General features: G+C 31.2%; 7 protein-coding genes across 14 annotated transcripts; 2 read left to right on the forward strand and 5 right to left on the reverse strand.

The window, feature by feature from the left end:
* Positions 1-785: 785 nt before the first annotated feature.
* LOC114177211 (ribonuclease TUDOR 1) lies at positions 786-7,419 on the reverse strand. The gene is made up of 17 exons (XM_028062477.1): positions 7,253-7,419; positions 6,820-6,985; positions 6,540-6,614; positions 6,306-6,419; positions 6,110-6,214; positions 5,366-5,572; positions 5,081-5,293; positions 4,896-5,003; positions 4,113-4,283; positions 3,721-3,918; positions 3,277-3,639; positions 2,962-3,192; positions 2,688-2,876; positions 2,536-2,613; positions 2,254-2,448; positions 1,455-1,832; positions 786-1,258 (listed from the first exon to the last, which is right to left on the reverse strand). Exons 2-17 carry the CDS (start codon positions 6,976-6,978, stop codon positions 1,070-1,072), a joined length of 2,973 nt encoding a protein of 990 aa, XP_027918278.1. The 5' UTR covers positions 6,979-6,985; positions 7,253-7,419; the 3' UTR covers positions 786-1,069.
* Positions 7,420-13,290: 5,871 nt separating this feature from the next.
* LOC114175714 (glutamyl-tRNA(Gln) amidotransferase subunit A-like) lies at positions 13,291-18,060 on the reverse strand. The gene is made up of 12 exons (XM_028060499.1): positions 17,807-18,060; positions 16,835-16,936; positions 16,539-16,763; positions 16,338-16,420; positions 16,087-16,187; positions 15,559-15,682; positions 15,312-15,466; positions 14,780-14,916; positions 14,534-14,704; positions 14,165-14,386; positions 13,778-14,011; positions 13,291-13,659 (listed from the first exon to the last, which is right to left on the reverse strand). Exons 1-12 carry the CDS (start codon positions 17,951-17,953, stop codon positions 13,504-13,506), a joined length of 1,857 nt encoding a protein of 618 aa, XP_027916300.1. The 5' UTR covers positions 17,954-18,060; the 3' UTR covers positions 13,291-13,503.
* Positions 18,061-21,275: 3,215 nt separating this feature from the next.
* LOC114179769 (glutamyl-tRNA(Gln) amidotransferase subunit A-like) lies at positions 21,276-25,847 on the reverse strand. Of its 3 annotated transcripts, none has more exons than XM_028066222.1 (13): positions 25,583-25,847; positions 25,303-25,350; positions 24,564-24,665; positions 24,268-24,492; positions 24,066-24,148; positions 23,816-23,916; positions 23,316-23,439; positions 23,074-23,147; positions 22,754-22,890; positions 22,507-22,677; positions 22,135-22,359; positions 21,747-21,980; positions 21,276-21,626 (listed from the first exon to the last, which is right to left on the reverse strand). In XM_028066222.1, the coding sequence occupies exons 1-13, from the start codon at positions 25,835-25,837 to the stop codon at positions 21,471-21,473; spliced, it is 1,935 nt and encodes a 644-aa protein (XP_027922023.1). In that variant the 5' UTR covers positions 25,838-25,847; the 3' UTR covers positions 21,276-21,470. The 3 variants fall into 3 exon arrangements, with proteins under 3 accessions (XP_027922023.1, XP_027922021.1, XP_027922022.1); XM_028066220.1 differs by having other exon boundaries at positions 23,074-23,228; XM_028066221.1 differs by lacking the exon at positions 25,303-25,350 and having other exon boundaries at positions 23,074-23,228.
* Positions 25,848-31,102: 5,255 nt separating this feature from the next.
* LOC114179233 lies at positions 31,103-31,774 on the forward strand. Its single transcript, XM_028065495.1, has one exon. The coding sequence runs from the start codon at positions 31,281-31,283 to the stop codon at positions 31,602-31,604; it is 324 nt and encodes a 107-aa protein (XP_027921296.1). The 5' UTR covers positions 31,103-31,280; the 3' UTR covers positions 31,605-31,774.
* Positions 31,775-33,641: 1,867 nt separating this feature from the next.
* On the reverse strand, positions 33,642-37,310 carry LOC114176316 (WEB family protein At4g27595, chloroplastic-like). Of its 6 annotated transcripts, none has more exons than XM_028061318.1 (4): positions 37,046-37,310; positions 36,837-36,917; positions 35,878-35,969; positions 33,642-34,799 (listed from the first exon to the last, which is right to left on the reverse strand). In XM_028061318.1, the coding sequence occupies exon 4, from the start codon at positions 34,794-34,796 to the stop codon at positions 33,807-33,809; it is 990 nt and encodes a 329-aa protein (XP_027917119.1). In that variant the 5' UTR covers positions 34,797-34,799; positions 35,878-35,969; positions 36,837-36,917; positions 37,046-37,310; the 3' UTR covers positions 33,642-33,806. The 6 variants fall into 6 exon arrangements, with proteins under 6 accessions (XP_027917119.1, XP_027917120.1, XP_027917117.1 ...); XM_028061319.1 differs by having other exon boundaries at positions 35,898-35,969; positions 36,837-36,933; XM_028061316.1 differs by having other exon boundaries at positions 36,837-36,933.
* A 1,750-nt stretch (positions 37,311-39,060) lies between these two features.
* On the forward strand, positions 39,061-44,287 carry LOC114178395. Its single transcript, XM_028064260.1, has 12 exons — positions 39,061-39,145; positions 39,293-39,424; positions 39,558-39,676; positions 39,744-39,885; positions 39,988-40,132; positions 40,316-40,494; positions 41,221-41,458; positions 41,862-41,960; positions 42,093-42,238; positions 42,424-42,528; positions 42,900-42,988; positions 43,266-44,287. The coding sequence occupies exons 1-12, from the start codon at positions 39,077-39,079 to the stop codon at positions 43,798-43,800; spliced, it is 1,998 nt and encodes a 665-aa protein (XP_027920061.1). The 5' UTR covers positions 39,061-39,076; the 3' UTR covers positions 43,801-44,287.
* Positions 44,288-48,647: 4,360 nt separating this feature from the next.
* Positions 48,648-53,685, reverse strand: LOC114177626 (respiratory burst oxidase homolog protein C). The gene is made up of 12 exons (XM_028063042.1): positions 52,976-53,685; positions 52,712-52,874; positions 52,571-52,619; positions 52,351-52,464; positions 51,797-52,219; positions 51,342-51,725; positions 51,136-51,231; positions 50,938-51,053; positions 50,726-50,828; positions 50,574-50,647; positions 49,262-49,770; positions 48,648-49,101 (listed from the first exon to the last, which is right to left on the reverse strand). Exons 1-12 carry the CDS (start codon positions 53,520-53,522, stop codon positions 48,992-48,994), a joined length of 2,688 nt encoding a protein of 895 aa, XP_027918843.1. The 5' UTR covers positions 53,523-53,685; the 3' UTR covers positions 48,648-48,991.
* Between the last annotated feature and the right edge of the window lie 433 nt (positions 53,686-54,118).

Here is a 54,118-nt window from a genome sequence, read left to right on the forward strand (position 1 = left end):
ATCAACACCCAGAGTGTTACAATTATGTCATTTACTCAATTATCTCATTAATAAGGTGCAATGACCCTTTGTAAATTTCTAACTCGCAGGGTTTGAACCCTTTTTGAGTGGATTTTCAAGTCGAACAAAGAACTTTTTGTTCAGACATCCACTCAACAAAAATAATTGCATACAAAAACAAGTCTATAGTTTGTGGATGCGAAACTGATGATTTGGGGATAATTAGAAGCTTCTCGGAAATAGCTCAAATATCTACACTTATTCCGCTCAAAGATTTTAAAATGTAGTGTCAAAAGTCAATTTTCTAACAAACTCCATAAAACGGTATATTTAGGTTTTAAGTTGTAAAACAATCTCTTTACAAATGTTCCGGTCTTTAATTATTTAAAAATCGGTGCTCTGAATACATTGAAAAACGCTAGTTGTTGTTTAACATGTAAAAATGCCAGAGTCAGTACATTCATATATATACCAACCATGAGTGATAAAACTTTGATATACGAGAATATCAGCCCAGGAAATTTGAAAATATATTTTTCTTTTGGATTTTAAATGATAGGAAACTTTATGAATAACATGTTTAGAAGATCGCATGTTCGAATAAAATATCTTAACCATTTTAGGAAAACCAAAAAGCATAGTTATCACTTATCATAAAATCATGACTACCAATGAAGAGTCTGCCCATAAAACCTGTTATGTCGAAACAAGACATGATAATGATGATGTGATGAGAATTATTCCGACAACGAACTTATGGTCATGCTTGTAACAAGACAAGAAAAGATCTGAACCGCGATTAACTATAAAACAACACCTTTGTGCTGTCCCATCGATATGAAACAACTGCCATATGCATCTTTTATTACAACACTTGTTTAAAAAATTGTCTTCTCAGCCTAAGGACAAAATTTAAAACAAGAAAAACAAAACAAAACTTACTAAGGATTACACATGGCATTCTTCTCCTCTAGCTTGAAATAAAATGTTCATGTCTATAACTTGCTCATTTTCTCTGAAGGTGGTGTCTATAACTCTATAACTTACCTTCCCTCTTAAAAGTACACACTCACTTCCGGCCACCGGCCTTCCTAGCAGGAGGAGCAGTGTCCTCATCATCCGACTGAATATCTCCATACTGCCACATTCCACGCCGATTGGTCCGAGCTTCTCCCTGGAATATCTCCAGATTATCAAAGGCCTGCTGTTTTTCTTTTCTGTCCCACCTGTTCCTTTTTTCTAGCCTACCAAGTCCTTCCTGCAATTTTTCAGACACCTTTTTTTATTAGGTATCACTCAATATATAAGATTAAGGGGACAAAATAATTTTTTTTTCAAATATATATGGTAATGATTTTAAGAAAACTAAGGGTGCACTTGCATACTCATGTATGCGTAGGTCCGTCACTGACTAAATATGCATCTCAAAACAATTGAAGTAAAGAAGTAGTGACCTGTAGCATGGCAGCATTAACACTGATCTCAGAATCCACAGCAACTAGAGTTACGGCAAGCACTGTTCCGGTACCCTGCCCTTTGGCTTTTCCTCCCGATGTGTCTCTCTCCTCGACCTTAGCCCTGAATTCTTTGCCACTGTTTAAAGTCAGTTCACTCAAATATTCAGCTGCTTCTTGGCCGAAATCCTCTTCCAAGATTGGAACCTTCACATATGCAAGGCTGCACAGTTGTGCAAGACCAGGGGCAGCGGACACAGATGGATCAAGAGGCCGTAGCTGAGAGTACGGTACTACTTCTTGATTTCCATAATCAATATAAAATACTTCAAACAAATCATTTGGAGATTCAACAGGTCCTCGAGGTCCATTCACTATCTACACAATCCATAACATTTCACAGATTAAGTTTGAGTGAAGACAATACGTGATACAAGTAGTGTTTCTAACCATTTTGCATCTAATCAACCCTATCCATAATACTGAATATTGTAAAACGTGATAACAAATAGCAAGTGCACAAAGTGCTGACCATTAAGAAATATCTGACTAAATAAAGTCACGTCAAATCCAGCCAGTAAAAGAAAATTTGTCTAAAAGGATTGTCGTTCAAGATGAAATATTGCTTAATGAGATGAAACCACTAAAAAGTAATACCATGGGGTAAGATGAAATATTGATGAATGGAAGAAAGTGATTTCCATGACTTGGAAAATGAGATGTTTCTCATCAATTTTTTCATCATAGAATGACAATTTCTCCTAGATAGTATAGTACGGAACAAAAATTAAGAACTTACCATTGCCCGATACCAAGATTTATCAGCACCAAAAAGACAAAGGACTATATCACCCTTCTTAGGATTGAAAGCTCCAATCAGAGGAGCTTCTTGAAGGTTCAGAAAAGAAAGCTGTTGCTGAATGGATGCTATCTTTTGATCCCCAACAGGATGGACATAGAATTTACCCCCACCCAAGACTTCTGTTACCGTCACCTAAGAACAGATAAAATGGAGCACATCATTCAGCATTTCTTAACAGAAAAAGAAAGGTTGTTTATTAAATAAGAGTATTCTACGAACCTTGAGCACTTCTTGCTGTTTGTTCTCAACAGGTGCACCATTAGATACTTCCTCCCCTTCAACATAATTCTCCCAAATCTGCATTACAAATCACTTTAGAACAGTAAAAAAGGAAAATTACAGATATAACGCCAAGCATGGGACCTCCTTACTTTCAGCTTTTGGCTCCTGGCAGATTGTTCAGCTCGCTCCAGAAGAAGAAAATCAGGAATCCTGTCACTTCCAAAGGAAGTTTGAAGCTTTGCAAAACCAGCTTCAAGTAGTGTAGTTGCCATATTGGTCCTTGACTCCCATAAGGAACCCAAGAAAGTGCCAGTTCTATCAACGGTCTCAACCTCAATCTGAAAATTATGAAAATTACATTTAATTTAGAAAAATAAAAAGTAAATGGAGAAATTTAATGTTTGTAAAAGAAGACCTAATTACCTCAACATCTCTCTGCATTATTTTCCGCCTCATGAGTGCGATGGCTTCATCAGAATATGGCTCATTGCGACCAGGACATCTGACACCAGAAAATGCAAATGCAATACTACAGGTTTCTTTTGGAATTAACAATTTAAAGCGGTGACCACTGAGGACATATTCCACAACGGCAGGAATTTTTCTACTGCGGTGAAGAAAAGGCAAGAAATCTTTGGCTTTCTTCGCTGATGCCTAAAATAAATCAAAGTGGGGGGGAAAGTTTAAGTATACTTCAGATTAAAAGAAAAATTTAGTGCAATTATAAATTTTTCTCACTGTGGTCAAGTCAGTTATATGCATGACTGGAGAATCCTTGGCAGAATGGATCCCTTTCCTTCCAGAAATAGCACGTGATTCAGCAGTAAGGAGAGCATCATAATAATTTGATCTTTCTTCAAAGTCACGATGTCTGATGACAGTTCCAAAACCTCGGCCAACAATCAACTCAGCAACATTCACCCCATTCGGCTGACTTCCAGCAGGTGAAACAGATGAAGGGACATCATCACCATCAGCCTTACCAGTGCTGAGTAGGAATACTGATCCAAAATCCATTGCTCTGCCTTCAGGAACTCCTGGTGGAACAGAAGATCCATCAGCAAGAACAACCTTTCTAGAATACTCCATTTGAACATTTACCTGAAAATGAGGATAACTAATTAATTATAAGTGTAGTCACCAATGATATAGACCATTACATATTATAATATATTTTCATACTTGACGACCAATGAGGCGTGTTCTCAAGAACTCCTTTGCCTCACGAGCATATGGAGCTGGTTTTTCATCTCTACGAGGATTGCCCATTTTTGGGCACCTAATACTTGAAAGGTTAACTCGCCGCTCTGCTAGTGGACTGCCATATGGAATTGAATCATCGGCAACAATGATACAATCTCCACTAACAACCTCAACCACCTACAAAAATAAAATTTCAAAATTAAAGACTTAAATGAATGAAGATTGAATATTGAGATAAATTAACACAACAATGACAACGACAATAGTCTTGTCCAACTATGTGATCGTTGGGCTAGGCTAAAAACAAAATTCTCAGGGACACCATGGGACTCTTTTAATTTGGGTTAAATCAATGATTATAGAAATACTACCTTTCCTGTAAAATTCTGGTCATGTATCGCTTTTGAATTTGTTGCTGGTGGTACATAATTTGTCCACATTCTTAACCTGTTTTTCTTTGCCTGAAGTTCTGCAGTCTTCAGCTTCCTCTTTGCCTCTTCTTCCATCATATTGGCACTCCATTCAACATATTTGGCAAAACCCTGTATGATTAAGAAATTGAAATGATAAGAGATTTTCAGAATACTGTAAAGGGATATGTCATCAGATGAAGAGACAAGAAGAATCATTCAAAACTCCCTCCACAAAACTATAATGCATTTCATTTCAGCAAATAATCAAAGCTACAGGCTAGGAAACAATTCAACCAAAAATATCAGGAACAGAGATTGTACAAGTGTTATTGGCTTATAGCTTTAACAAGCACAAATAGCAAAAATTGACTACTAAAACATGTATACTCTTCTAAACGCAGTTTCTTGTACAAGAACAAATTAGTCAATCTTTGAGATAATATTCTACTAATAAAAATAGTCATCATGATGCTTTCTTCTGACTGGCCACTCACTACAATGAACCAAAAGTGTATAGCAAGCACAATGTTTCCATGTAAAATTCTTATTTGTTGTCAATCACAGATAGATCCTCATGATGGACACCTACACAAATTAAGCATTCAAGAGGATACAAGTTTGTTGCTAACTCACATAAGCCAATGTGATCATGCAGAAACAGAAAATTATGGCAGGAAATATTAGAAGTCCAACAATAAAATTAAACAAGCTTAAACTACTTTGCACAGGTGAAGAACTCACATTTTCCACAAGCTCCAACGCCAAATCTTTTGCTGAGTCACCATCAGGATAATAGACTGATCCAATCAAATTGCTGAACTTATCAACGCCTTCCAGGACAATTCGCACCTACATGCCCACTTGGAATTTACAAAAACATGCAAAAATGAAACAAGCGATATAAATTACAGAATCAGATTACCCACATCTCGATTCAATACTCTAGTCTCAGTGAAGAATTTAGCTTCAGGTGCAAAGGGATCAGCAGAAGTTTCAGCAGGTGCTGCTGAGGCTGCAAGTCTTTGGGCAGATGTGAGAGGGGCACGAGGTTCCCCAGGAACGTCTCCATTAGTCTCATCAGCTGGCACCTCTGGTTCAACAACACTTTCAGAGACAGCTCTCCTTCCCATTTGTGGAGCCTAACTTAAAGAAAGATCAATTATTCGTATGCTTAGAAAAGGGTAGGAAAAAAAGAACTATGATATATATACCTGAATTCCAGCAACAAAAACTTGGACAAACTGAAAATCTGGGAGCAAATAGACACGCAGGGTACTTCCATCGCGAACCTGCTCAACAATTCCTTCCATGGGCCTGCCCTTGTTAGCAGCTAATAAAGCCATAGCATCTAAGTTGCCAGAGTCACCAAGAGCTGATGGTGGTAGATTTCTGATGGATGCCTCAGCAGCACCAGGAACCTGCAATCAGCCACAAAATAATATATGGTTCACTCAGGATAGATTTATATAAGATGTCCAGAATGTCAGAATGGGAAAGTCATTATACTTTTCCATTTTCTGTCACATTACAACATCCTCCTGTTTGATGATTTTGAATGGAACTACATGAACTTATTTACATAAAGTATTGGACGACACTGAGATAAACATAACCTCATTCTATAATTAAAACTTATAAGGTGACAAAAAAATTATCATAACATCTGCAGGTAAAGAAACACTTTACATCAGCAAAGATGCCAAACAGAATCCACACTGGTTTCAAGCTTGTGAAGAAGCCAAAAATGCAACAGGCAATGCACGCCTTGTTTATTACAAGTAAGGGACGCCTTGATTGCTAATGAGAGTAAGTAAAGGGGTTTGCATGTAATTTTTGAAATTGCAACTCACAGGCACCGCAAATAGCAGAGACCTTGTTTGCTACCGACAGAACTTTTGAAATTGCCTGCTATGCTATTTAATAGTCCAACACTAAAAACTCACTCAGACACAGACCTTACTCCAACGACCAAAGCCTTCTTGTTTCGCTTGTTCTTCCAATCGTAACAATTCAGCTAGGTAAGGACTTGCTTCTCCCTTCTGTTGCCCCTGCTCTCTTACCTGCACCAACAAAACCCCGATAAACAAATTCAGCAATGAAAAAATAATCTAAGCATGGTACATCCGAACAAAAAAACGCAAAGCGTTCAACCTTTGCCCATCCTGCAGAAACAACGAGCACTGCAACATTCTTATCCCCTATAAAAACTGTGCCAAAGTCACGGCTTATCGCTGGCACAGTGTAATCAACTCTGAAGGCCACTTCCTGTTCCAATCATATAAACATGTCAGAGACTTAAAATGCTTTATCTTCAACAAAAAGAGAAAAAAAAAAAAGACATACTACCGACCAAAGTAATAAAAACGGAAACTTCATTTAACCTACCTTCCCTATGCAGAGCTTCCGTAGAAACTCTCTACTTTCCCAAGCAAACGGTTCATCCACACCACCTCTACGCGCCTAGCAATTTTTTAAAACAAACATCTTTAATCAGTTGGCTGTAAACACCTCATCAGTTGCACAGAAGAAAAAAAAAAGCATTTTCAATTTCGAAATTAGAACACAGAAAACATAACAACCTCAACATTGATACAACAAAATTTGGAAGAAAAAAAAATTGTAATTCACAATTGGAACAAGATATCCACGAATCTAGTAAAATTACCAGTCTTGGAGCCATTAGAGATGACAGCGTGATGGACTTTTCAGGCAAGGGACCAGGCTTGCCGGTGGGCATGGCCATGATGACCACGCAATCCCCCGACGGAACCGCCTTCACCTTTCCTCGGTACCATCCCGTCGCTCCAGCCGCTGTTGATGCCATTTATGATCTGCCATATCCACACACAAATATTAAAATTCATAGAGTGAAACTTTTCCTCTGCATCCATCTCACACATTCACAGATCCAGAAGTATAAAATCCGCATGCATTAACAGATACACGAAAATCAGCACACATAAATGCATTGGGAGCAATTAAAATTGAGATCCGAAAACACACAAAGAAAAAAAAATGCAATCCAGCACATAGAGAAAACAATTGAATACAGAAAATCGAGATCTAAGAGAAGTGGCGATCGATAGAGAGATGAGAACCTGTTCGAGAAACGGAGGATTGGACGGCGGATGAGAAGACAGAGAGAAAAATGTAGAGAGAGATGGTTGTGTTGTGTTGTGTTGATTATATAGATATAGAATAGATATATAGATGGCATGTTGGACAACACTTCAATTCTACAATTCAGAGACAACTGAGTCATCACTGTGTGACCCCTTCTTTTTACAAAATTACATAAACTGCCACACTCAAATCCAAAACCAAATCCTGCTACTTCAATTCTCTCTCCTTCTTAATTATACTTTTCTTTTTCTCTTTCTTAAACTACTTCCCCTTCCTCCATTTTTATTTTTTTTAAATCATATATATTAAAAGAAAAAACCTAAATACACTCAATTTTCTTACCCTTTTTTCTACAATATTTTTTTTTTATATTTTGTAACAAAAAAACTTTAAAGTTATTAACCAAAACCATATGTATTATTTAAGTTGAGATATTTTAGAAAAAAATATATTGTTAAGTGAAAGAAAAAAAAATAGTTAAAATGTATTCATGTTTAAAAGTAAGTGTGTGTTTTCTTACAAATGAATCAAATTAAAAGTTTCATCAAATAAAATAAATATATTTTTTATCTATCTTTGTCTCATATAACATAAGCGACTTAATCTATTAGTAAATACAATTTTTAATTTTGTACAATAAACTTGCAAAAATAATTAATTATTGCATATTAAATAAATTATAATGTAATAAAAGTTTGACTAAATTGAAATAAAATCATAACAATTGAATTACTCCAATTCCAAATGAATTGAAGTCTTAATTAAGTTTTAAGGCTTTTTTTTTTTTTACTTTTATACTTTTAATTCGGTCTTTATTGAATATTTTTTATTTATTGCATATTTAATCTTTATTCTAAACAGATTGAATAACAATTCTCAAATCGTGAAAGACCGCAAAAATCATTAGAAGTATGATTAGTCATTATTTTACACGTTTTCAATAAAAAGATAATAGAACGTATGAAAATAATAATAAACAAAATGACGAGATAAACTAACAACTACCATGAAATAATTAAGCAATAATAACTTAATTAAAATATAAAAAATTATAATACTGAATATAAAAAAAATAGAAACTCATCTAAATATATATAAATTTATAAAAGGATTTAAAACTGCTTGAAAAGAACTAAAACTGAAAAATGATCCCTAATTAATGGGTAAAATGAGAGTTGCGTCATTCTAAACTTTTACAAGTTTACATTAAATACTTTTATTTTGGCATTAAATATTTATTTATTATTTACCTTAAACTTAGTGTTAATTAACATTTCTTTATTTAAGTATGAAAATAGTAAAATAATTTATGGGTATCGTTAACTATATCAAAGACACTGGTTAAAGATAATTAATATATATCGAATTTTATAAAATATCAAAATTTTGTAAAAATTCGTTGATAATTGTGATATTAAATAAAATTTGACATGATAATCATTAATGTAATTTTATTTTATTTAAAGGACAAAATACTCATAAGTATTTCGTGTTTAATATTTTATTTAATGTTCATAAATAAAATTTAAAAAATAATTAAATGATCAAATAATTATATTTTAATATTTCTAAAAAATTAAATATAACTAAATATAAAAAATTTAAATTAATAGAAAAACTAACAAAAATAGTGTTAAACATCTAAAAAATTTACAAAAAAAATAATTAAATTATAAATTTGAGACTTCATTAAATTTCCTTCTTTAACTTTTCGCAGATATCATTTTACAACATTCTTATTAGCTTAACTAAATATCAAAAATCAGACAATATTTCAATATCTGAAATTATTAATTATAAATATATAAAACTAGCAATGTAAAAAAAAATTATCTAAACTTTTAGTAGATACTTTAGAAATTTTAAAATATGTATTTTGTATCAGAGTTATTGCTTAAAAAGTTCAAATGATAGTTTTGTTTTTATAAAATCTGTTATATGCATTTATATTATTTTAACTAATAGAATTAATTATTCCAACTTTCAATGTAAAAATGGTCAAATTAATGCGCATTAATTATTTCTTAACTCGTGTCCTTATAACACTAGTTAGCATTCTTCATAATTTATTAATATTTCTCGTCTGATATTGATTTTTGCTAAAATGGTGGCCAGACATCATTAGTTAACGTATTTCTTTTAAATATCTAAAAAAATACAAATTTTTAAAACGTACGTTCATTTTGGGGAATGGTATAAATTTTTGTTTATTATCTCATTAAAGTTTGAAAGGTGAAAGACTAGTTTTCAATTTCTCATTATTATAAACTCTACATTAAATTTTCGGAGAAAGAAAATGGTGGTCTTCAATTTTCAAAAGATGTAAAATGTCCACTCAAAATATTTTTTTGCTTATGTGACTATACATCATGAATTAACATATATTTTAAAAAAATAATCTAAAAAACATTTAATTGCTATACAAATTTCATAAATCTATTTTATTGTGTTAAATCTGATAAGTTATCTCGTTAAATTCTTATTTGTATATTTAAAATTTGAAACTCACTCTTTTATCTACCAAGATGTTTGCTATTTTCAGATTTGCTTTTCTTATGTGACTATGTTAACATGTCTTCATTTAAATATATATATATATATATATATATATATATATATATATATATATATATATATATATATATATATATATTATTGTTGTCAAATTTTAAAAATCTATTTCATTTTTTTAGAAAGGTTGAGCAATCAAGTTAGTTTTCACATTCAGTTTTGAGAGGTAAAAAGGTGAGTTCAAATTTTAATTATGTGCTTCTATATCTATATATAATTTTTCATTAAATAAACACACTAACTATTTCTATTTTTAATTAAAGATTGAAACTCGTCGTTTTCTAATTGTTTTGTTTATGTCATTAGAAATTGTTGATTAACATGTCAGAAAAAAGTCAAAGAGGAAGGTGGGCAACTTTTTTGCAAATAACATCATAAAGTCTAAGTTATCATTCTCAATTAATGTTAATGTTTGTTTCAATGACTTATAATATGTTTTTATTTCAATATATTCATGTTTATTCCAAATTCCTTACAACGATTTTTGATGCTCATAAATACTCTGACATCTTTCAAGTTAATTTGTCAAATTCAGGTGAACTTTTTTATATGCTTTCTAATTTATTGTTTTTTAAATAAGTATATTTTTTCCATAAATAAATTGTTGCACTTATTTCTATGATGCATATACTTCTCATTCACCTAAAGTAATCAATCTTTTGTATCAATTGAATTCATGAAAAAAATTATTCAACCAGCAAACGTTAATCAATAAGATTCTTATCAATATCATGATTAAAAAAGCTATACTCAAATTTAAATTTGGAGCTCTAACAAGGAACATTGATGTAACAAACAAATTCGAAGTAAGAGATTTAAGGTTCGAATATTTTTAACAAAAGCAAAAAAGGAAATATAATTACACCTATGATTATTCAAATAAGTCAGTTACCTTGGTATGCGAATTTGTCAAATGGAATCAATATTGTAATGATATGATTGTCACATAGACCAAGTAAATATAAATAAGGGTTAGTCTTTGAATTCAAAACGTAATAAAGTCTTTCTGAAGTCATTTAAGCTTTAAATTATTTGATGTTATTTTTTATGTTTTGGATGGACAATAGATGTCTGTCATTATCATTATTACTTAATCAATTAATTGTTATGAAATATTTTAAGTAATTAGCATCTACTTTTTTATTTAGGTTATTTTACAATTATGATAACGTTGTATTGTCAAACAAGCAGATTGAGAAGTGAGTGTAAAACAATCTTTTAAACAATAGTGATTCTTTATTTAGGTTATTTTTTTTATGATGTATTCGGCTGAACATTAAGAATATATTGTATTAATATTTTAAATCTTTTTTAATATATTCTAAAATGTTAAAATTAGTGGTAATTAATGTATTATAAAAACACAGTAGAAAAACAACACAAAAAAATTCAATAAATAATCTGAATTCATATATATATATATATATATATATATATATATATATATATATATATATATATATATATATAATAGAGCATTTGGAGTACTGTAACCCTTATACAAAAGACGTTTACATTGTTTTCTGCTTTAGGTTTCTATAAACATGATTAGAACATTTACATTGATTTGTACATAGTTAAGTATATCATTTTTATAATAAGTAATATGATTTGTAATTCATGTATGAAGATTATACATGTTAAAATGACATTTAACTCTTACTATATATATATATATATATATATATATTTACTTAAACAAATATAGAATACCACTTAAGTGAGATCGATGATACCTTGTGTATATTGAGAAGCATGTTCAAACAATGTGTTATAAAGTTATATTTTATATGTATTGTGATATATGCTTTATACATGTTCAATACTTATATGAAGATATGATGGATAAAGGATAAGATTTATGTATGTTTGAAAGCTGTATAATTAAATATGAAATGCATAACATGATACATGGATGACATATTAACTTTTGGATGTTGAATTTTAATTGAATCACTTATATCCATGTAAATGTATTAGTACATATATGTATGGGATTTAACCTTAGATAAAGACTTTGGATGTATTGTAATAAATTTCTTTAATTGTGTATAAAATTAAACATATATTCAAGTGTGAGTTAAAAGTATCAAATTGGATAGAATAGATAAAGTTAAATACTATATAAAAATAAAGGTCCATGATCTCATTGTCTTAAGATTTTAGGGTAAAAATGGTGTCAAATATCTTATATGTATAAGATTAATGTCATATATAAACTATAATTTCTCAATGACCATAACTTATATATGAAAAAAAATATATAATCCCAATGTATGAGATTTAACCTTAGATAAAGACTTTGGATGAGTGATTTGCATGATTCAAGATTCATTAATATTTTAAATTATTTAATTTAAATATATTTCACGAAGAACAATGATAATCTTATGGATATGCAATAAAATTTAAATGAAATAATAATATGTTTGTAATTAATAACTAAGGATGGAAACGAAAAAGTAAAATTAAATACTTTATCTATAACAAATCTAAAATGAATAAAGAATAAAAAGTGTCAATTTGTATGACTTTTTTTTTAATTATAGAGGAGTAATTTATTTTAGACAAAAGCTTATTTAGGTATTTTAAAAACTTATCCAAACTTTTAATTTTATACACAATTAAAGAGATTTATTGCCGTAAAATTTTACTCCATCCGATCCCAAATGAATGTAGTTTTATCCATTTAAAAAAGTTTCAAATTGACTTCTATTGTTACATTTTAATGAAGTATTAATTTTGTCTTTCTTTCAAATGTCTCCTCAAATTAATCGTTTTTTCTCTTATTCAAACTAATGCAAGAAAGAATTTAACTATTTCAGTGAAATAGTTTCAAAATTTGGTATAATTAAATTATTGTTGTTGATCTTCGGTACATGTGCAATAATATTAAACTAGACACATTATTAGATGGAACAGAAAGACCACATTAAATCTTCTTTTAGATTAATGTTGTTTTACCACTTACATTAAACACTTTGACTTCATAGTTTAATACCATTTTCTATTGATTATACTAAAAAATCGAAAAAAAAATATAGTTATCAAGCTATTTAATGTTTTTAAAATTAATTGCTCAATGTGCTTCAGAAAAAGTAATATATTTTTTGGGGAAGTGATATTAAATTTGTTTGAGAATGATGTATTCATTATTATCTCTAATAGGTATGAAAACTTTAAACTTTAAATTGTACTCGGTGTGAGATGAATAGATTATTTTAAGAAAAGGAATCAATAATTCTTAAGACTACATAATATTACTTTTAGGATCAAATATATTTTTATCAATCAGATATTTGAAAATAAATTTACATTCACAATATTTACACAGACCAAATTAGAAGTCCACAACACATGTAAACACAATATTATGCGTTAAAACATTGAAACAATTAGATAATTAAGAACATAAAATATACAAATAAATATAAGAAAATAATTAGAAAAAACTGTGTGAAGTGTATCTCTAAAGGAAATAAAAGAAAATTATGAGAGCTCTCACCCTTGACATTGTATATTTTAAAATATAAGATAAGATTTAAGAATTAATACGGTGGAAAAACAGTTTCTCCCTATAACTCGAGTTGTTATGTTTTTTCAAGTCTCCATGAAAGTGATACATCGAGGTTAAATATAGTGGTGAAGCCGTTTATCAAGTAGATGAAGGAGCAATGCCCAAAACCCTGGGAGGGTAGGTACTACCAGAAACTGGGTCAGGGATCTTATCATTTGGCCCGAGATCATTGATTGGTGGCCGCTGTTTATGGTGATTGGTGACAGCTTGGTAAGCCATTGCCAACGCCAGAGCCTGAAAAAGAAGAGTGGGAAAAAACCAGGTATAGAATTAGAAATGAGTACAAAGCCATAAATTTGTAGTAGTATAAAAAATGTAGATGATACTGAACATAGTGCAGTCAGAAACATACAATGTGGTCTCGGTTAGGGGGAGCATAAATGCCAGTGGTGATTGTAGTTCTTCTTCTAGTTCCACCTGGTGGTGGATGAGAGATATTTTTAAGTCCTGTTGGCACTACTATGACTGGTAAACCAACAAGATTTCCAATACAAACTCTCTCCCAATCAGTTGCATTGCCAATGAATGCATCAACAGTGAAGGACTCTCTTATTTCCTTTATTAGCCTTCCCCGTGCTCTTTGTGCCTGCATGCAATCAATTTTAAATCTAAGTAATGCCAACTTATCATGTCTAGAAAAATAAGAATGATATCAAATGATTGGTTTAAAGGAAATTCTTCATATAAAAGATGTTTGATTTTAATTTAAATATTTAAGGGAACCAAATAAATGGTTGACCTGCACATAGTCCACTGCTGGAATTATGCGACTTCGGCGTAGTTCAGTGGCCCAATCCTGGGCTTCATACACATTATCCTCACCTGAGCGTTGCCACTCATCAAAGTGGGATAGCATGTCAACGTCCAATATGAAATTTAAGATACCTTGAACAGAGTCAACTGTGTAATTCAGTTTGAAAGGGACCATCTTGACACCTTTTGATGCAAGAACATGAACAACCTGAGTTTTCACAGCAGATGAAGTTTGTCTCATGAATCATGTCTTATCCTAACAGCATTCAAAAAGTGAAAATGTCTTCATGGAAATTGGCATTATGTAACGTCAAAGCTTGAACCACTTGTCCCAGAAATTACTTGAATGACTAACCTCCATTTCGGCATCTTCGAGATATCCAACGGTCAATTTAGAAATGTCAACCAGGAATGGGTCATCAAGGGAGCTATCTTTTGACGAGGGATCATCAAGATCTCTTCCCCGAACAATATCGAGAATAATGGCACAATCAGTAGCAGATCTACCGAAAGGGCCAAGCTTATCCTAGAGGAATGGTTACATGTAAGGTTATCATTCACATCATTCTATAAAAAAAACATTAGACAATTTGGGTTTTACCAAGCTTTCTGAAATGCTCATTACACCACTTCGACCAATAGTTCCAAAAGTCGGGCGCAATGCTGTCACCCCACATCGGGCTGCTGGAAAAGTAATGGATCCAGCTGTTTCTGTTCCAAACGCGAATGGGACCATACCTGCAATGCAATAAACAAAATCACATAGCTGAATAACATAGATAAATCTAAAATTAAGCGTATTCTCTTCTTCGATTAACAATAATTGATAAAATAAACCAAAGTGTTAGTTAGTTAAACAAAAAGAGACTTTTTCTGGTTTTTCTGTTAATACAGTTTCTAATATTTCTCTGTATATAAACCTCAATTGACGTTCAATAAAGTGTTAGAGGTGTTTCAATTCATGTCATCAATTTGTCTCCTTACTTCAGTTTATTTTTCTCTGTTTTGCTGCATATGTTAAAAGCACTGTTACATTAGTTTTAAAACAAACAATGGAAAAGACCTATAAACACAGATTAAAAAATGAAACAAATAAAGACGAAAAAAGTGCAGGCATTATATGGAAAAAGTACCAGCTGAGGTGCTTGCTGCAGATCCAGCAGATGAACCACTAGAAAATTCCTCAATATTCCATGGATTTCTAGTTCTGCCACCAAACCAGATGTCATGGCATGCCAATGATCCAGAAACGAGCTTTGCAACTAAAACAGCCCCGGCAGATTTCAACCTGTGTGGAGCAATACCATCAACTATACACATAATTATAGCCATAAACATCATTTCTGATTGTAGATTTACGTTTGTCAAAAGATATATTACCTTTTATAGACCCAAGCTTCCGTGTTAATAATTTGATTTTTGAATGATTTTGATCCCCAGGTCGTTTTGTATTTTGGCACTGATATTATGTCTTTCAACCCGTAAGGAATCCCATGAAGAGGCCCTTCAATGAAGATCAACATTCAATTTAAATTACTAACTCAACTATAAAGGTCATCCTGAAACAAAGTAGATGACAAGTTTCCATCCTAAAATACATCTCTGTGACTCTGTTTAAACGAATGAGGTCAATTCCGAGGTACGGGATAGACATACCTAAATTCTAGTAATCACTTAATCGTTCATAAAACAGTGGTGTTTATCCCTTAAAAATAATTTTGCTGATCTAACTTGTTCAGGATGTGTAGAAATCTTATATTTATGATGCCAGGATGGTTAGGGTTCCAGAACAATGCATTAACCCAAATTGGTCCTTCCTTCTAAATGTAGAAGCATTATGTGGAAGATAAATAAATTAAAAACAGATATTTTTTAATGATCAGGTGCTAGGAGAAAAAATATAACTACCCAGATAGACTCCCTGGCTGAGCAACTTATCTGCTTCTTTTGCTTGCTCCTGTGCTAACTCTTCGGTACAAGTGATTACAGCTTCAAGAGTAGGATTGTACCTGGTGTTTTTTCCAGAATCCACATGACATAGTTAATCAGAAAAATATGTTTCAAATACTTGAATTCAAGTTACCAAAAAAGAATACAACACACAACACAATGCATGTTAAACAACTGCTAGCAAATTAGCATCCCAAATTAAGTACTACTTTTTCAATCTCCGCAAGAATATTTGTGTAAGCTCCTGAGAAGTAATTTGTCTTGTTTTGATGAGTTCACCTAACTCGAGAACCTGGTTTGATAAAAGGGAGAACAAATCATTCATGAAATAGAAACACGTGCTAAAATGTTTTTGTAAAATATATAATCAAAGTCGAATTAGTGGTCGTCAGCTGTGATGGAACACTCACACTCATAAAGGCAATATCATCTTCAGATTCAGGTCTCTGGACACCAGAGATGGAAGGATAGTTGAACTTTTTGTTTTCATAATCAACTGGATCATAGTTCCAATCAGCATTGAAAACTAAAGGAGAAGGATAATGTAGCCCCCCATTCTCATAAGCTACAAGTTTTCTATTGGCTTCTATGATTGGAATGTTGAATTCCTCTGCACCTTCAGCAATCTCCTCAATCTAAGAGAAACAGAATTAGTCACCTCACCAAGCATCCAAGTACCAACAAACTAATAAGTCAAGGAAAATACCTGTTCATCGTCAAAGAAGTTGGCGTCAAGTAATCCAAAGAAATGTCCTAAGCTGGAAATATTACATTTCATCTCCGATAATTGAGATTGGTTTTTACTTCCCTGGTTGGTTGCAAAACAAAATAAAGGGAGATAAATGAAAATAACAAATTATAAAATGCCCACAAGTCACAACTTTGGGCACCAAACCAACTTTACATTTTATCACATTAAACTTTTGTAGGGGTATGTTTGGATTGACGGTTGTTGAATTAGCTATAGCAAAAATGCCAAAAACACATTCCGTACAAAACTCTTTTCTCTATCATGAGATGAAGTTCACTCGGGAGCCATTCCATATTCAGTGGGTTCTGAGATAACTTCTCCCAAAAGTTGTAAAATCTCAGCTAAACATAGCAAATAATTTGAGAGCCTGTAGCTAAAATTTCATACTAGTTAAATATTTGCCGGTTTTGGTAAGCAATTTTTGGCGCCAATTAAATGGACTAATTAATTTGTGTTCAATAATTATTTCCATAAAATGTAGTAGAAAACAAAAGAAATAAAATTCTCCCGTAAACTAAAATCATTTACTAGTCAATTTGGAGAAGTTTCCCATTTTAATTTTTCACATAAACTGTGGAGAAGAATTCGTTTCATTTTTTCTCTTATATCTTGTAAAAATTGTTTCGAAGTTTATCGAAAGAGCCTAACTATCCGTATTCACACAGCTCATATGCTATCAGATCTAGTCTGCATTTTCTGGCAGAATATTTTCCATATTCTGTTGACGATTCTCGTTTGTTTAACATTTGTCAGAGAGAGCAGCGTAATCAGGGAAACTATACATATCTTCAGTTTTCACTCTCATGCTATACATACAATAATCAAATAATTGCAGTGAATTCGGTGACCGCATCAATTATGGTAAACCATACAAGTATTAAAAACGATAAATCGAAACTAACTAGATGAAATTGAGAAGGAATGTACCATCGGTGTTATGTTTGGTTTTGAACAAAAGGAGGATTGAGAAGAGTGAGCGAAAGACAGAAACTGAAGAATTGAGAGAAGAAGAACAGATAGCAGAATACAACAGTTGTTGAGAAGTGGAAGGTGAGAGTGCCACCGCTCCCACATGCCGCGTTCTTTTCTCCTCTCTTCCTCCTTCACTTTATCTGCAAATAGAATTTGCCATGGTAGCTTCCATCTTAAGTCTTCTTCGGTTGACTTGTGTTCGTGTAACCATTTTCTCATAACTTATTTTTCATATATTTCTTAAAATATTTATAATTAATTTAAGAGTTAACTATATTTTTAGTCTCTCTATTTGATCAAAATTTGAATTTGTCTATGTCCGAAACTTCGATATATTTTGGTCCATAAACTTTAAAAATGAATGAATGTAGTCATTTTAACTCAATTACATTTTTTTGAGGTGTCAAATGCATTTCCCAACAAATATTAAATCGGATATGTGTCATACAATATAAATAACTTCAATACTAGCATGAAATGCGTTCGACACGTAAAAAAAAAATTAACGTAATTGAATTAAAAATACTATATTTATTCATTTTAAAAATATAGAGACCAAAATGTATCAAAGTTTCGAACAAGGACGAACTTCAATTTTAGATATCAAGAAACTAAAAAACTAGTTAACCCTTAATTTAATTATTCAACCAAACCTCTACTTATTTGAACTAATACAATATTCTTATTCCTTCGTTGATTCGGACAAATAAAATAAAAAAGGCGTACATGTTCAATAAAAGAAGAAGAAAAAGATTAATTATAAAAGAAACATGAATTTACCTAGATAAAAATTCTGACCATCAAAATGTTTTTTCATCAATTTAATCTAATTATAAAACAATTGATCAGTCCACCAATAATCTTGAAGAAGAGGTTTAGAGTTTAGATCATTTAAAAAAAGAGGGATTTTTTCTTTTGTTGAAATGAATAATCAATTATTTTAAACCTATTTATAGTTTTTTATTCTTAATTTAACCTAATTTTTTTTCTTAAAAGAATTTGGATCGTACAATTTTTATTATTTATTTTACTACACTTGCATATGTTTTTATGTTTAATACTGAATTTGATTTTTTTTTGAAATAAACTTTAATTTGTAATTATAAAATTTAAAATAATATTGAGCTTAGATTCTAACTTAATGTGATTTTAATATATAAATACTTGTTTTTTATTACGTCACTATAAACATATCAATAGAAAAAAGTAGATTATTCTGTATATCAGTTTTAATGATAATTTATCAAACTTTAAAGTTATAATGATTTTTTTTATAAAGTAATGTTCGATCCTTAAAAGACATATTAGTTTTTTATTTATATAAATATGCATTATTGACATGTTTTTATTGATTAAAGAAAAATATTTTATGTAAAAGCTTATATACTTTTTGTTTTTTGGTTCAAAAAAAAACTTTTATATCAATTTTTGTCCCCTCCTAGACTTAAAGGGTAATTCCCCCTCTTTACATAAAAAAAGTGTACAAAAAAACCTATTTTCTACAATTATATCCATTCTTCTCTAAATTCACGATTTTCTATCAAACAAGTAATACGCAAACAAAATAAAGAAGACATGAAAAAGAGATACAAAAATATTGATTTGGATTCTATTTTTGAATTTTTTTTCTGTTTTTTCATTGTGTTTTCATAATACGGGACAAGAAAAGGAAATTATCATCTATAGATAACTCTTCATTAAATAAATACAATAACTACTTATATTTCTAATGAAAAATTGAAGATTGAAACAAACTCATCGTTTTCATCTTCTTACATGCCACACATGTTTTCTAATTGTTTTGTTTATGTCTATAGAAATTGTTGATAAATATGTTAGAGAAAAATCAAAGAGGAAGGTGGACAACATTTTTTGCAAATAACATCATAAACTCTAGGATTATCATTCTCAATTAATGTAAAGGTTTGTTTCAATGACTTATGGTATGTTTTTATTTTAATATATTTATTCATTCCCAACTCCTTAAAAAAAAACTCAAGTTTTCTAATTTACCAGTTAAACTATCGGTGTTCATAAATAGCATGACATCTTTCAAGTTAATTTTTCAAATTTAGGTGAACATTTTCATATGTTTTCTAATTTATTGTTTTTTATTTTTAATTTTATACACAAAAATAAATCATAATAAAAAGTTTCAAATTGACTTATATCGTTACATAAGGAAGTATTATAATTTTTCTTTCTAATATCTCATAAATTAATCGTCTTCGTCTTTTCTCTTATTCAAATTAATGCAAGGAAAGAATTTAACAATAGATTTTGTTAGATAATTAATATGACCTAATAATTATCAATACAATTTTATTTTAAATAAAAGAAAAAATATTCATAAATATATGTATTTAATATTTTATTTTATGTTCATCAATAAAATTAAAAAATAAATAAATAAAAAATAATTATATTTTAATATTGCTAAAAATTAAGTATAATAAAATATAAAAAAGTTTAAATTAATAAAAAATTAACAAAAGATAGTATTTAAACATCTAAAAATTTTCTTTATAAAATATATTATATATATTTATATTATTCTAATTAATATACTTGATTATTAAAACTTTCAATAAAATATGAAACAAGCATTAATTATTTATTAAGCAGTGTCCTAAGTAGACCTATAAACATTCTCCTTCAACTATTTCACTTAAATAGTTTTAAAATGTGGTATATTTATCGTTGTTGATCTTTAATACATGTGCAACAATATTAAATTACACACATTATGAGATGAAAAAGGTAAAAGACTTCATTAAATATTCTTTTAACATTAATGTTGTTTTACCACTTACATTAACGGCTATGACCTTACAGTTTAATAACATTTTCTATTGATTATACTAAAAAATCGAAAAAATATTTATCAAGCTATTTAATGTAATTTTTTAGGATAAAATATGTACTCTCATGTCCTTAAGACACTTTGATATATATATATATATATATATATATATATATATATATATATATATATATATATATATATATATAAACTATATCAAAATTATCAGTCTTCAATCAAGTATTGAACTTTTTTGTCTATAATTTATTTTTTAAATTAATTGCTCTGTGTGCTTAGGTAAAAGTAATATATTAGTTGAGAAAGAGACATTAAATTTGTTCCAAAATCATGTATTATTATTATTGTTATTATTATTATTATTATTATTATTATTATTATTATTATTATTAATCTCTAATAGGATTATAGGTATGAAAACTTTAAACATTAAAGTGTACTTAGTGTGAGATGGATAGATTATGTTAAGAAAAGGAATCAAGAATTTCTTAAGACTATATAATGTTACTTTCAGGATCAAATATATTTTTATCAATAAATATTTAAAAATATAGACAAGAAAATAATTTTAAATGATGAGAAGAAAATGTGTGAAGTGCAAAATGAAATAAAAGAAAATGTTTTATGTTCCTGATTGAGAAATAGTGAGTCTCACTTGAGATTGTGTATTTTAAAATATAAGATTTAAGAATGAATACAGTGGAAAAACAGTTTCTCCTTATAACTCCCGTTTTTATGTTTCTTCAAGTCTCCATGAAAGTGATAGATAGAGGTTAAGTATAGTGGTGAAGCCGTTTATCAAGTAGATGAAGGAGCAATGCCCAAAACCCTGGAAGGGTAGGTACTACCAGAAACTGGGTCAGGGATCTTATCATTTGGCCCGAGATCATTGATTGGTGGCCGCTGTTTATGGTGATTGGTGACAGCTTGGTAAGCCATTGCCACCGCCAGAGCCTGAAAAAAAGAAGTGGGTAAAAAACTACGTATAGAATTAGAAATTGAGTACAAAGCCATAAACTTTTAGTAGTATAAAAAATGTAGATGATACTGAACACATTGCAGTCAGAAACATACAATGTGGTCTCGGTTAGGGGGAGCATAAATGCCAGTGGTGATTGTAGTTCTTCTTCTAGTTCCACCTGGTGGTGGATGAGAGATATTTTTAAGTCCTGTTGGCACTACTATGACTGGTAAACCAACAAGATTTCCAATACAAACTCTCTCCCAATCAGTTGCATTGCCAATGAATGCATCAACAGTGAAGGACTCTCTTATTTCCTTTATTAGCCTTCCCCGTGCTCTTTGTGCCTGCATGCAATCAATTTTAAATCCAAATAATGCCAACTTATCATGTCTGAAAAAATAAGAATGATATCAAATGATTGGTTTAAAGGAAATTCTTCATATAAAAAGATGTTTGATTTTAATTTAACTATCTAAGGGAACCAAATAAATGGTTAACCTGCACATAGTCCACTGCTGGAATTATGCGGCTTCGGCGTAGTTCAGTGGGCCACTGGTCTTGGGCTTCGTACACATTATCCTCACCTGAGCGTTGCCACTCATCAAAGTGGGATAGCATGTCAACGTCCATTGTGAAATTTAAGATACCTTGAACAGAATCAACTGTGTAATTCAGTTTGAAAGGGACCATCTTGACACCTTTTGATGCAAGAACATGAACAACCTGAGTTTTCACAGCAGATGAAGTTTGTCTAATGAATCATGTCTTATCCTAACAGCATTCAAAAAGTGAAAATGTCTTCATGGAAATTGGCATTATGTAACGTCAAAGCTTGAACCACTTGTCCCAGAAATTACTTGAATGACTAACCTCCATTTCGGCATCTTCGAGATATCCAACGGTCAATTTAGAAATGTCAACCAGGAATGGATCATCAAGGGAGCTATCTTTTGACGAGGGATCATCAAGATCTCTTCCCCGAACAATATCGAGAATAATGGCACAATCAGTAGCAGATCTACAGAAAGGGCCAAGCTTATCCTAGAAGAATGGTTACATGTAAGGTTAACATTCATATCATATCCTATCAGAAAACGTCGAATAGTTTGGGTTTTACCAAGCTTTCTGAAATGCTCATCACACCACTTCGACCAATAGTTCCAAAAGTTGGGCGCAATGCTGTCACCCCACATCGAGCTGCTGGATAAGTTATGGATCCAGCTGTTTCTGTACCAAACGCGAATGGAACCATACCTGCAATGCAATAAACAAAATCACATAGCTGAATAACATAGATAAATCTAAAATTGAGCGTATTCTCTTCTTCGGTTTACAATAATTGATAAAATAAACCAAATAATGGAAAAGACCTATAAACACATTAAAAAATGAAACAAATGAAGACGAAAAAAGTGCAGGCATTCGTGAAAAAAGTACCGGCTGAGGTGCTTGCTGCAGGTCCAGCAGATGATCCAGTAGAAAATTCCTCAATATTCCATGGATTCCTAGTTCTGCCACCAAACCAAATGTCATCATATGCCAATGATCCAGAAACGAGCTTTGCAACTAGAACAGCCCCGGCAGACTTCAATCTATACGGAACAATACCATCAACTATACACGTAATTGCAGCCACAAATTTAATTTATGGTTGTTTACGTTTGTCAAAGATATATTACCTTTTATAGACCCAAGCTTCCGTGTTAATAATTTGATTTTTGAATGATTTTGATCCCCAGGTCGTTTTGTATTTGGGTACTGATATTATGTCCTTCAATCCGTAAGGAATCCCATGAAGAGGCCCTTCAACGAAGATCAATATTCAATTTAAAATTCTGACCCAACTTATAGAGGTCGTCCTGAAACAGTACGAAACAACGTTCCATCCTAAAATACAGCTCTGTGCTCTGTTTAAATGAATGAGATCTATTCCGAGGTACGGGGTAGACATACCTAAATTCGAGTTAATCACGTAATCGTTCATAAAACCGCGGTTTATGCTTTAAAAATAATTATGCTCATATACCTTGTTCAGGATGTGTAGGGATCTTATATTTATGATGATGGGATGGTTAGGGTTCCAGAATAATGCATTAATCCACATTGGTCCTTCTAAAAGTGGAAGCATTAAAAACAAACTTTTTTTAATGATCAGATGTTTGGAGAAAGATATAACTACCCAGATAGACTCCCTGGCTGAGCAACTTGTCTGCTTCTTTGGCTTGCTCCTGTGCTAACTCTTCGGTATAAGTGACTACAGCTTCAAGAGTAGGATTGTACCTGGTGTTAATTCCAGAATCCACACAACATAGTTAATCAGGAAAATATGTTTCAAATACTTCAATTCAAGTCACCAGAAAAGAATACAACACAACACAATGCATGTTATAACAACTGCTACCAAATTAGCATTCCAAAATTAGTACTACTTTTTCAATCTCCGCAAGAATATTTGTGTAAGCTGCTGAGAAGTAATTTGCTTTGTTTTGATGAGTTCACCTAACTCAAGAACCTGGTTTGATAAAAGGGAGAAAAAGTCATTCATGAAATAGAAATACGTGCTAAAATGTTTATGCAAAGTATATAATCAAAGTCAAATTAGTGGTCCGTCCGCTATGATGGATCACTTACGCTCATAAAGGCAATATCATCTTCAGAATCAGGTCTCTGTACACCAGAGATGGAAGGATAGTTGAACCTTTTGTTTTCATAATGAACTGGCTCATAGTTCCAATCAGCATTGAAAACTAAAGGAGAAGGATAATGCAAACCCCCATTCTCATAAGCTACAAGTTTTCTATTGGCTTTTATGATTGGAATATTGAATTCCTCTGCACCTTCAGCAATCTCCCCAATCTAAGGGAAACAGAACTAGTCACCTCACCAAGCATCGCAAAATCAACAAACTAACAAGTCAAGGAAAATACCTGTTTATCGTCAAAGAAGTTGGCGTCAAGTAATCCAAAGAAATGTCCTAAGCTGGAAATATTACATTTCATCTCTGATAATTGACATTGATTTTTACTTCCCTGGTTGGTTGCAAAACAAAATAAAGGGACATAAATGAAAATAACAAACTATAAAGAAATACTCGCAAGTCACAACTTTGGGTAACAAACCAACTTTTTACATTTAATCACATTAAACTTTTGTAAGAGTATGTTTGGATTGATGGTTGTTGAATCAATCACAGGAAAAATGCCAAAAACACATTCCGTACAACACTCTTTTCTCAGTCATGAGATGAAGTCCACTCGGGAGCCATTCCATATTTAGTGGGTTCTGAGATAACTTCTCCCAAAAGTTGTAAAATCTCTGCTAAAACGCAGTTAAATTTGAGAGCGTGAAGCTAAAATTTCATACTAGTTAAATATTTGCCAGTTTTGGTAAGCAGTTTTTGGCGCCAATTAAATGGAACAACTAATTTGTGTTTAGATAATCATTTCCATAAAATCTAATAGAAAACAAAAGAAATAAAATTCTCCCGTAAACTAAAATCACTTACAAGTCAATTTGGAGCAGTTTTCTCATTTAATTTTTCACATAAACTTTGGAGAAGAATTCGTTTCATTTTTTTCTCTTATATCTTGTAAAAATTGTTTCGAAATTAATCGAAGGAGCCTAACTATCCGTATTCAAACAGCTCATAAGCTATCAGATACTAACCTGCATTTTCTGGCAGAATATTTTCCATATTCTGTTAACCGTTCTCACCTGTTTTACATTTGTCAGAGAGAGCATCGTATTTTTTTTCGTATAACTCACAAAAAGAGAAAAAAAAAAAAAAACTCAGAGAAACTATATATATCTTCACTCTCCTGTTGTACATACAATCATCGAATAAATGCAATAGATTCGTTGACCGCATCAACGCTGGTAAACCATAAAAGTATATAAAAATGATAAATCGAAACAAACTATGGTAGAAAAGTAAGGAGGAACGTACCATTGGTGTTAGGTTTGGTTTTGAAGAAAATGAGGATTGAGCAGAGTGAGCGAAAAGGCAGAGGATGAAGAATAGAGAGAAGAAGAAGATGGAAGCATAATACAACAGTTGTTGAGAAGTGGAAGGTGAGAGTGCCATCACCGCTGCCACGTGTCCCATCTGTAACTGCTTCTCCGTGACACTTGTTCTTGCGCATGCCCTTCTTTCTCCTCTCTCTTCCTCCCTCTCACTTTGTCTGCAAATAGAATTGACCATGGTGGTTTCATTGACCATTTGTTTTATCCACTTTTTAATCTACTTCCAATTATTCTTGGATTATCCTATCACATTATTACAAAAATTAAAATAAATAATTTAAGGTTATTAGAATGGTAGTTTAAAAATGAATAAAAAAATATTATTATCCAATATAATATTCTTATTCTCATATGAATCTAACTTCTCATCTAGATTTACACAAGATTGTTTCTTTATAAATATAATCTAACTGTAAAACAAACTACCAATCTACTGAGAATCTTAAATATAAAGGTTTTAGATCTAAAAATATGATTTTTTTAAATGGATAAGAAATTATTTTAAACTTATTTATAGCTTTTTATTCTTCATTTGACTTAATTATTTGTCTTCGAAAGATTAGATCTTACAATTTTTATTATTTATTTTATTACACTTGCATATGTTTGTATGTTTAATATTGAATTTGATAAAAAATTGAAATAAACTTCAATTTTGTAATTATAAAATTTAAAATACCATTGAGATTAGATTTTAACTTAATCTGATTTTAATATATAAATACCATTGAGATTTAGGTCATTATAAAGATATCAATGTAAAAAAAAGTAGTTTATTGTGCATAAAATTTTTAATGATGACTTATCAAATATAATAGTTATAATATTTTTTTAAGGTAATGTTCGATCCATAAAAGTTATAGTAGTTTTCTATTTATATAAATATATATTATAGACATGTTTTTATTGATTAAAATAAAAGTATTTTATATAAAAGTTTATATACTTATTGTTTTTACTAAATAAAATAACTTTTATATCAATTTTTGTCCCCTCCTAGACTTAAAGGCTGATTCCATCCTTCTTTACATAAAAAAGTCTATAATTATCTCCATTCTTCTCTAAATTCATATTTCTTTTCTCCTTTTTCCTTGTTTATCAAGCTTATTAAAAATATTCTTAATTTCGTTCCAAATGCATTCAATTTGTATTAGAAAAATCCTTCAATTTCAAATAATCCTTAAAAAGAAGTATAAACTTATCACGGGAGGGTAGGGAGGAATAGTATAATTAGTAAACAGGGAGTGTAACTGGGAAAATCCTTAAAAGGATGATGTATTAGGAGGAATATACTTTGAAGGCACCAAGCACCCTGGTCACTAACAGCATGGGCTATTTTTGTTTTCACCTCCATAGTTTCCTTTTGCAGTTCTATATTTTTGTTTACACTTTCATGAGAGTGTTTAAAAGTCGAAAGTATCCCTCTGCCCCTGTAATCGTGCTCTAGGCCATCTTTTCATCGCCACCACCCACTTGTCCATATGTTATATCATTGATTCATGGAAGAAATATCTAAATTTAACTTTATCGATGTGTTTTGAATTGCTAAATTTGAAACATATTTTTAGATTGTACAAATTATAGATTTTTTTTTTATGCAAAATTGATTTTTAATAAAGATGACAATAAAATATGTGCATGTTTGATTATATCATTTAATTCTAAAAGTAATTTCATTTCATCATCGTACCATAGATATAATAAGAAATTTTTGTTTCATCCTCGTTCATGTCATTTTATTATTTTGAGTATTAACTAAGTAATTTTTTATAACAAATAAAATCATAGCAAAGGAAACACGGATTATTATTAAATGTTAAAACAATACATATCTTTTTTATCCAATGTAAAATGTCAGAAAAAGAAATCATTGTATAAATATCAAATAAAATATTAAATAATTATAGAAAACAACAAAAACCATAAATTTGTGTCTTAGAATAAGTTATGAAGTTAACAACAAATAAAATTTCATATAAATTTTTGAATTACCTAATAAATTAAAAATGTTATATTAATTTACATGTATGAGATTGAAGATGAAGGACTAGACGAGTCTGGTCGGGCACGGATCATATTAACTTGCACAAAAAAATTTATCCGTTATTTACTCATTTATTCGTCGGGTATCCGTTTAAAATATATTTGTGTATATTTTAAAATTTACGGATACCCGTGAATAACTTGAATATTTAAAAAAACATATTTTCTAATTTTTTAAAATAAAATTAAATATAAATTAACTTTTAATTTTAATTAAATTTATTCTAATAAAAAATAAATTAAATTTATTTTTAATTATATTTAACTTAATAAAACATAAATTAAATTTTATTTTTATTTTTAACTTTTTGCAGGTAACGGATATTGGTAAGTACAAATAATATGATACTTACACCCGAATCCGTTCATAAATAGATATTTAAATACACACGACCTGTTACTCACAGATAACAAATATCTGCGGATATCAACTATCTGTCGTAAATTTTATCTACATGTAACACTTTTTGTCATGTACATATTAATCTCAGTCTTAAAATCTAATTTTAATAGTCAAATATTACTCATATTCAAATTAGAGAGAATTTTTTATTAAAGTCGAAACGAGTTTGGATGAAAGACCGATTCACTTATCATCCTTACTCCTGAATTGATCAATGTCTTTTAAATTTCACAATTCTATAAGTTTTCTCTTAATAGAAAAAGATGACTTATAAGTTGGATAACATGGAAGGCACTCCTGAATCTAAAAGTCTATTTTAAATTACACAATCTAAAAGTAATTTTTTTATAAAAAGATATTTGCAAATTGTCATAATACAGTTTTGTGTTCTAAATTACTATTCTCAATTGTGTAATTCAATATACATTCTTACAAGATTTTTAAATCATATAATCTATAAAGAATGTTAAACCGAAAGATAAATTGGAAATTTTAATATTTATAAAAGCGCAGAAGAAAAACACGTGAAATGTAAAAGGAAAAGAATAGACTTTCATGGATCCTTTCTAACATTGTTTATAAAATGTAATTAGTACAAAGAACTCTTCACAAATATTTGTGAAATATTATATTGTTTTTCTCAGACTTTATCCAAATCAAAGCTATGTACATCTTCCATGAATCTAACTGTTTATTCTTTTCTCTTTCTCATTGTGTGGACGAAACCTATAAAGAAAACGAACATATCTTCAATATTTTTGGACACGTATCGATCATTATAGAAAGATAATTTTCAACGGTGTTTGGCAGCCTTTGAAACGTGTAACGGTTTTTCTAATCATAAAAAATTTGGTACATATCAATACAGAGTGAAATTAAATTGATTAGATTATTAAAACAAAAAACGATTACGTATATATCATCATTCATAAATATTATCATCCTTAAATATAAAGAAAGTTAAGATAATTTTATTTATTTTTTGAATTAAATATGTTTTTTTTCTCTTAATTTTTAGCGAATTTTAGAATTAGTCTAATTCAAAATTTTGGACCATTTTAATCAAATTTTGTTAGATTTATTTGGTGTTTCATACACATTTCAGGATTGTATTTGAGTTGTTTATACAATTTGACACATTTTTGCTTTAATGTTAAGTCAAATACTATTATGAAATGTCAAATAAACTTAACAAAATTTGATTAAAATGACTAGATTCACGTATTTCGAAAAAATGAAAGACTAAATTGGTCCAAAATTTTAAAATGAACTAATTTTAAATTAATTGAAAGTTAAGAGACAAAAAAACATATTTAATCCTTTATTTTATTCACTGGTAGTTGGTTCAGACTAATTCAGAAATGCCTTAGCAATAGACTTATGAATGGGCCTAAAAAGAAGATTAGGTTTGATACGTTGAACAATTATGTTTTTTTTCTTCTTTAAATTCATATACATTTTAGAAGGGGTTGAATAAAGTGTTAGATAACACATAAACATTTTTTTTTAATTACATATAAATGTAGAAATGCCTAAAAGAAATAAAGGTGGTCTAAAATGTTTCAAAGGTGTAGACACTTATTCCACGAGTAAATATCAGCATAGGAAATGAATAAAAACCCAATTGTTTATTACTAGATGAACTTAACAGTGAAATGTTTCTAGTTTTCCTTTACAAATTATAAAGAATTTTACTATTACAATGGATTACAAATAATTTTTTATGGTATTTTTATTAATAAATATTATTTACGTCACTATTTAAACTTAAATTCTTTATGACTTTAAGATTTCAAGTTTTTTTACTAAGTTATTCTTAACTTTAATGAATAAACAATTGATAAAAATGTTCTCAATATCAAGAAAGTGCATTTATAATAAAGCTTTGGTTAAGAAATAAGATCAATTCGTATTAATACTTAATTGTATAAAAGAAATGTATGAACAAGTCATCCAATAGTTTAATAGAGGTTCAATATTTTAGAATATCTGTTATTGTTGACTTAGTATACTTCCTTATAGGTTGATTAGGAAACATATCATCATTTAGATTATGTTTGACATATGATCATTGTTTTGAGATTGAGTTAATTATTTAAGAGATAACGAGACTATATTTTACTCTTTTGAAAAATAATTCTTTAACAACTAAATTTTGATTTTTCTTTTATAATTTAAAGTGGTACTTTCTGGATAATTTTTTATTTTTTTAAATTTTTATATTTTAAAATCACTTAAAAGATGTTATTTTATATTATAAAAAAAGTTGTCAAAATATTAAGTGTATTGATTTTCATGTTTGTGCAAGAAAAATGAGTACCACTACTAAAAATTCTTATATTATATGAGAATTTTCTTGTAAATTAGTTAAAATAATTTACAAGAGAAGACTTTTTTCTGCTATTTTTGCTAAGAATTTTAATTGGCGGGTAATTTTTTCATGAGTAATTATTTCTTACAAAATTATAAAATTTGCAAGTATTTCTTACAAAATTTATTGCGAAAAGTATTTTATACAAAATATTTTGCAAAATTGACAATAATTCCCTGCAAAATTTCTTTTATAACAAAATTTATAAGTATTTCTTAAAGAAAAATTAAAACAAAATTCACAGAAAATATGAATTTTTAGTAATGTACTTCTATCAGTGTATTCACCTTTTCATTTTCTTTATGTTTCTCATTAAAGAGAAATGTACCTAAATTGATACATGACATGGCTAATGCCCACATGAAATTATTTGTAAGATTAATGGAGATCACAACCAGTGGAGGCTTTTGCAGATAGTGGTTGGCTGAGACTAAAATATTAAAACTGCGGTTGCTTTTCTGTCCACAACTCCATTCATATTCATTTTGTCGTTTTCTGGAAAAAAAATGAATAAAAGTCAATTTTCTGTGAAAAAAAAAAAAAGCCAATCTCCAACACAACAACATTTGGACACTTCTATTGGCATGCCTTTGAGTCAAAACTCATATTAAAACTCTTGTAGCAGAATAAACATGTCATAAACCAGATATAAAAAACTCAAACCTCTATACCTAACCCTTTATAATTGCTTATAATTCTCTTTCTTCAAGATCCAATATTTTCTCCTTTTCTCTCCACCCTTTTGGCCAATTCTCAGAAATAAACCAAAACAAGAACCATATAAATCTTACAAGCATTAACTTGATGGAGGGTCTTCTACCTCTGGTTTTCAGAGCAATCAAGAAACGCAAGACTCGCAGGCAATACCAGTGTTTGTCTTCTGGGGCTGCTCTAAGCCACAACATGAACGTGCGCGACTATTATTACGTGCAAGAACCTTCAACTTCAACGCAAAAAGTGGTTCATGATCATGCAGAAAATAACGTTGGTTATATGCGACATGATTCTTGTAGGGAATTCTCTGACGACTTTTCTTCCCAACAAAGAACCTTTGCTGCTGTCTCACCCGATTCGAAGCAACTCGTCCGGTTTAGAAGTCTGAGAATGTTTCCATGCCTTGCTGGTTAGTTTATGAGGTCAATCTTTTGTGTGGCTGCTGTGATATCCAAATCGTGTGTTTGATTGCAACTGTAAAGACATTGGCGTGGCAATAATCCGACAAATATCTGTGCATTGTAGGTTAAATGTGCTGATTAGGTATTAATAATGAAAAAATCGCATGATGTTCTGGGTGTTAATGAATGTGTTTAGTTTTTTTGGTTTCGAATTCTCAAATTTATAATCATCAGATCATTTTCAAATTACATTTTTTTTGGAAGTTTGAGATCGCTAAAGATAAAAATCGATTCATAGTGTATATATATATACACGTTTATAAATTGTACAAAACTTTATCACGTTGCACATATTCTTCATCATGTAGGACAAACGAAAACACATTAACTAAAACCAATTCTACAAATTCTTAGATGAATATACAACGAGTGACTTTTTCTTACTAAGAAGAACCTTAGGATTTGTGGACCAGTTCTCTTGAGACAAAAAACAGTGTTTCCTAGGTTGACAAAAATAAAGATAATGACATATATCAGTAAGTTAATTACCTTTTAATTGTTTATTGAAATAAATTATTGAGCCACTTGTTATATTATATTTCTTATGAAAATATAGCTAATTTACAAAAAGTGATGTAAGTTTTTTAGTAAATTTATCAAATGCATAAATTTTAAAAGTTTTACGGAAATTGGTAACCTTGCTACCATCATGACCATGGACTGAGATTTTCCCTTGATCATTAGTTAAATCAAAGGAAAGTAAAAAGTTTCTTTTTTCTTTACACTTTTGTAAAATGGTGATATCATGCACCTAAGTTTTTTTATTTGAAATTTTTTACAGTTGTTTTATTTTTTTATAAATGAATTTTAATTTAATGTTTGTTTTCTTTTTAACTTAAATGCTTTATTATTTTTAACATAAATATATTAATTTTAAATTTCAATTAATATTTTTATAATTTTTTTTATGCAGTTGTAATTTATTGATTAAATTAATGATGTTAATTGAATGTAATTTAGGAAATAAAACAATAAAGAAATAAGTAAACCAATTTGAATAAAAAAAAACATTAAGGAGATGAATGATTTAAAAAATAAAAGTTGTAAACAAAATTTTTTCACCGTATGTATAGATAATTTCTCCTATTATGATACTCATTTTGATAACAAATAATATTTTTTATTTTATTTTTTCAATTGATTCATCCATTTTGTAATGGATACGAATAGTAATTGGTCTTTTAGACTCTTCATCCGAATATGGATCATCATTATCACATGCCTCCACTATTTTCATATAAACAGGTTTTATATACATACAATATTTTTTCATCACATCTGTTTCTATAATAATGTCATGTTCAACATAAATCCAATATCTTCTATGGATTGTTATAGACCCACTATGCATTCCAATCATGAAACTAAAGATAACAAAAACGAAGACAAAGATAATAACAATGAGAATGTTTGAGCTAAAATTGGCATACAAGTTGAGTGACAATAATGGAGACCTAATAGACAAATTAGAAACCAACTTGTAGCCCAAGTTTTCACAGATTCAAACTTCTTTACCTTACTATCTTTTTCAAAATTAATTATTGCTATATTAAATTTATTTGTGTTAAATACTTTCATCTATTCTGTACAGTCTTGCTATTTTAAATTGCACAAATTAAATCAGTTTTTAATTATTGACGACAGTATTTTAATCGATAATTATCGACGAACATAAATATTTGATAATTACCAATAGATATACCTGTTATAACTAAAGCGATGAAAAGTGTCGACATAAACATACCAACAAATATATCTTTCAATAATTACCAAAACGAATATATCCATCAAAAAGTTCAATCATATAATTATTTGCATACACATTCCACACATAAAAATTTAATGCAATGCAGCTTGTCCATATATCTAGACCCAACTAATCTGCATATCATAATTTCAGACATATCCACATACAGAACAAGCATATCAATTAATTGCATTACATATTAATTGTAAGCCTAAACTCTCAATGAAATGCATATAACAAGAATGTTTAAATGTATGAAATCCACATTATCCCAAAATATATATAAAAAAAACAAACAAACATCAGTTTAGAAGGTTTAAGTTCAAAGTTATGACAACAAAGTTTTACATATCAAATACTCTAATAATGTGCATAAGAGGATTGTGCCTGATCGGGATCTTCATCCTTCTAATCATTTTGTTGTTGTTTAGAGTGTGCCTCTTGATGGATTTCTGGATTTTGCAGGTTGGTATTGGATTGTTGCTGCTGAAGGAGAAGTCGGGCATCAGGAGGGACGAATTGCATAACTAGTGATCGAAGGGATTGAAACTCACGAGTCAATTGCTCATTTTCCTTCTTAAGTGCTAAAATTTCTTGTCTAAGTTGGGTAAGGTACTCACAATTGCAAGAGGAAGTCAGTGGTTGTTGCTTCAATTGCTCATTTTCCTTCTTAAGTGCTAAAATTTGTTGTCTAAGTTGGGTAAGGTCCTCATAATTGCAAGAGAAAGTCAGTTGTTGTTGCTTCAATTGCTCATTTTCCTTCTTAAGTGCCAAAATTTGTTGTCTAAGTTGGGTAAGGTCCTCATAATTGCAAGAGGAAGTCAGTTGTTGCTGCTTCAATTGCTCATTTTCCTTCTTAAGTGCCAAATTTTGTTGTCTAAGTTGGGTAAGGTCCTCATTATTGCAAGAGGAAGTCAGTCGTTGTTGCTTGAGGCTATCATTTGCACATGTATAATTTGCAGCAAGTTGTTTAATCACGTAAGGTTTTACTTTCCTTTTTCTATCAACAACATTTCCACATGTATAATTTGCAGCAAGTTGTTTAATCTCGTAAGGTCTTTCTTTCCTTTTTCTATCAACACCCTCAACCCGACTGCAATTATCATCTTCATGTAAATCAACACGTGGCATTTCTTCACCGTGATCTATCCAAATCCAGTAATTTGGTTTGAACCCATGTTTATAAAGGTGGACTTTAACAACCTCATCTTTTAAAATCTTTGTTAAGTCGCATTTTATGCATGGACATCTAATCCCTCCATCAGGTTCATAATATTTGTATTGTCGAGCTATTTGGATAAACTCTTCAACTCCTTTTACAAAAGACTCCTTCAAACCTCTTCTACCACTATAATTACGATCATACACCCAAGCACGATTGGAAGGAACATCACCCATGTCCTGAAATAGTGAACAAAACATGATCAACTAAGTGAATTTTTTGTTGTATATAAGAACTAATGTCTTCCTATTTCTTATTGTAAAAATTAAGGCATACAAAGCCTTAATAAACATATAAAAATTTTCGCAAACCTATGCTAGTAAGACATAGTTCACAAAAATAAAAACACATCACAGAAGAACTAGAGCTCAAAACAAAAAGAAATTCAAGCCAATGGAGAAATGGGTCATTTATTTATAAGATACAAAAAGACAAGTATGAAATAAGGTATGCTTTTTCTATGCACATTAAGGGAAAATTTGACATGCATAAGCAACAAAAATTTGATCATCATCAACACATAATTAATCAAACAAATAGAGGAAAGTCATAACTAATGTTTCTTTTATGCACACATACGTGGAATCTAACCATTAATCACACAGAAAGATGTATATATGAACGGGAGGAATAAAATATGAAAAAAATTACATTTATCAGTCAGAGAGAGATAAAACTGATTGAAAAACCAACGAATCATTTTACTGGTATGTGTATTTACTCTGATAAGGGGAGTCTCCTGTTTGTTCTGTGTGTTTACTCTGTTTATTGTATAATTTTTATTCCTTTCAGCCTTGTTTACTCAGTTCAAGTTGCAGTTCTGTAATGAAAAGAAATATTTCACTGTGCTAATTGTGGACAGCAATAGTGACAAGCCCTTCTTCTCTAGTCATGCTGCATAAGCACCAGTGCCAATTTGTAGCATAGCATCTATTACAAGTTCATAAGATTTTTTTCTTCAGGATTGTTCTATATGCACAGATTTTGTGTGGGCAAGTGTAAGTTTGCAATGTATTTGTTAAGCCTAATGGAACTGAATTGTTTTTCTATTACTTTGAATTACTCTTTGATCTCTCACAAGGTGGGCGTCACTAACTGAAAAAAAAGTTGGGTTTCTAAGCTTTGTAAGTTGTCATCTCTACTAATTTCATTTGGTAGAAGCTTAAACACTAATTAGTAACTTCCAACACCCTGAAAATAGGAGTTGCAGAAAATATCCAAACTGAAAACAACATAGCAATATAGACACAGACATACCAGTAAATAGTTTAAAAGACCTGGGAAGTGTTCTTCCTTCAGTGGTCAATGCCTTGCCACAAATTTCAAGGTCAGTGTCAACAGCAGGAAATCTGCAAAAGCAGAAAACAAATGACCCATACAATCTTGACTACCAAATCATGGAATATCACCCAAAAAGAAGATGCTGAAACCAGAAGACTCAGATTATGACAACAAAATACAATGAAACAAATTGTTATGCGGGTACCCAAAACTTTACTAAATCACTATCTTTTAATAAAATTTAAGGAGTCCTATGATGCTTTGACATAGATTAGCGTAGAATAAGTGTAATGAAGTTGTATTTTGTTCTCAGAATTGTATTTTATGTATGAAGTTGCACTAAATCCAACTTCAGCACCCAGACAAAGACATTTGGTGCCAATTGCAGCTGAAAGCTCCCCAGTAATTCACCATCTGGGTCTAAAACCTTACATATGGAGTGCTTTTCCCATACTTTTTTTTAGATCACTAATTAAAGTTCAACCATTGCAGGTCATTTCTGGAATTTGACAAGACCCATCCCACCCTTTGTAAATAAACACCAGAGGCTCAAACACACTGAAGGGTGTCAACTATGCACCTGGATCAGCTGGGATTCGCTATGAGACAGACACACATCTTTACTTTTCGTTGTTATAATTTAAGAGGGTTTGTATTATAATTCAAAGCAAGCTAATGCCACTAAACAAGTGCTATACTACGCAGGGTAGCAATTTCAATTTGGAAAGGCAGATCAGAAATCACGTAAACATATATAACAGAATTGCTATCAGACTTAAAGGTTTTGAGAACGCTCGAGAATACCTTAACAAGTGCTTGTATTACGTGCAAGAACGATTACATATATATAATTACTTCCCTCCCCAATTTTACCCAACAAGCCGCATCTTCAACTCTGGACAACATGCACAAAATCTTAAGATGGAGTTATTTACCTAGCACAACACTCCGTACAGCGAAAACGAATGTTTTCACTCCTTTCCTTTGCCAAGACTGAATGAGAGAGCTCTTGGAACCTTAGAACGACACGACCTTATATGAGAAAAAAGTCAATGCTCTCAGAGATTTGACTGTTCAATAACAAACGGGCATTTTAGGGTTCTTTGATGAAGATGCGCAAATGTTAATGAAAAAAGGTGCAAACCTCGACACTCAGAAACACGTCCTCATTCTTGCAAGTGAAGAAACGCTCAAGGTATTGCAACGTTCACCGGCTACGACAACCAACCATGGACCAATGCTGCAACAATGACAGCGACGGACGCGAGAACAACGACTCCCACGAACTAATTCCGGTCACAACACTTAGGTTTCGTATTCAATTTGAAGAACACCGCGGCAGTAGCAGCTCCCCCAGTTAGGTTAGTGCAGTCTCCACCATCACAGTACAAGCTCCCCCATTCGGTGTGGTTTCGTATTCAACTTAATTCTATTACATAGTAATCATATTAAATTATATTTTATTTCAGAATAATAAAATATATCTGCTTTTAGTATACAAAATAAATATTTTTTAATTAAAAAAATTAATTTATGTATAAAAAGTCTAATTCGGTCTTTCTGAATTTTTTTATCCAAACTCCGTCGTCAAGAGTCTAACATGTTTGTATTTAGTTATTTGCATTTTGTGAGTCAAGAAAGTGAGTAGAAATTGAGCTTCTTTGAAAGAGGTAGAAGATCAGATGAGAAAGACATATGTTATATTAGTGTTTGATTATGCGTTACAATTGAATAAATTTAAGTTATAATTAGTTGCTTTTCTTTAAACTAAATTTTGTTACTTTTAAATTGATTTTAGAAGTCAAATATGCACTTGTGTTAGAAAATCAATTTTATACGACTCTGATACAAAACCAAGCATATGTAATTTACTATGTAATTTACAAATTCGTTGCTTTGCGTCCAGCGTGAGAGTTGATGTGATCAGGTATTTGGTGGTTACCGGTGGAGTTGATGTATTTGGTCGAGTTTAAGTTTAACATCGGTTAGAAATAGAAAATAAAATATTGTTCCAACGACAAAGACTTATAAATTTATTATTTTCATAAATTTATTATTTTAAGATTTTGAATTGAAAGTGATGTTAATATTTTATATGACTGAACTCAAATTTTATTAGTATTGTGTCTACCAAACCAAATCTTCAATAGATCTGTCAATTGATGGAATACTTAGCTAATTAATTGGACTTGTATTATCTGTATAATGTCTATTTTAAAATACTTAATATTTTTAATATTTTGTTAGTGTTGGAAAATTTGAATACTTTAAATTTGATTTCTTTTAGTTTGAATTGTTTATTTTGTTAAAATATTTTAGTTTGAATAAAAAACTCTAATTATTAAATTTATTTTGTCTTATTTAGATATAGTATTTTAATTATCATAGAAAAATGTATTAATTAAAAAGTACTCTATTACTGATTGAGACTAGTTTTATGCTAAAGTTTCTTAAGAATTTTTTAGTTTTTTCTATTAAAATTAACTAATGTAATTTTTAATTGATGTTTTTGACTCACACTACTTTGGATTTTTATTTTTTTATTTGTTGGTTCGAAATATTTTTTGGTTGACTTAGGAGGGTATTGAGTAAAAGAATTTGTTATATTAACATTAGCAAAAAGAAAAATAAAAACAGTTAAGATAAACCAAAAGTTTCCTTTAAGTGATATAATAAAATAATAACCAACCTCAATTAAAATCAGCTGATAATATTCAAAGAATTGATATCATGTTAAAGATATCCTAATTTCAACAAATCTAATGAGAATATAAAATAAGAGACAAACACGAAAAACAAGAATGAATAAATTATTTTAAATTTCATTCTTTTAGATTAAATTTCAAATTTACTATAGCATTGATATTTTATTATGAATAAATAATTATTTTTCCCACTTTCAGTTCAAACAAAATATTACTGTCTTTGTTTAAAAAATATGTCTGATACTTTTAAATGATTAAATATTGGTCATAGTAAAATTGAAATAAAATTTTGTACTTAACTATCATCAAAATATTTTATTTAAATAAAACAATTAAATTTAATATATTGTAATGTAATTTTCATAAAGTTGTGAAATGAAAGCGATCTCTAGAGTTTAAATCTAAAAGTCTAGAACTGGGTTTCCGTTACTTTTGGCGCCAAACCAGAGAGAGATTGTAGAAGAGGCGAAATGGTTCAGCTGTGTTTCGTTCTGGATCTGCGGAGCTTGGCACCTCCATTGTTGAGAGACATAAAGCAGGTACAGCCATGGCTCTAGAACCTGCACAATAAACTTCGTCTTTGCTATTATCTCAACTTCTATGCTTTTAACGTTGCTTTTAAACTGTGCAATAGAACCTTACCGAACAGATCTGCGATTTCTGAATCTTCGTGTCTCAATTTTCAGTCGCTGCTTCAACTCGCTAATTTTTACGCCATTTCGAGTTCGTCCAAGTCGCACGTGCGTAAATCGGCCACGCTCGGCGATAAGATCGGCTTGTGCTACGTCTTCAAGAATCGTTTATCTTCCTCTGATGAGGTATTGCTTCTGAAATGGTCATATTTTTCTTTAATCCTGGTTTGGTTTATAATTTCGAATGCACGAGCAATGGATGTGTTATGATCCCTGCGAGTGAGTTTAAAAGAGTGAACTGAATCTGCTGGTGTTGTAGTTGACGATCGCGTACAATCCCGTAGGAAACTTCATGCTACGTGATTTCCACCATGCTGTCAACAACTTGCCCTACGATGCTTTTCAGCCTGATATTGATAACATTTCCGGTACTCTCTCTCCCTCTCCGAACGCACATTTTTTTCTCATTCTGTTGAAGAACATGCATTGACTGCTTCGATGATTAATCATCAGATTCAATGATTTCAAATGTTTTGAGTGATCGAGTGTTGTATTCCTGGCAAGGCAAAGATATAGAGAGAAAAGTAGTTGTCATAACTTCGACCTTGCCTGAAGATGTGGACTCTGTAGTGCAGAAAAATCTAATGGTTAGTCAGTGTATTCATGTCATGGATTCTGTGCTATTATGTTTGATAAACTCTCTTTTTTCGCCCAAAAGCTAACTTTTATTGTTATTTGTTTTCCGAAAGGATGCTGCTGATAAATGTGTATCGGTTGATTTTGCTGTATTTCATCAAAAGTCAAGCCATCTGACAGATACACGTGAAAACATCAATAATTTTCGTCGTTGCATTTCTCATCTTGATAATTGCTCTGTTCAGACTTATATCCCTGGTTAAGTACCCTCACACACAATGTGTTATGGCCATACTTATTCAGTATGAAAACACTTTTGGGTATAGAATTTGATCTTTGGCTTTGATGAACACGAAGAAAAGAAAAATCTTTCTTTCAATGAACGAATTAACTTAGTAAATTTGAACCTAGGAAGTTTATGGTAAGAGTCTAAAATTGCAGATTTCAGAGTATTCCACAGCCTGGTTAAAAAATGGCTGCAGATTTTGAAAGATGACATGGAAGAGCCGCTGTTAGCTCGCCTCATCTTCAAGGACAATCTTTTTGAAGCTGTGAACCATATATTCTGCAACCTGTTTTCACCAGTGAATCCGATAACCAACAACTTCAGGCAGTGTCGGGTAATAGTGCTTAAATCCACAATAACTGACCACTTAACAAATATTATCGCATGTGTAATTTTTTATTTATTTATTTATTGAAAAGTAACAAGTTTGTATTTGTTGTTTAATTTAGAATAGCCAGTAATGACGCCCTAAATAAGTGACACCAAATAGTGACGGCTACTGACTAGTGATATGTTATTCCCTAAAAGAATGACCCAATGGATTGTACATTATGTGAAGAACCAACTTCTACATTGAACATGGAACGTAAAGGTTGTATTATTACTCTAAAACAATTCATAGAGTTTTGACAATATTCTAATGAATACATTACACTAAAATCAGTTGCACATACTTGTTAAATGCTGAATCTTGGTTGTCATTCATAAATCCAGAGGCAAACTGGATCCACTATCCTTGTTTGGGAAGATTATTATTATTAATTTTCACTAGGCATTTTTATGGGACAACTTATAACTTCAATAACATCAAGTGGACCTATATCACGACACTAAGTAAACCTTATCTGAAACATAAGAAACAACAAAACAATGTAATAATGCAAAATAGTTTTTGTTTTCTAAATAATTCTGCCTTTCGAAGGCCTTGACATCACTTAGAATTGAATCTTGTGCTATCTAGTATCTACAGGAGATCTCCTTTTCTTTCACTTTAGTTTTTTGTTCCACTAATTTAAAGGAAAAGGATGAGGCATTAATTATTAGAATTGTTCATGCACAGACATGCAGATGCCACGGTATTCCTTTAGGGGATGCTGAAAAAAATTTCAGCAGACTTTCCTGTTCAGTTACTGGCTGCAATCTGGAAACATTCGATGTTATAGAAAATTCTGTTCAAGTTGGGGAAAAAACTATTCTGTTTCTTCCTTCATTCTATAATTCCCTGAAGCTCCAGCAAATCACTTCACCAATCAACATTAATGTAACTGAGAGGATAAATTTGGCATCTGTTGATGAAGGTGTGTATTTGCTTACGGTCTTTCGTATATAACTTCAGCTTAATATTATGCAACAAAGATTGAATTTTTTCGCATTTCAATTAAACTGTCAAAGGCAAACGGATGTTTTATTGCAACCCGTAAGGAACTTCTTAGTGGATTGATAGCCTACTCGAAAGGAAGGAACCGTCTTCATTATTTCACTTCATTCCTTTTTTTACTTATTTTCATTTCAAATTTTTAAATTATATTTCCCACCAATTTTATTCTTCTTTTATGGAGAATTAGAGTGACTGATTAAACAAATTCTAGTAGATCTATCGTATTTTTCTAAACTACGCTAGTGGCTTAAACAAGTTCTAGTAGACCCTGGATCATTTTCCATCATATATAAATTTGATTTATTCATTTAAATTTTATGTAGGTCTTATAATCGGGGCCTCATTTGTTGTGGTATCATCCTCTTATCATGTGATTGAAACCACTTCAGATGATACTGATCAGTCTGAAGTGAATGTTCAACGTGTGTATAAATTCCACTCCCCCTTTGAAATTCTATTTAAGTGTCACTGTTACTCTTGCATTGCTCTGATTCAATTTATATTGGTCCAATTCTTCACAAAGTTTACATTCCATTATGGCTCTAATTTAGCAGTTTTTCGAGGCCTTTCCAGCTTTCTACAATCCATGAACCAAGGTTTAATATGCTCTTCAAATTATGATTTGGAAACAATGGCAGAGGCTCCTTGTCATTGCTATTATATTCTGCAGCCATCGGATACAGGACCAATGCTTATGAGGGTGAGAAGTAGCTTCCTTTTGCTGCTCATTTATCCCTCTTGTTCTCTGCACATTTACACGCAGTAGCATAATGGTAATCATGCCAGTGCCATTCCTCGTTTCCACTGCAGTAATATGCATTTTGGGTTATTTATCCAATGGTGATCTATTACTTTCAATTGTAACAATATCCTTAAAATATACAGCGTCTAGCAGGGGCAGAAGAAGTCCTAGGAGTTCCTGACAATCGATCGGTTGAATCATCAATCAATAAGGAAATTGAGAACTCTGTTCAAGCCTGTCTGCTAAAGGTTAATTTAAACATTTTCCTAAAATGTTTTCGTTTTTTTTGTGTGTTTTCCCCTCCAATGACTTATCTGTAGATAATAACAGTACACATCCTCGTGCATGAAATTTTAATCTATATGTGTTCCTCAATCTGCTGGGAGCTCTACATATGTAAATTTATCTAAGAAAATTTTGGTTGTTCATCATCTAAAGTTTTCCTGTAGTGCGAGGAAGTAGCATGTTACTAATATCTTTTGTTCTGGAAACACTAATTCCCTAAACTTCTACTATTTATGTGTTAACAATTATTAGATGTTCAATTTGAAATTAATCATTTAAATATTTACAATAAGCACCTTCTATCTTGGAATGTGGAAACCAAATTTGCTTGCAGATTGATCTAACGGACTATGACCCATTGCTGCATGAAAGAGGCTTTCATCAAAAACTAAATGTGCTTGTCAAAGAAAGCCTTCGATTTGGGTGAGTTTCTACTTCCAGCTGACGTGTGAGAATGCATGTACTGAAGAACACCCTTTGGACATGAATAACCTCTCAAAAAAATAAGCTAATTTTATTTTTCTTTTCAAAAGAATTAAAAATAACAAGAACGGGATGACCAGTCCTATTGAGTATATGCTGCCAAATATAGCGACTGTTCTAAATGAACAATATTGGCAAACCATTTGATTAGCTGATTATCCAAAGTTGTCTATACGTTTTCATGTTCATAGTTAATTGTGATTTCATTATGCTGTAGGTCAATGTTCTCTAAATTAGAAGGTTCATATTCGGAACTAAGCTCAAGTCCGCAACCTTCGTCTGAGGTGATCGTTAAAGCAGAACCAGCCACAGGTGTCATTGTGAATGAGGAAGATTTGACATTGGATATAGCGGATCAAGAAGAGAAGACCATGGCCTGTATTACAGAAGAATGGAAGCAATTGGTTGTAAGTGAAGACCCCAAGTTGTACTCTCCATCTTGTATGTCCAAAGCCAAGTTGGGTCAATCGAGTGCGTGTGTATCACCGCGAGATGGTAACAATAGACAGCTAGACAGAGAAACTTCAAGGATTCTGGAGAGGTTGGAGGTTCCGAGGCCATTAAAAGCAAAGACCATCTCACCTGGTTCAAATGAAAGTTGCATGAAAAATACCAGTGTGCCCATAAAGAAGCCTCTTATACCATTTCAGCCAACTCAACCATTGCAGCTAACTCAAGGTACAGAACAAGTCTTTGTCAGTAGCCAGCTAATAAAACCTAATTTCCAGAGGCTAAAAAGGAAACATAGATGAAAAGAAGGCAACTCCACGTTTCACGTAAACGTATCTTCAGAAAGTCGATAAGGTTAGTCTATTTCTTTCCTCTTTTGCATTCTGTTGCAAGTGATTTTCTTTTGTAACCTGCTTAAGCTAATCATGGAACAAGTTTTAGGGGCTAGTGTGCAAACGTCCAAAAATTAATATGCTCATTTAAGCTTACTGAAAATATTAGCAGATCTTTGAATCATTATCACTAAACATATTAATAAAATCACGTCTTTAGAGACTGTTACAGTTACAACAGTCAAACATGAGTGTTCATGGGTTGGAATAACCATAAAGTCTACCGACCCTATAATTGGATTCGGAGTTGTTCGACTCTTTCAAACTTTTATTTTGTTTTGATAGCTGGTCTTAGTTTGAAAACTACGGACTTGAAACACAGTCTGTCAGAGTGATATTTTCTATTTTAGTTGTTATCTGTATTTTTTTTACATTTATTATTTTATTTTATTTTATTTTTTACAATCTTTCTAGAAAAATTAAAAGAATATGTAAGGTTTCTTTAATCCGATTGGTTTGATTTAGATTTTACTTTATAAATATCTAAAGTATGCCCAATCAATTTAAATAACAGATTTAATCAAATTCTAACCATGTTCAACCATGGTTAGAAACTAAAAGATGTATATTAAAGCTAGCTCAAATAAAAAAGATATAATGTCTTAGTCACTAAGATAATGATATATATTGTTATTTAATTACATTTTTAATCCTTAAAATTCATGATCAACCCTGTTTTAATCCTTTGAATTTAAAAAAAAAATATTTTATTCATTCAAAAATTACGATTTTGAACTAAATGATTTTACTCGTTCAGAATTAAGGTTTAGAAACCAGAAGTAATTTCAGTTTTTCAAATTTCATGTTTAGTGTTTAATATTTTTTTTTTTTTGAAACCATCTTTTTTTAATATTAAGGAGATCAAAATCATATTCATTTTCATTTTGAGCGATTTAAAACATAATTAAATTTGAAATTATATATTAAATTTTATTAAAAATAGTTGTTATAAACATGTCGTCCTTACAAGCTTAATATTTTTTTTCCTAAAAATTCATAATTTTAAGAGGTTTAACCAAAGTACTAAACTTCTATCAAATAAACTAATCAAATCATAAAACAACTGTGCAGTAGACATTTTGACAACCGACTTGAATTTATTTATACACTCAGATTGATAAAGGAAGCATGAGCGATAAAGATGAAGTGAATTATTACATTAATGATCTAAGAATGATGATACAGCTAACTAAAAGTTTTAGTTTCTTTATACCAAATTTTAAATCAAACTTGTCAAGTTTGTTCTGTGGTATTCTTCAATTAATCAGCATTGCACAAAATATTGGCATTTCAAATAGCTCTTTGCCAAAAGTGTCAAAGGATAGTTCTCTTTATTTCCTCCATTAGCATAACACAGATAACGAGGATATTTGTTGCAGAATTCTCCAGATGGAATAACATAATAGAATATTGTTTCAGTAGGGCTAACTCTAGGTAATATATTATTCTATTATTGTTACTGTCGTTCATTATGTTTAAATAATATAAAATTTACTCTAAACATTTTCTATTTGTTGAACTCATGTTTAAATTGTCCACAATATTCGAGGAGTAATAACTTCTTTCTTGTGTATTTTTGTTTACCTAATTTATATGGATAAGTTATTCCTATACATTAGAGATTCATTTTTGTATCCAGCCAAAGAAATTTAAAGAACTATTCTACGTTAAGTAAATTTAAAGCAATATGAGGTGAATTTTCTCCCAATGTAATAATAGAATGAAAAGCAAAAAGGTATAACTAAATTTCTTTTTTTCATTATTTAGATTTTTTATAATATAATAGAAATAAAAATCATTAGAGGAAAAAGAAAAAGAAAAATATTGAATCAAATAAAAAATGTAATACAATTTATCATAATTTTAAACCATTCAAATGACGGAATATAATATGATTTCCTTTGTTTTCCTTTCATTTCCCTTCATTCAATTTCTATTATTTTTACAGAAAATATCAATGATAAGAATCTCTGTAAGAAAAAAAAATCAATTTTCTTGCAGTTGGTAGGAAATTCACTCCTACCACAATCCAATTTTGGACACGTAATGTGTGCTTTTGCTTTAGCCCCGTAAAAAGAAAATAAAGTAGAAAGCAAGAAAAAAGAGGTTAACGCATTTGTCAAAAAGCAAATTTTGTTTGGAAATGTCTATCATTAGCCAGAAAACAATTAATCATCACACCCACAAAAAAGAAAAAGAGCAAAAATATGCTAACAATCTTATTACTATAATAATTTTCTTTTCTTTATAGTAAATTTTAAACATTTGTTTTCACTTGCAACAATGAAACTTAAATAAAGTAAACATAGTTTTAGTTATACTAACAAGTTTTTATTCAGAATAACAAGTTGTTATATTTCTCATTTTAATAATTAAAACATTTGAATCATATTTTAAAATCTTTTTCACATTAATTTTTTAGAACCAACATAATTATCTTATTTTGAAAAATATATTTCTCGAACGACGATATGTCTCACCCAACAAGTACATATTGATAGAAAATTTACTAAAATTTCGCTTAGCGAGAGTTGTGCTCGCTCAACACATAATATTTCTAGAGCAATTTTTACAAATTTGTTAATGAGTTCTATTTCGTCTAACGAATGAAATGTTCCTACTTAAAAATATTACTCACCCAACTAATATGTCTTCCCCTTTCTCACTAACTTTGCAAAGTATGCTCTCACTCAGAAAGTGAGACACTCGTCTAGCAAGTCTTCATAATTCATAACTTATAACATATATATGAAATTATTCAATTGATCTCAACATGTATTTTTCTTCCCTCTCACAAGTCAAAATAGGTTATACAAGTTTAAAATATACCATTTCAAACCGATTAAACCACATTTAATATCCTTGAAATAAACTTTACCATTAATCCTCAAACACACACCTCATTTTTCCTCAATAACCAATTTAACAATTTCACCGACTCACATCCACCAAACAAGAAAAAATCACATCATATACATAATTCAACCACTCTCAATAAGAAATTCACCAACAATTTAATTCAACAATCCTATCAAATTTAAATACATAATTTTCCTTACTTGATTATTGAGCAAGAATACAAAATCGTTTGTGCCTTTATACAATCTATTCACAAAAAAAATAAAAGAACAATATCTCCACAAGAAAAGTTTGGATTAATGATTTGAACGTACCCTAAAAACCTTAATTGAACAAAAATTCATCTAAAGCTCTTTTGTCAATACATGTAACCACAAACAATATACATGCAACCCAAAAACACTAAAAGATTATAAAGAAAACAATAGATGAACTTACTTTATTCAACAAACTAATCGGTAGGATTGTAAACTTTAACATCAAGAATTACCGATCCAGTCTTCAAATAAATAAAAAATGGAGTCAAAAAATATTGAGAGAAAGACAAAAAAAAAATTGTAAAAGATAGTGAATTTTATAAGATGAATCTCGATTAATATAATTTTCTATTTATAATCTAACTTTTGGTAATAAAACAATTGTGTGTCGGATTTTAATATTATTACTAGTTTTAGCTATTTTTCATGTCCTTACATTTAGCATGCATACTGACATTATTATTGAGGTTGGTAAATATGAAAGAAGAAAACCCTACTATCTGTAAAAGAAGAAAAGACCAGAGAAAATAAAATGTGGACAGATAAGATTTGTAAATAAATAAAAAATAAAAATTTTATTACATTTATATTTTCTTAACTTTAAAACTTTAAAATATTGGAATATTTATTCTTTATCTATTGTAAACTCGAGCATCAAACTTAAAAAAATAAATTACACAAACATTATGAGTAAAATTTGGTGGTTTACTAAAACAGATTATTAAATAATATGGTTAAGCATGTTTTAGTTTCTAAATTTGATGAAAAATTAAAATTTATTTGTTTTAAATTTTATTGTAATTTGGTTTTTAAATTTTAAATATAAATAAATAAATATAATCATTACAGTCTAATTGTGTTAAATTTTATTCGACGTGACAATAAAAGTATATTTATGTTTACAAATTTTACACGTTTTAGTTTAAATAAAAATTTATTTTCATTCGATCGAAATGATTATATTTATTTACTTTTAAAATTTAAAAATAAAAATATATTATAGAATTTTAGTTTTGCATTGAAGATTACAAACATATTTAACTAAATATTATGGTAATCATTATTTTTAAAATTATAAACATGTGGCAAAGAGCAATGAGAAGTAACACAGTCCACTAATACCAGGTTAGGTTTTCAGAATGAATATCTGACACTATTAATAATGACAAAAGAATTAATGTATATCTATTCAATCTTCTTTTTCTTCAAACAGTGTTGTGAAAATGGACTGATAGGAAAATGACATAGTCTTTTTCTTTCTGGTCCTCTTTAGCTATGAAAAACACACTCAATAACTATGTCCACATCTTCTTGTTGCCTAACCAAAAGTGACTTAATTTTGTCTTGGACAACATATACCATCAACTCTTTCTTTCATCATGCATCATTCTGGATACAACTCTTTAGTGTCATATAACTAAATATTCTTCCTACATAACTCAAAAAAACTGAAAACAGAGTTGCACAGTGCATCTTACCATAACTTACCAAATTAATATATTTCCAATTCAACTCATTCAACCTCTGCCTTTTGCTTTCTTTCATAAACTGAAAATTATGAGAAAATGAAAAAGGCAAGCATCTTTTTCATCAATATTCTAGAAACAGAGTGAATTAAATTTACACAGACTATTCAGTGCATTTGAGATGAACAAATTATTCCCTTTCTGTATTATTTTCCAGTTTCTCCCAGGTCCTTCCCTTGGGATTACAAAAGAGAAAAAAATTAAAAAAAATTAAAAAAAAAAAGAACCCTTCTTGTGATGATCTTTCCTTAAAAATTTACATGGGTATACGACACTGAGACTGAGACACATCCTTTAGCAGTTGGTAGTACTTTAACCATATACGTATACAAAATTATTTATGGACCATCAACAACATCACACAACATTGATCATAGTGGAATCATGCGAAATCGACAACTTTAAACTATGTCGTTCCACATCCTTCACTTGTTATCGATAGTTCGTTCCCCTGTCTTGTCAGAAATTCTCTTTGTGGAAATCATACTTGGTGGATGTGTTGTGAGAGAAATCCAACGCAAGCTGGCGAAGCTCATGGGTCAGAGCCGATGGCCCACAGTAAAACACCCCTGCACCACACAAATAAAACAACATGTTTTTTATCCGAATCATGGTACATGAAAGAAGAAAAAAAAACAGCATTAGCAGCAATTATTGCAGTGTGTGAAATGAAACAGTGAATCTATGTCGGATTATCTAAATCTAAAAAACACGAGTTAAGTTACCTACCAACACGAGCATGTGGATGATTAAGGGCTATGCGTTTGTAAACTGTGCGCCAATTGGGTTTGGCAAAGTGAGACATGACGCGAGTTCCAGAGACAATGTCAAGGCCATTCTTCGCATGGTTGATCGATTGCAACATCGCAATGAGAGCAGAACGAGCATCACCTTCTTCGTACACGCTGGTGCAGTAGCTATGGAGTTCTATCACCTTCCTTCGATCCTCTTCCGCCACCTCGTTCATCACCCCTTTGAACCAGTCGAACGAACCCTGCTCTCTCGTCACCCAGTAGAAATATGCTCTCCTTGTCTTGAACTCATCACCACTCTTCGCCACCGCTCCCTCCTCCACTTCCTCCTCCTCTATCCCCTTCAACCTCTTCACCATGTCCTTCAGAATACTTATCATTGGGGTAGCCCCTATTCCTAACCCCACCAGCAGAACCACCTCGTACTCCTTGTAGTCCTGTGCCGGAGCCCCGTATGGTCCATCCACCAGAACCTTCGGGAAATTTCTGCAACCATACAACGTCTCTTTCTCATATATTTTAATAAAAAAACTTAATTTACGTTTTGGGTCAGAGTTACATAATTTTCAGTATCTTGTGAACCGACGAGTTAACTCGCATGCAGAAATTTTCAACACACGTCCTTATCACAACACTTTTTTTTTTAACCTTTGTTTCCTCACAACTTAACTTGACGAGTGAATTTCATTACAATGTATCAGTTTCACTACCGTCTTATTTGACAGTGAAAGAGAAGAGTGAGCAGTGTAACGATGACAGAAAATTTGATGCAACAAGACAAGAAGGATCGTGTCGTGTGTATCTGTAATATATTTTATTGTTCTTGTTTGAATGTCAAAAAATTAATGTAGTAATTGTATATTATATGTGTTACTTTTATTTTTTAGTATTTGCATCTTTTTTTTTTTTTTAAATGTTCACCTAATGCTTACCGAAATAGTGAGCATGTGCTGGTAAGGTGCACTGAAACTCTCGGTAGCTGTCATTGACCATTAAACGAAAATGGACAAACAAACATGCTCTGTATGATGATGCTCATGTTTTGTTAAATAATTTTGATCCAACTTGTTTTGTGCTCTCCAGCAGCCATCAATTATTGGATTTGTACTTTTCTCTAATAAAATTAAAATTTGATGATATTTTTTGTGTGTTAAATTAGGTTCTACCTTTAGTTAAAAGTAGTTCCAGTGAGATTTAAACTCCTATACTGAACAAATTTTACTGCATGAAAGTTTTTGAACAAATTAGTAAATATTTAAATTCAAGTTCTGAAATAGAATAGGTCTTACATTGAACTGTTATCTCCTTTCAAGCATTCTGCTCTTAGAAGTCCACTCTGTCCATTGAGGGGTTGTTGGCATGCCTGCAAGAAACCAACACAACAAAGATTTTTTAATTATCAGAAACCCACATTTAATTAGAAAAAAAAATGATAATTCACCTGCGAGAATTTGGTTTTCAGACTTCGGGTCCAATCACCAAGAATTTTGATGTGAACGCTTAGGTAATCATCATCAGGGGCTGAAGTTATGGAAAATGGATGCCTATATAAATGCATAAACAATGAACAATGAATATACATCAATTAGATTTTGTTAAATAAGAATTACATGCAAAACATTTCATTTAGAAGATGGTTCTCAAAATGCAAACCATTCAAATGGAGACACAGCAGCACAATTCACAAACATGTATTGTCCACTTTTGTAGGTAAATCCCTGAGGTTTTGACATTTGAAGTGATAACACATTTCCAGGATAAAGAGTCACCTTCAAAGTTAACAACATGAACACTTTTTAACCTTAGCCAAAAAAGTAACTAAAAATCAAATTTTTATCATTTGTTACATACCTTCAATATTTTGACAGACTTAATACTTGATCTGAGTGCTCTAATCAGTCTTTCCAATGCATAAATGGTGATGGGAACAGCTAGATACATCCATGTCTGCAAAACACATAATGTTAAGAACAGGTGAATCCATTATCTTTCAACTCAAAACAACTGTGTAAAAACAAAAAAAAAACACTTGAGGGTTAAGTGAAGGTGCTACTAACCGTTTTCTTGTACCATTTCTTGGTCAAGTAAAGTTTGATTCCATGAATAACCAACAGGGCATAGACAAAAACGAAGAGATGATGAGAATACCAAAAGGCATTGAAACCTGTGAGTTTGTTGAAGGGTTTGGGAAGTTTGGTTCTTCCTCTTCTGAATGCAGGATTGGCCAATGTAAAAGCTATTGCCATCAGCACTATCATTACAATCCCTGTTACTCCTTCCCATGATTTCACAAAATACCAATAATCTGAAGGTCTTTCTCCGAAAAAGGGTTCCATCAGCTTGTACTTCTCATCACTTGCATGAAGAAGCCGAGGAAAATCACATGTAAGATGATATATGGCATGTACACCAACACCAATTGCTATTGCCACAGCTATTACCTGAAAAAACACTATCATATAGAAATGTTTCTTTTCCTGTTCTTGAAGGAGCTAGCAGAAGTGAGAATTACCTTGTGGAAGTTGATGTTGTCGTCGAAAGGAACTACAGCACCAAGTTTGGTCTTGTTTCTTAGCCAGGTAATGGTGTTTCGGCAAACAGGTAACAAGATGAGAGCCATGTTCAATTTAAGAGTCTCTGCTGCACCTTTTGCCATGCATACACAATGGCCCATTACCTCATACACAGCTCTTCTCCGATATTGCACAAATTTATAGGCAAATAGGCCTAACATCACACCAATCCACAGGGCAAGTACCCAAGATCTTCGCCAATTGTCCAGCAAAAAGTACTTGGCATCCCTGTACCACCTCAAAATTACACTGTCCACATACGTTGGCTTAAGCTTTTGGCTTAGCATTTGACTCAGGTTCTTGCTTTCTCCTCTTGTAGTTTCCTCTGGTGCATGCAACAGAAGTGTTTCCAAGCTGTCTATCTGTTTTTCCCCCAACAAAATATGGCCATAAAAGTTAAACAATTTGGCTCGGTGGAGAGTTCTATAACATTGAATGCAGTTTTTCAAATCCATAGATTGCAGACTAGACTAGGCTAGGCTATTTCAGTTACCATGATGTATCCTGAGTCATCAGGGTCCAGTTCTTCCATGATCAAAGCTGCATATTCCTCTGCTTGCTTCTGAATGTTTGACAGTTTGTTCGCAGTGGCGCTAAGGCAGATAATCTGAACCAGAATTGATCACATATGATCAAAAAATCAGATGGGAGGGGAAATTCAGATTACTACAATTTTCTGACCAAACATGAAAAGTAATGATTTTGTAGTTTACCTCTTTAATTTCTTCCTCGGTGATTCTTCCATCTGCATCTTTATCAACCCTGCGTTGCAAATCCAAGTCAACAACATCGGTGAGGGTGATATTAACCAAACAAAATGCTTCATGTTTATATCAACCAAAACAACGAATTACATGTCAAAGAATGTTTTGAGCCTGGTATCAAAGCTCTGGTCAGAAATACTGTCCCAGAACTCCCTCAACTGGATCTTGTTAATGGAACCCCCTTGAATACCTCTCTGCCTAGCAAGAGTATCAAAAAGCTTCTCTGCATAAGCCTCGGATTCCTTGTTCAATCCTAGAATTAATCAAATCCAATGACACTGTTAAAAACCACTGTACAGTGTACATTAACTAACATTCATGTCACTTGCAGTAAAACAAGGAGGTTAGGTGTACCTAAGCATTGTGCAAAGAGAGTACGAGGAAGATAGCCATCAGAGTTAGCAGTGAGCTTCTGAAACCGGTTCTCCACCTCATCCCACCCTGCACCCCCATCGGTCATGCTGATGAACTTGAGCCCTGTGAGAGCATGAGCCACTGCAGACTTCGTTCTTTCGAAGTGTTTCGGTGCTGGTTTTGAGAAAGAAGCCAAACGCTTCAGCTGCTTCATGCGGATTGCAGCACTCTGAACCACAGAGGCACCAAACGATTTTTTCTTCTCAAGCCTCTTCCCTGTCAAACCCAGCTTTTCATCCTCCTCTTCCACCCCATCAAAATCTTTAACACTGTGTAAGGCCACAGAATCACCATGAATGTCCATGGTGACCTCAACATAGTGACCCTCACCAGCTTCTGCCTCAGATTTTCTGCCACTGTCAAGTTCAACATCAGTACCATGTTTTGACTCTGAACCTCCTGCGTTGTTGTTTGTCTCAGACCTTTCAGCATCAGTTAGTTCTATGTCTGATTCATGGTGGTGAAGATCTGCAGAAGCTCCTCCCATTTTCTTCTCTTTTTTTTTTTCTTCTTGTGATGAACACACACACACACTTTTTCAGGTTTCTTTCTTCACACTCATTTGTTTCTCTTTCCCTGCTAGCTGCCACTTCTGGCTATATGTACGTATCTTATAACCTCTTGCTATGGACAACAATGACAGCCATTTTATCATAGAAAAAGCTCTTCAATTCAAAGTGACTTTTTTTTTTTGGATGTCTTTGTTTATTTAAAGCATTTAGCTTATCTTCATTTCTTTGCACTTCTTTATAATAAACCATGAAAATTATAGACTCTGTAGGTGTTTCAATCAATGTCAATAACATCATAAAAATAACCAATTTCCAACGTAGTTTCTTTATGTTTGACTCAACTCAATCAATTTGTGAAATAAAAAATGTGTATCATTGTTTTCTTATTTAAGTTTAATGTCATGTTTTACCACTTCCTATGATTATTATTTTGTAGATTTTACCCTTCAAGTGTTTCTTTCTCCTTTTCTCATCACAGTTTAAGGTGTTATAAAATTAAAAATACTGTTATTTCTGCACTTTCTATGAACAATGGTACCTTTTTTTTTAGATATTCTAACAAAGATTCTAT

Source organism: Vigna unguiculata, chromosome 3 (genome assembly GCF_004118075.2).
Source record: "Vigna unguiculata cultivar IT97K-499-35 chromosome 3, ASM411807v1, whole genome shotgun sequence".
Taxonomy (NCBI): Eukaryota; Viridiplantae; Streptophyta; class Magnoliopsida; order Fabales; family Fabaceae; genus Vigna; species Vigna unguiculata.

Excerpts from the sequence above, each read along its gene's own strand:
- LOC114177211 (XM_028062477.1), bottom strand. The coding sequence starts at position 6,978 with ATGGCATCAACAGCGGCTGGAGCGACGGGATGGTACCGAGGAAAGGTG. Across the intron at positions 6,215-6,305 it reads TTTCTGCAGGATGGGCAAAG|GTAAGAGAGCAGGGGCAACA; the intron begins GTTGAACGCTTT and ends TTGTTGGTGCAG. Across the intron at positions 1,833-2,253 it reads AATCTTGGTATCGGGCAATG|ATAGTGAATGGACCTCGAGG; the intron begins GTAAGTTCTTAA and ends TGGATTGTGTAG.
- LOC114177626 (XM_028063042.1), bottom strand. The coding sequence starts at position 53,522 with ATGGGAGGAGCTTCTGCAGATCTTCACCACCATGAATCAGACATAGAA. Across the intron at positions 52,875-52,975 it reads TCTCTTTGCACAATGCTTAG|GATTGAACAAGGAATCCGAG; the intron begins GTACACCTAACC and ends GATTAATTCTAG. Across the intron at positions 51,054-51,135 it reads AGTCTGTCAAAATATTGAAG|GTGACTCTTTATCCTGGAAA; the intron begins GTATGTAACAAA and ends TTAACTTTGAAG.
- LOC114179233 (XM_028065495.1), top strand. The coding sequence starts at position 31,281 with ATGGAGGGTCTTCTACCTCTGGTTTTCAGAGCAATCAAGAAACGCAAG.
- LOC114178395 (XM_028064260.1), top strand. The coding sequence starts at position 39,077 with ATGGTTCAGCTGTGTTTCGTTCTGGATCTGCGGAGCTTGGCACCTCCA. Across the intron at positions 40,133-40,315 it reads TGTTCAGACTTATATCCCTG|ATTTCAGAGTATTCCACAGC; the intron begins GTTAAGTACCCT and ends CTAAAATTGCAG. Across the intron at positions 42,989-43,265 it reads AAAGAAAGCCTTCGATTTGG|GTCAATGTTCTCTAAATTAG; the intron begins GTGAGTTTCTAC and ends ATTATGCTGTAG.
- LOC114176316 (XM_028061320.1), bottom strand. The coding sequence starts at position 34,796 with ATGGGTGATGTTCCTTCCAATCGTGCTTGGGTGTATGATCGTAATTAT.
- LOC114175714 (XM_028060499.1), bottom strand. The coding sequence starts at position 17,953 with ATGTGGGAGCGGTGGCACTCTCACCTTCCACTTCTCAACAACTGTTGT. Across the intron at positions 16,188-16,337 it reads TTCTTGCGGAGATTGAAAAA|GTACAATCCTACTCTTGAAG; the intron begins GTAGTACTTAAT and ends AAAAAACACCAG. Across the intron at positions 14,705-14,779 it reads TGAGCATTTCAGAAAGCTTG|GATAAGCTTGGCCCTTTCGG; the intron begins GTAAAACCCAAA and ends CCATTCCTCTAG.
- LOC114179769 (XM_028066220.1), bottom strand. The coding sequence starts at position 25,837 with ATGGTCAATTCTATTTGCAGACAAAGTGAGAGGGAGGAAGAGAGAGGA. Across the intron at positions 24,149-24,267 it reads ATGATATTGCCTTTATGAGC|GTTCTTGAGTTAGGTGAACT; the intron begins GTAAGTGATCCA and ends TTATCAAACCAG. Across the intron at positions 22,678-22,753 it reads TGAGCATTTCAGAAAGCTTG|GATAAGCTTGGCCCTTTCTG; the intron begins GTAAAACCCAAA and ends CCATTCTTCTAG.